Here is a 72,089-nt window from a genome sequence, read left to right as displayed (position 1 = left end):
AATAAACGATCTCAACCCCATAAATGGAGGAGGAAATGTGATACTGTCATGCTAAGTGTGAATCCAAAATCAATTTAAAACAATTATTTTCAATAATTTATGAGAGATCCCAAACAATTTTCAAAGTCATTTTTGTATTCACAAAGTGGCAACACAATTCATAAATAACACAGCGATTTCATAAAGTATAGCAACTCAAATTTTCAATTGGAAAACAATTACATAAATTTATTGTGCACAAACCTGACTAGAGTCGCCTCTAGGCCTTGACTCAGTCTCTCCGAGCTTCCAAGTCTTTTTCAGCTGAAACACACAATTTCATAGTGTTTCAGTACCATAACTTAACATAAGTCCAAAAATAAATTTAACTTCACTTTAACTAGCTCTATTGCGTTAAATTCGACGTTCTCAAAGTTTTTGTGTTTCGGGTTACTATTCACTACACTATTCAAGTCAAATTGTTGACTTTTTAAGGATTAATAGGTATGGGAACTCCAACTTCACCCACATACCACATTTTGGTCACCAAACTTGTTGGTTTTGGTCATTTTTTCAAAGCGTAGGTCATTTTGGCAAAATTGCCAATTTTCGGTTTTGGAGCTCCGAAGTTGCACTGTTCCATTGGTCGATCTACTGTTTGAATTTGACAAAACTTCCTTCATAGAAAATGTTCCTTATTGTCTTAAGTGTATTCTCATTTTTGGATCACCTCAATCGGAGTTTTGTAGCTCAAGTAATGGCCAAAATAAGTTTACTGTTCATGTGCACTGTTCATACTGGTATCTTGGGTTCTAACAGATTTTGATCCAACTTTGGTCAGTAATTTGATCAAGTTAAGTTCATAATTTGGTCTAACTTTCTTCATATGAAATGTTCTACTATGTCTTAGGTTTCCATCGGTTCAAGAATCGCCTAAATCCGAGTTTTCTAGAGAGAGTTATAGCCATTGGAACTTTACTGCTCAATGGCAATTCTGCAGAATTGTAGGTACAGTAACTCCACTTTGCTCAATAATTTGACTAGGTTAATGGCATAATTTGGGATGGTGTTCTTCATGAAAATTTTAGGTCTATATCTTATCTAATTTCTGGTAAAATTTCAGGTCAATTTGACCTTCCTAGCTCGAGTTATGACCAAATGAACAGTTACTGTTCATTTGGTCAGTTTGTGCAGTGGCAGCCTGCTCTCATTTCACTTTGGTCAATTGGTTCACTAAGTTTTGGTCAGTTTTTGGCCATGGTTCCTTAATGAAAATTGTGCTATTTTATGTCTATTTTCATTCCCAATTGGTGGCATATCAATTGGACTTGTAAAATTTGAGTTTTGGTCCTTCAAAGTAGGTTTGGTCATGCTGCCAGCAGCATGACCATTTACCTCCGAATTTAACTTAATTTCCTATCATTCCCACACAACTTATTTGGTCATAATTGACCATTATTTCACTTCACAATAGGTCAAACATGTCATTTATGCATTTCTCCAAATTTTGGTTCACAAACCCTAACCTTCAAACCCTAACTCACTTAATTGTTACAATTAATCACATTTATGCATTTCCATCTTACTACTACACTCATGTAAGTTTACTAACACCTTTAATTCACTCCTAACACATCAAATTCTCATACATCCATGGGTGGCTGAAATTCACTAAAAGTCCCCCAACAATTGTTTCCTTTGATTTTTTTGATTAAAATCTAAGTTAAATTAACTTAATACATGTGAATCAAAACCAAAATTTCAAAGTAAATTACTTACCTTCACTTGAATTCCAATTCTTCAATTTCACTCCCTTTTTCCTTTTCTTTTCTTCAAGTTTTTTCTTCTCCTTTTTACTCCCAAGTGATGTATCTAGGTCTAAGAGTGTGATTTTGTGTTGGAGTTTAAGAAATTTATGGGAAGAAACTAGAGAAAAGCAAGCTTTCTAAGTTCAAAAATGGTGGAAATGAAGAGAAAATGAGAGAGAGAAATGGGAGAGAGGGAGTGACGGGAATGGAGAAGTAAAAAAATTTTTTTTTTTCTTTTATTTATTTTGGTTTATGGAAGACTACAAAAACCTAATTAATTAATTAAATTAATTAATTTATTTATGGCATCATGCATGAGGTCATGCATGATGTCATCACCTTTTTACCTTTTTCATTTTTCTCTTTTTTTTTCTATTTTTCTATTAGTTCTTTAATTTAATTCTCGATTCCGAAATTTTCTTTTCTCCGATTTTATTTGACAGTTAGGTCAGGAGTCAGCTCTCGGGGTCAATTGACTAAATTGCCTCTCGCAAGTTCAACCCGGTTTGTAAATAATCCAATATTTCTTTCGGCTCCCTGACCTAATTATTTGACTGACTTAACAGTTCTTTTTCATGATTTTCTCTTTTCCACTGTGTTCATAAGGGTCCTAAGGACCTCAGCGTCACTTTTTACGGTTCGAAATTTGAGTTTAAAATGACTTCGCAGTTGTTCCCGAGGAGGTCACTCATCGCTGTGACTCTCGGCTCGTTTAACTTCTTATGTTCTATTTTTCTTATTTATACTTAACTAATTGGAAATCACTAATTATTGGTGTTTATGGTTTCTCTAGTTGTCTTAAGTATGGTTCTAATCCCCTTAATTGTCCGGACCGACACCAGTCACCGGAACAGTGAAATATACCAGGCTATACCAATAGGGGTGTTACAGCAGTAGTCTTATAATATTGTTAAGGACCGCGGGACAGGCTTATAGAATTTTTAAAGTTAGTTTGGATAGTTTTTGAAAAATATTAGTTTTGAAGTCTTATAATTGAGTTGTCTGATGTTGTGATTATTGCTTAGTTTGGAGGGCCCAAGAGGGGCCATATAATGATGATGAGATATGGGTTGAGTTTATAAGTGTTATTTGAACCATTTTGCAGGTTGGGTAGGTCATAGGTATAGGGGAGACTCTGCCAGATTTTCAGCACAACTTAGGGTGTTTTTGGTCTTTTCTAAACTTGTATTGAGTCAAATATATTAAATAATTGCAATGAAATTGTCAGGTGAGCCGGGATAGCCTTCCTCCTCTGCCCAACCGCCGCAGTGACCTCGGTTCAAGTTTGTGAGTAAAATATTAATTTTAATTGTAATTTCGATATTATTATATGTTCAAGCATGCCCATGCATCACTTATAAATATGTATCTATGTAGTTAAATACTAGGCACATTTTATATTGCATTCATAATTGTTGAAGTGCCATGGATGTTGTTTGTGATAATTTGGAGCAGTGTGTGTGTTTGCCGTGCGTGTAGTATGGTATTGGATATGGACAGGACGGGTAGACACGGCTTGAGAGACACTCACTGGGACTCGGTCCTTCGGCGTAGACACAGCTTCAGAGACACTCTTTGAGACCCCGCATTTGGTTTATTAAGCGAAAGTCTAGCTTGAGAGACACTCGCTGGCAAAGGTTGGATTAAGAGGGTTGTATGGGGGATCAGCTCCCATATATGTATTGCTTGACAATAGTGGGTGTGTGAGTGCTCTAAATTGCCTTTTTGCTGTTATGATGTAAAAATTATGACGATGTTGCATTTTACTCCACAGGGTGCATTAGCTTTAGATAGCTATAGAGATTATGATTAAAATTAATATTTTACTCTCTGAGTCGAACGCTCATTCCTGTTCATCTATTTTTCCAGGCTACGGGAGGATTATTTGTTGTGACTAACCTGCTCTTCTTCTTCACAGGTCCATTAATAGTATTTAATGTATTTTGTATAATTGAGTTAAATTTTACACTCCGCTTGTGTTAGAAGCACTTATTTTTATTTTGGGTCTGTATTATAAAAGTTATGTTGGACCTATAAAATTATTAACTATATGCATGATGAGATTGGATAAAGGAGCTGAGCTCCCATTTGAGTTATGACATTTTGATTATGTGGAGGTTGAGCTGAGCTGAGCTCCTCAATTTATTATATATTGTGTTTATAGGTCGGGCGAGTCAAAAACTCCCTGTTGAATGGTCCATTTTATGGCCAGACTCTGTCCGATTGAATTCTTTAAATTAGGCCCAAATGGGCCTTAGGATTGGGTTAAGGAATAGTTAGGCTTACTACGGGTCTCGGGGGTTTTAGGTTGGCCCAGGTCCTAGTGCCGGTCCGGCCCATAGGTTGAGTCGTGACAAGAGAGAGAGAGAGAGAGAGAGAGAGAGAGAGAGAGAAAGAGAGAGAGAGAGAGAAGGCTTTTGTGAGATTTAAACTATGAAATCAACTTTTAGATAATTTTAGTTTTACCAATTTATTGTGCTGAGAAATGAAAATGAAAAATTTGCATTAGTAAATACAAATAGGGAAAAATATTATATTTTTAAAATGCACAAACATATTTTATTTTTAAAAATATATAAATATAATATTGTAACAAATTTTAAGCTAATTATTTTGTTTGATTTTCGGATAATAAATTATCTTTTTTTAGGAATTAATGAATGCTTATAATATTTTGATTGGATTTTTTTATTTCTTTTTTTTTATAATAGAGGTAATATACGTATTTAAAAATGTTTAATGTATATCACCATTTATTAAATAAAGTCTAAATTCTAAATAAATTTCTCTTTATATATATATATATATATATATATATATATATATATATATATATATATATATATTATAATTAACTCTAATTAAAATTTAAATTCAAGACTTCACAATTTTAAAAATAATTCTATTAAATAAAAGCTAATTGATAAAATTTTCTTCATATATTAGCATACAAATTTACTTATTAACTTTTATGTGAAAACTTTTCTTTTCTAATTAAGAATGATGTTTTTATAATTTTTTTATTATTGTTACAAAATTTTTAAACTTTTATTTTATGAAATAAGCACTTATGCCTTCATAATCCAACCTTTCCTCTTAGGAATGCGAATCTCAATCCCATCAAGTCACATTCGAAATCACACTATACACAGTTTTTGGCATAGAGAGTATGAGCCACTTTGGGAGCCTCAAATTGGAGCTATTCTTCCAATTCTAAATTGTTTTTCTGATAATGAGTTCAACACTTTTATTTTAGAATGTATTTAATATAAATTTAATTTTATGTAAAAATAAATTTAATAATTATTAAAATAAATATTTTTATTAAAATTTTTATATAATTAATTAAAAATATATATATATAATAAATACACAAATTTAAATATAAATATTTAATTTAATAATTATTAAACTTGTTTTTATATAACACCCTTTATTTTATCACTCCATTATGGAAATTAGACATGCCATCATCCTTTTTTTGACTTCGAACAAATGGAATGTGATCCTTGGAAAAACAATTTTATTTAATTGTTTGATATAGGTTTTTTTTTTTTTTCATTTGAATTACTTTGATTTAATAAAAATAAAGTTAGTATCGGGTATAACCTTTAAAATTAATTTCAAAGAAAAATTAATAAAAAATTGTAGTGGTTAAAGTGTCATCAGTGCCATTCAAGCATTTTATTAATTTGATTGCATTTCATATAAGCTCGTGCTTATATGAAGACAAATTTAATAATTATTGTCACTCCTTACTCCTCTGTAAAACATAACATGATCCCATAGTATAGTTAACGAATCATCAAACTTCGTTTATCGATAATTCATTAAATACACTACAATGAATTTAAAACCATTTCAATTCATTTTAATTAGTAAAATAATATTAAATCATAATTTAAAAACCTTTAATTGGAGTTTAAATAATACGTGAGAAATTTAATAAATTTTATTTTCCGTAAATTTTATAAAAATTTCTGCAAAGTACCGTCTATAATTGGGAAAAACAGTTTTTTTAACACTTGTAAATACACTTCTAATAAATTTATTTCAACCCCAAACTCCAATATAATCTCATTTCAACATAATTCAACACAATCTCAAGACAGTTTAGTAAAACTCATCATCATTTCATTTAACTTAATTTACATAAATAAGTCTTCATTTAAAAATAGAAAATAAAAAATAATATTATTATAGACTTTAATGTACAACTGCTCAATTATAGATACATATGAACAAAACAATATTTACATTAACTAATTTACAAGGGTATAAAGCAATACCCGTACAAAAATCTTCAAAGTAGCTCCCTTAACAACTTAGCAGCTCACTCTACTGCCTTATCCTTTCCCTTATCTGCGACAGCAAATAAAAGCTATCGCTGAGTAATGATTACTCAGTGGTGCACAATAAAAATTTAAAAATATTGAATATCAAAACATACATCCATAAACACAAATTTAAACCATTGCACAATATAATTCATAAAGTTTAAGTCAACTTTTGTAATACCATTTTGTCAAAATAATTTATAAATCACAGTGTTGCCAATCCATACACATTTTAGGTCATGACACAAAATTTTCGATCAATGCTGTATTGTACACCACGACAAAGCAATCTCAACCCCACTAATCGAAATCAATGAGGGAGGTGGCTAGCTAGCTATATGAGTACTCATCCGATCTCAACCTCAATTGGCAAGCCAGAGATGGAGGAATATAGTCGATCTCAACCCCGTAAACGAAGGAGGAATACAGTGATACTATCATACTAAGTATGAATCCAAAACCAATTTAAAATTAAGTTATTCAAATATTTCCTTCAAACATTAAGTAAATTCCCATTTCAAATTTCACTTCACAAAGTGGGCAACACAGCATTTCTCAAGTCATTATTCAGTATAAATTATGTCAAAATATATTCAAATAAATTTTCTTATAGCAAATCAAAATTGAAAAGGTATTGTATACAAACCTTGTATGAGTAGCCTCTAGGTCTTAACTCACTTTTCCTTAACTTTCTTCCCAGCCTCTTTTTCAACTGAAATACACAATTTACAGTATTTCAGTATCATGTTTCATAATTAATCCAACAATTAATTTCATACATACTTGATTGTACCCCTAAATTTTCTTAAAATATAATTCTTTGTATTTGGCATTTTGGGATTATTATTCATTGCACTATTCAAATCAAAATATTGACTTTTTCAAGCTTAACAGGTATGTTAGTCCTAAATGTACTCGCATACTACATTTTAAGTGTCAAATTTGTGCCATTCTAATTTCAAAGCTTCCTAAAAAAATTGTAAATTTTTAGTTTTGGATCACTGTTTTCTACTGTTCCATTGGTCTTATTACAGTGGGAATTTAGCTAAATGTCCTTCATAAAAGTTGTTCCTTATTGTGTCTAGTTTACTTTCCTTTTTGAATTACTCTATTTGGATTTTTGTAGCTCAAGTTATATCTTTTTTTCCAGGGCTGGCCGGATTATTTACAACCCAGAAATTCTGGGCAATTATTGGTTCTGGTAGTTTTGAGCAACTAACTTTGGTTGACAAATTGACTTGATTATGGGCAGAATTTGAGTTTGTGCTCTTCATGAAAGTTGTAGTACTATGTCATATCTTTCCAATGGTATAAAAAATAGGTTATTTGGACTTTTCTACACCAAGTTATGACCATTTGAACAAGTACTATTTATATAGTTATTTCTATACAGTGGCAGTGTGCCTAATTCGGATTTAACCTAATTTTTCACTAACTTAAGGTCATTTTCAGGGAAGGGTTTCTGCATAAAACTTGTAGCTTTGGGTCTTAGTTTTCATCTCTAATAGGCCCCATACCAATTGGAGTAGCAGAATTTCAATTTTGATCCTTTAAGTGGACCATGGTCAGGCTATCCAGAATTGGACCCTTATCAATCAGCATTTTCTTTCAATTCTCACCATTCAAACACACTCTAATTCCCACCAGTTGACCAAATTGAGTCTCAATTAGGTCAACAAAAACCCTTAAATTTTTCTCCAAGGTCAAGAACTCTAATTCTTCAATTGGTTCAATTCATGCAATTAAGATGTATAATTCACTTCTACATACTTAATTGAACTTGCACACATAATTAATTGAAGGAAAACACATCAATTTCATAGACCTCCATGGCTGGCCGAATTTCCTTCTTGAAGGTTCACACATAATTTCTTTAATTTTTGACTCAATTCATACATCTCTCAACATAACTTCAAGGATTAATGAAGAAATAAAACTAAAATTGAACTAACCTTGGGTGAAGTTTTTCTATCTCTTTAATTCTTCAAATTTTTCTTCTACTTTCCCCTTCAATCTTCTTCTTGATGTTTAATTTGGGGTTTCTACTATTTTTCACAAAGGATTTATGGTATAATTTAGGGTTTTGAAAACTTAATAATAAGCTTTAATGGTGGAAAATATAAGAGAGGGAGAGGTGAGAGAAAGGTCACAGCAACAAGGAGGAAGAAGGGGTAATTTTTTTCTTTTAAATTCAATTTTTGGCTTTTATGCTTTAATTATCCACACTTTAATAATTATGAAATTATATTATTTTTTAAGGTCATGCTTACATCACTTAAGTGATGTAATAATGCATTTTCTTTATGAATTTGTTTTCTCTTTTTCATTTTCTTTCCATACCCTATTCAATTTAAATCTATATTTTAAAATTTTAATTTCTTACATTTTATTAGACATTTAGGCAAAGAGTCACCTTTAAGGGTGAATTGACCAATTTGCCCATCGTCGATCTTATCCGGTTTACCAATAATACTGTATTTCTTCCTGAACCCTGATTTAATTATTTGACCTGATTCTCAACTATTTTCTATGGTTTTCTCATTTCCACTAGCTTCGCAAAAATTTTTAGGACTGCGGTGTCACAATGTCCCATACGAAATTAGAGTTATAACTGACCTCGCAATCACTTCCTGGTACGGTCACCTATCGCTGTGACCCCCGACTCATTTAACCTTTTATGTTTTGTTTTCTAAATTTTCATTTCATCATCACATAATGGCTATTTATTTTCATTCATAACTTTTCTAGATGACTTAAACATGATCCCAATACTCTTAATAGTCCAGACCAACACCGGTCACCGGAACAGTGAAATGCACAAGATTATGAATGTTGAGGTGTTACAATTATTAAATTAAATATTTATATTAATATATGTACAAAATTAATTAAAGTGTATATAAAAAGTATACGAATTTAAATACAAATATGTAATCTAATGATTGTTAATCTCATTTTTATATAAACTCGAACATGCAGTAATTACATTTATTAATTTTAAGAAAAAATTGAAATGACCATATTGATGAATATATTCATCTAATTAAAAAAAAAAAAAAACTAAAAACAACAACTTTGTTATATGCTAACTAAGGCCTGCAGGCTATTATAAATTCAATCTCAACCTCAAATTATAAATTTTAACAAGTCTATGAGTAGGTTATATGAAATAAAAAAATATATATATTTTAGTTATTTATTTCCACATTATTGGTGTACAATAAATAATTCAAAGAAAATATACTATTAGCTCCTCTCCAAAAAAGGAATAAAAATTAAAAGGTTTAAACTATTAAAAAAAGGTCTCATTAATGAAAAAATATATAATATTATTAATGAAATAATATTTTTTTACATGAATAATTAATTTTATTTATCTAAAAATATAATATGCTTTTTACTCAATTTTTAATTAATGAAATATTTTTCTCATTTATATTAAAAAAATGACTTTTTCTATTTAATTCACACCAGATACCACACCAAAATTAAATTTAAAATCAGACAAAATTTCCAGGAGATTAGAATATTCCTTGTTATGTTTTGATTAATTAAAACCGTGACAAGACTTGAGTGGAGATTATGAAAGTAGTTTTTCTCCAATAACCTTGCATAATGTACACTACTTTCTTCATCCTTTACCTTTAATTAATTTGCATGTATCAGTACTTTAACTTAATTACAGTCAAATTAATGATGCACTCCACTATGGGGCAGCAGTTTATACCTAACTTAAAATGCTGTTGCGAATTACCCCTAAAAGAAGAAACCCTAATCAATATTTTAACAGCTAGTGGAAGGTTTCTCTCTCTGCTGGTCCACCATGATATTGCTGCAAACTTTTCCACAAGTTAAAATAAAATGAAACCCAGAAATTAATAATTAATAAACTCTATATTATTAGTCTGAGCCTTTTTAGCTAAAATCAGTTCACATATGGACATGTTAAAAAGATGAAAAGTAATTAAGCATTGGTTGCTGAGCCTGAGTGTAGCTACTTTCCAAGTTGGCTCTTCCATTACATTACCCCGTAGCCACAGCTGGGCATCGAATCCTTTGGTTTTTATAGGCCTTAATTAGCTGGACTGAGTTCGGTTCTCATGGCTCCATTTCTCTACTCATCACCAAAACTGGAAAAACAAAGAATATTTTCTTCTTTTTGTGATTTAAACATTATGGCTGCTGTGACATAAAATTGGTAGGTGGACGAGGAACGATTCTTTTTCAATTTCTTAATGCCTTTTTAGCCTTCTAATTAATTTTAATTAAGTTCCAATCATATGATTGGCACTTTTTGCATAAGTTTATTTTATTATCAAGATCACAAAAATATTAGTATTTTCTTGCTAATCACTTAGTCCTTTACACATAGGATTGTTTGCTTTGTCAGAGCATTAAGTGTTAATAGCAATTAAATTAGCAAAAAAATTGGTCCATATGATATGAGGGTCAAGTCCATGTTTTTCTTTTCTTAAAAGAAAAAGATTATAAGCAAATAATGGGCTTATGGAGACTAATATTATATATGTATATATAAAGGGTTGCCCCCCAAGTCTAAATTTTCTTTTCATTGGTGTAATCACTTCAATTTCATGAGTTTTGCAAAAAGCACGGTGATGAATAGTCATGCCTACGTCTCCTTTTCCCCAAACCAGCACCTCATTCTTAACTTCAATCAGGCACTTACTCTTCTCCACCTTAATGATTGCCTTATGTAAGACAATTTCCCTTCATTTGTTAACATCCCCCATGTAACTTATTATAGTAGCACCCAACTAACTGTTAATCGAATCAAATCAAACACCACAAACATATAACCTTCATTAACATCTTTCGTACGTGTTTCCATGCCATCCAGATATATAGATTGTCAAGTGTCAACAATTAACCTTGTTGTAGCCTGGATGTCCACAGAGATTGTCAAACAATTTGCATGCATATGTCGTCTATAGGAATTTTTATAATTAAGCAAATAATTGTCATTAAATCAGGGCATAGTACACAGGAACGCCGGATGAAATTTTAACCACTCGATTTGTGTAACACCCTTCCTATAGCAATTCCGTACATTCTACTGTTCCGATGACCAGTGTCAGTCCGGATAGATAGAACATCTAGAAAAATATTTAAACTAAAGTAAAGAACCATAATTAACTCAAATATTAATAAGAAAAATTTAGAAAAAAATTTTAGAAATAAAATACAACCAAGTTAAATGAGTAGTGCCTAGCGGGTAACTTGATGGGAAGTTGCGGTTCTCGCAACTAGGAGCCCTAGACTCGAGGAAAAATTCATAAAATAATTTTTGGGACTCCAGAGAAGGGTCATTGAGGTTCCTATGGCATTAGAATGCCAAGAAAATGCTTAGAAAAATTTTTCAATCGGTACAGACAATTTTGGTCTGTTAAGCCAAACGGAGGGCATTTTGGTCATTTCGCCCTCAGAGGTGATTTTTGGCCGACTTGTCCAGTTAAGTAAATAATTATTATGACATAAAATATGAATAAATATTGCTAAAAATTAAATTGAAAATGAGTAGCAAAGAAAAGAAAAGAAAATGAATTAAAATTGTAATTTTGACCTCATGCTTATGTCACTAAGTACTCTCACCCAATCACATTGTGACACATGTCCATAAGCCACTTAAAATGAGTTAAATGGGCAGAAAATTGAAATGAAAAAACTGCACTCTTCTTCTTTATTTCCCGTCCACCATAGCCAAGAAGCTCTCTCTCCATTTTCTCTTTTAAGGCTTAATTTTCCTAAGCTTCCTCTCCACAAAATCCTAAACTCACTTCACTAAAAATCATTCTCACATCTTGGAGAAGCTAGTTGTAGCAAAAAGAAGAGAAATGATTGAAGTTTTGTTACCTAAAAATTCTGCTCAAAGAGGTTAGTGTCCAATCTCCTATCTCTTTTACTTAATTCATGTTTATTGGCATGAGATAAGTGGAAAAGTGTAAGAAAAATAAAATAAGACTTATGTATATTCATGCCTACAGTTTGGGCAGCCTAGGGATGGTTAGGGTTTGATGAATTTACTTAAAGTAAAGTGTTTATAAGCTGCCCATAGCATGAGATGAGTGATTGAACATATAAGAGTAAGTGAAATGCAAGTGTGATGCATGAATGAACCTTGAAAATGTGGACACTTGAACAACATTAGGGTTTGCTCATGTGATAGTTTATTAACCTTGTAATGGTCAATTAGTGACCATTTGAATGTGTATGATGAGGATATGAAGTGAGTTGAGGCTTGGCATTTGAGTGTGGGTGAGCTGCCTTGGCTGACCTGCAGGACTGAGCATGAGTCCAGCAGGTTTGGGTAGTTATAAATGGAGTTGTAGAGGTTCAATTGGTACAAGGCCAATTGGACATGAAACTAGACACATAATGGCACAACTTTGGTATAGAAACCCTACCCAGAAAACCAAACCAAGTTGACCTAAAAATTACCCTAATCCGGGTGACTTGCATTCTGCCTGGGCAAAATGACCAAATGAACAGTGTCTATTCATTTGGTCATAACTCAGTGTAGCAAGGTCCAATTGACCTGAAATTTTACTAGCAGAAAGCTGAGATATAGACCTACAACTGTCATGAAGAAACCTAACCCAAATTTTGATCATAACATGTTCAAAAAGTGACTTGCAGTCACTGCATAAAACACTGTAGATTTGGTCAGTCCAAAAAATCTGGAAAGTTTGCAATCCTGCCAGTTATGGTGTTTAGGCCATAACTTGAGCTATAAAACTCCAAATGGAGTGATTCAAAAAAAAAATGTAACTAGACACAATAAAGAACAACTTTCATGTTGACAACTTTATCAAATTCCTACTGTAAAAATGACCAATGGAATAGTAAACACAAGGCTTAAAATCTAAAAATTTTGAACAACTAGCACTAAGCTTGGAAATGGTATTGGCAACCAATACCAACAACTTTAGAATGCAAAATGTGGTATGTTGGGAGTATTAGAACCAATGTACCTATTGCCTATGCAAAAGTCAATATTTTAGTTGACTAATGAAATGAATAGTAATACCTAAACTTAAATTTCAAGAATTATACAATTTAAAAGTGTAACATGCCCTAGTACACCTAGCAAGGTTGGTTTGGATAGGTTGGCATGCCAATAGGGTTCAGTTAGCAGTACTGCATATGACATTATGTCATTCTATGATTTTATGGCTTTTAGTCATTCTGACATTGTGATGATTCTTGGCCTTGTGCCTAATATTTATTACAGCTCATTAGCTGTTCTGTTGCACACCGGGAGATACATATATGACCGATGGTGTGATGGCCCGAGGTACTTGATACCCAGTGCCAGTTTACCCGTTTATCCAGTCCAATCATCCAGTATAGGTTACTTGGGCAACTAAAAATGGAAGTGGATAAATTTAATAAAATTATGAATATAACAAGTACAAAATAAATAAGATTACCAATAATGATAAAAAAATTGTCTGCATAAGACATCAAAATATGTACTGCATATTTATTTTCTGTTATTTCTTTTTATTTTATTATTGGCACCACTAAGCATTATTGCTTAGCGCGTTGCTTTTGCCACGCGTAGGTTCTGGAGAGACCGACCGAGAGCCCAATAGACCACAGACTGAGTGAGACCTTCTACAGCTCTGCAAGTCTCCGTGTCGCCTCACCGACATCAGTGCATTGGTAGGACACTAGGTTTCATTTTGGGTATTTTATAATTAACTTTTATTTTCTCATGTGAAATTAAGACTTATATAATGTATTTTGGTATTGATGTAAATAGTGGAAATTGTGCTTCTGAATGAAAAAGTGAATATTTATTTATGACTTTTACATAAATATCATATGAAATGAATGATTGAGAAATAGAAATATTGTTGAAAAATATTGAGATTTTGTTGATGGAATGAAGTTTGGGATTGATTGATTGAAAATTTTGAAAGTGTTTTCATAGGTTCCGAAGAACTGTTTTCTCCATTTTTAGCCGGTACTCTGTCGGATTTTCTATAAAATTTGCGGAACCTCAAATAAATTGATGTTTTCCATAAATAACTTAAATAAATTATACTTCACCAATTGTACTTCATAGCTATGATAAAAATAAATAAGGAAGGATAAAAAGGATTAAAATAAAATAGGGTGTTCCGGTACACTGTGTGACATATCTTACTTAGCTATACTGTAAACGGGTAAGGGGTGTGACATTTAGTGGTATCAGAGTATGGTTTAAGCGTTTCTAGGTCTTAATCGAGTCCATACCATGCATTGCATTTGTAAGAGTCAAGGTGACACTAATGCAGATCTGTTTGTCTTTGTTATTTTGAATAGGATATGGACCCTACATCATAGAGGGCAGTTGAGGAGGAAGTGGAGAGTCATGCTCCACCTGCAGCAGTTGAGACTGGGGGTAGGGGAGAACCTACTCCGCCAGCTCCAGCAGAGCCTGCTCAGCCTCCACAGGCCATGTTCCAGCAAATAGTCGAGTTTTTCAGACAAATGGCTGGGGTAATGCCACCACCTCCACAGCAAAAATCACATCTGGAAAGATTGAGAAAATTTGGAGCAGTGGTTTTCTTTGGCAAGAGAGAAGATGATTCTGTTGCAGCCGAAAACTAGTTAAACAAAACAGGCAGAGTTTTAAAACAACTCCACTGCACTCCAAAGCAAAACCTAGAAGCTATTGTATCTCTGTTGTAAGATGATGCCTACCAATGGTGGGATACAGTGTCTAGTAAAGTGCAGCCAGAACTAATAACCTGGGAATTCTTCCTCTCAGAATTCAAGAAGAAGTATATGGGTAGTGTATACCTGGAAAAGAGAAAAAGAGAGTTCATTAATCTGAGGCAGAGACAGCTGACAGTGGCAGAGTATGAAAAGGAATTTGTCAGACTGAGCCGCTACGGGAGGGAGATAGTCCCTAATGAGGCCGAAAGGTGTAAGAGATTTGAAGAGGGATTAAATGATAATATAAAGATCATGATCACTGCCTTGGGAATCACAGACTTCACCAAGTTAGTGGAAGCTACAATAAAAGTTGAAAAGGTTAGAATAAGTGAGCAGACCAGAAGGGAGAGACAGCAGAAGAGGAGCCTGGGTCAGTCTAGTTCATCTCCTGCACTTGGGAAGAAGTTCAAAGGTCCACCTGCACAGAGTTCAGGTCAACCACAAGGTCAGGGTCATTCTCAGGGGCCTAGGCCACAATTCACCCCTAGGAGAGGTCAGTCCATACCATTAGTGGGCAGCTCTCTAGGGACGGGATTTAGGGGACCAGCCCCAACATCTTCTGCATGTCTGCATTGCCTGAAGTGGCATAAGGGGGAGTGTTGGAGAGTAACGGGTGCCTGCTTAAGGTGTGGGTCAACAGAGCATCAGTTAAGGAACTATCCACGCAGAACTACTACAGTTGCTCCAACACAAACAGATAGACCTGCTCCTGCACCACAAAGGGGTAAGAAATCTGGTAAATCTGAGGCAGTGGGACCATCATAGAGACCTACATCTGAGCCAGCAGAGAGGCTAGAGGCCAGAGCACCTGCCAGAGCCTATGCCATAAGAGCTCAGGAGGAGCAAGATGCCCTGAACGTCATCAGGAGTACGTTCTCCCTCTACAATACATCTGTGCATGCATTGGTGGATCTAGAATCCACTCATTCATACATCTGCATCAACCTACCAGTAGAAAGGGGAATATTAGTTAGAGAGAGTGATCAAGACATTCTGGTCACTAATCCATTGAGCCACTGTGTAGTGGTGAACAAAGTATACAAGGGTTGCCCATTAAGGATTCAGGGGTATGAATTCTTGGCAGACCTAATTGAGTTGCCTTTCCATGAGTTTGACGTGATTTTGGGAATGGACTAGTTGTCACGTCATCAAGCAATGATTGATTGTAAACTGAAAAGGATTTCTTTAAAAACTCCTGAAGGTAATAAGATTACAGTTATGGGAGAAAGGACAGATTTCTTATCCAATGTCATCTCAGCTACAGTTGCAAGAAAACTGATAAAAAAAGCTATGGAGCCTACCTAGCACATGTGGTGGATGCTAGGCAGGCTAAGCCAAATTTGTGTGACATACCCACAGTAAGAGACTTCCCAGATGTGTTCCATGAAGAATTGCCTAGCTTGCCACCAGAAAGGGAAGTCGAGTTTGCTATTGAGATACTGCCGGATACAGCACCAATCTCTATTGCTCCTTATCGAATAGCACCCACAGAATTGAAGGAACTGAAAATCCAGTTACAGGAGTTGCTGGATAAGGGGTTCATACACCCTAGTGTGTCACCATGGAGAGCTCCAATGCTGTTTGTGAAGAAGAAGGATGGGACTTTAAGGTTATGCATTGATTATCGGCAGTTGAATAAAGTGACTGTGAAGAACAAATATTCATTGCCTAGAATTGACAATCTATTTGATCAGTTGAAGGAAGCAGGAGTATTTTCCAAAATTGATCTCAGATCAGGGTATCATCAGTTAAGGGTAAAGGATGCAGATGTGCCAAAGACTGCATTCAGGACCCGGTATGGGCATTATGAGTTCCTGGTGATGCCCTTTGGCCTAACAAATGCACCAACGACATTTATGGACCTTATGAACTGTATCTTCCATCCATACCTAGATCGGTTCGTAGTGGTCTTTATTGATGATATTTTGGTGTATTCCAAGACTAGGGAAGAACATGATGAGCATTTGAGGATTGTTCTGCAAACCCTAAGAGAAAAGAAGCTGTATGCTAAGTTGTCCAAGTGTGACTTCTGGTTGAATGAGATTGCATTCCTTGGACACATAGTGTCAGCTGATGGGATTAGGGTGGATCCCAAGAAAATAGAAGCAGTGATGGAATGAAAGCCTCCCAGAAATACAACTGAGATCAGAAGTTTCTTGGGGCTAGCTGGGTATTACAGAAGATTTATGAAGGGATTTTCTTTAATAGCTACTCCAATGACCAAGTTGTTACACAAGAATGTCAGATTTGACTGGAATGACAAATGTCATGCCAGTTTTGAGAAGTTGAAGGCTATATTGATAGAGGCACCAGTGTTAACACAGCCAGTGTCGGGAAAGGACTTTGTGGTCTACAGTGATGCCTCTCATAATGGGTTAGGGTGTGTATTAATGCAAGAGGGGAAGGTGGTCGCCTATGCTTCCAGGCAGCTAAGGCCATATGAACAGAATTACCCTACCCATGATCTAGAACTTGCAGCAATTATCTTCGCACTAAATATATGGAGGCACTACTTGTATGGTGAAAAGTGCTCCATTTACATGGACCACAAAAGTTTGAAATACTTGCCAACCCATAAGGAGCTCAACCTCAGACAGAGGTGATGGATTGAGTTCCTGAAGGACTATGATTGTATGATTGATTACCATCCTGGGAAGGCAAATGTAATTGTTAATGCTTTGAGCAGAAAATCCATCACAGCTTTGAGATCATTGAATGCCCGTCTATCCTTGGCTCGAGATGGATCTATTTTGGCTGAGTTGCAAGTGAGGCCAAACTTGCTATAGCAGATTTTAGATGGGTAAAAGTCAGATGAGAAGCTAAAGGCTATTTTGAGTAAAATTTCAGAAGGGAAGGCAATTGACTATGAGGTGAAAGCAGATGGGTGTCTGTACTACAAAGAAAGACTGTGTGTACCAGATGATGACGAATTGAAAGTCAGCATTCTGAAAGAGGCACATACCAGTGTTTATGCTATACACCCAGGAACCACAAAAATGTATCATGACTTGAAGCTTCAGTATTAGTAGCCTGGTATGAAGAAGGACATAGCTGACTATGTGACTAAATGCTTGACATGTCAGCAAGTCAAGGCAGAACATCAAGTTCCATCAGGTTTGCTACAGCTTATACGCATACCTGAATGGAAATGAGATCGGGTCACCATGGATTTTGTAAGTGGTCTACCTCTCACCCAGAAGAAGCATGATGCAGTATGGGTGATAGTAGATAAATTGACGAAGTCAGCACACTTTCTGTCAGTTAGGACTGACTACTCACTGGAGAAGTTAGCAGAATTGTATATCAGTGAGATAGTTAGACTGCATGGAATTCCACTTTCCATTATATCTGATAGAGACCCAAGGTTTACATCGAGATTTTGGAAGAAGTTGCATGAATCCTTAGATACACAACTCCACTTCAGCACAGCTTTCCATTCTCAGACGGATGGGCAATCAGAAAGAGTAATCCAGGTAAACAATTGAAACTAATTAAACTAATACAAATATTGAACTGAAATGATAATAATAACATGAAATATATGTTAGGTCCTTGAGGATATGCTGAGAAGCTATGTCATTGAGTTTGAGGGAAGTTGGGATAGATACCTCCCACTAGTAGAATTTGCATACAACAATAGCTACCAAGCTAACATCCAAATGGCCCCGTATGAAGCACTGTATGGGAGGAAATGTAGAACTCCAGTGTGTTGGAATGAATTGGGCGAAGATAAACTGGTAGGGCCAGACCTGGTGAAACAGACTGAGGAGAAGGTAAAGCTAATCAAAGCCAATCTGAAGGTTACCTCAGACAGACAAAAATCCTATGATGACCTGAAGAGAAAAGAAATAGAATATACGGTTGGCGACGAAGTATTTCTCAAGGTGTCACCATAGAAGAAGGTACTAAGGTTTGGAAGAAAAGATAAGTTAAGCCCTAGGTTCATTGGCCCATATGAAGTCATTGAATGTGTGGGTCCAGTGGCCTACAAGCTAGCTTTACTACCAGAGCCCTAGACTCGAGGAAAAATTCATAAAATAATTTTTAGGACTCCAGAGAAGGGTCATTGAGGTTCCTATAGCATTAGAATGCCAAGAAAATGCTTAGAAAAATTTTTCAATCGGTACAGACAATTTTGGTCTGTTAAGCCAAACGGAGGGCATTTTGGTCATTTCGCCCTCAGAGGTGATTTTTGGCCGACTTGTCCAGTTAAGTAAATAATTATTATGACATAAAATATGAATAAATATTGCTAAAAATTAAATTGAAAATGAATAGCAAAGAAAAGAAAATAAATTAAATTTGTAATTTTGACCTCATGCTTATGTCACTAAGCACTCTCACCCAATCACATTGTAACACATGTCCATAAGCCACTTAAAATGAGTTAAATGGGCAGAAAATTGAAATGAAAAAACTGCACTCTTCTTCCTCATTTCCCGTCCACCATAGCCAAGAAGCTCTCTCTCCATTTTCTCTTTTAAAGCTTGATTTTCCTAAGCTTCCTCTCCACAAAACCCTAAACTCACTTCACTAAAAATCATTCCCACATCTTGGAGAAGCTAGTTGTAGCAAAAAGAAGAGAAATGATTGAAGTTTTGTTACCTAGAAATTCTGCTCAAAGAGGTTAGTGTCCAATCTCCTATCTCTTTTACTTAATTCATGTTTATTGGCATGAGATAAATAGAAAAGTGTAAAAAAATAAAATAAGACTTATGTATATTCATGCCTACAGTTTGGGTAGCCTAGGGATGGTTAGGGTTTGATGAATTTACTTGAAGTAAAGTGTTTATGAGCTGCCCATAGCATGAGATGAGTGATTGAACATGTAAGAGTAAGTGAAATGCAAGTGTGATGCATGAATGAACCTTGAAAATGTGGACACTTGAACAACATTAGGGTTCGCTCATATGATAGTTCATTAACCTTGTAATGGTTAATTAGTGACCATTTGAATGTGTATGATGAGGAAATGGAGTTGAGGCTTGGCATTTGAGTGTGGGTGGGCTGCCTTGGCTAACCTGCAGGACTGAGCATGAGTCCAACAGGTTTGGGCAGTTATAAATGGAGTTGTAGAGGTTCAATTGGTGCAAGGCCAATTGGACATGAAACTAGACACATAATGGCACAACTTTGGTATAGAAACCCTGCCCAGAAAACTAAACTAAGTTGACCTAAAAATTGCCCTAATCCGGGTGACTTGCATTCTGCCTGGGCAAAATGACCAAATGAACAGTGTCTATTCATTTGGTCATAACTCAGTGTAGAAATGTCCAATTGACCTGAAATTTTACTAGTAGAAAGCTGAGATATAGACCTACAACTTTCATGAAGAAACCTAACCCAAATTTTGACCATAACATGTTCAAAAAGTGACCTGCAGTCACTGTACAAAACACTATAGATTTGGTCAGTCCAGAAAATCTGGAAAGTTTGCAATCCTGCTAGTTATGGTATTTAGGCCATAACTTGAGCTACAAAACTCGAAATGGAGTGATTCAAAAAAAGAAATGTAACTAGACACAATAAGGAACAACTTTCATGTTGACAACATTGTCAAATTCCTACTGTAAAAATGACTAATGGAATAGTAAACACAAGGCTTAAAATCTAAAAATTTTGAACAACTAGCACTAAGCTTAGAAATGGTATTGGCAACCAATACCAACAACTTTAGAATGCAAAATGTGGTATGTTGGGCGTATTAGAACCAATGTACCTATTGCCTATGCAAAAGTCAATATTTTAGTTGACTAATGAAATGAATAGTAACACCTAAACTTAAATTTCAAGAATTGTACAATTTAAAAGTGTAACATGCCCTAGTACACCTAGCAAGGTTGGTTTGGATAGGTTGGCATGTCAATAGGGTTCAGTTAGCAGTACTGCACATGGCATTATGCCATTTTGTGATTTTATGGCTTTTAGCCATTCTGACATTGTGATGATACTTGGCCTTGTGCTTAATATTTATTACAGCTCATTAGCTATTCTGTTGCACAACGAGAGATACATATGTGACCGATGGTATGATGGCCCGAGGTACTTGATACCCAGTGCCAATTTACCCGTTTATCTAGTATAGTCATCTAGTATAGGTTACTTGGCCAACTAAAAATGGAAGTGGATAAATTTAACGAAATTATGAATATAACAAGTACAAAATAAATAAGATTACCAATAATGATCGAAAAATTATCTACATAGGACATCAGAACATACACTGCATATTTATTTTCTGTTATTTCTTTTTATTTTATTATTGGCACCACTAAGCATTATTGCTTAGCGCGTTGCTTTTGCCACGCGTAGGTTCTAGAGAGACCAACCGAGAGCCCAGTAGACCACAGACTGGGTGAGACCTTCTGCAGCTTTGCATAGTATCCGTGTCACCTCACTAACATCAATGCATTGGTAGGACACTAGGTTTCATTTTGGGTATTTTGTAATTAACTTTTATTTTCTCATGTGAAATTAAGACTTATGTAATGTATTTTGGTATTGATGTAAATAGTGGAAATTATGCTTCTGAATGAAAAAGTGAATATTTATTTATGACTTTTACATAAATATCATATGAAATGAATGATTGAGAAATGAAAATGTTGTTGAAAAATATTGAGATTTTGTTGATGGAATGAAGTTTGGGATTGATTGATTGAAAATTTTGGAAGTGTTTTCACAGGTTCCGAAGAACTGTTCTCTCCATTTTTAGCCCAGTAGACCACAGACTGGGTGAGACCTTCTGCAGCTTTGCATAGTGTCCGTGTCACCTCACTGACATCAGTGCATTGGTACGACACTAGGTTTCATTTTGGGTATTTTGTAATTAACTTTTATTTTCTCATGTGAAATTAAGACTTATGTAATGTATTTTGGTATTTATGTAAATAGTGGAAATTATGCTTCTGAATGAAAAAGTGAATATTTATTTATGACTTTTACATAAATATCATATGAAATGAATGATTGAGAAATGGAAATGTTGTTGAAAAATATTGAGATTTTGTTGATGGAATGAAGTTTGGGATTGATTGATTGAAAATTTTGGAAGTGTTTTCACAGGTTCCGAAGAACTGTTTTCTCCATTTTTAGCCGGTACTCTGCCGGATTTTCTATAAAATTTACGAAACCTCAAATAAATTGATGTTTTCCATAAATGACTTAAATAAATTATACTTCAACAATTGTACTTCATAGCTATGATAAAAATAAATAAGGAAGGATAGAAAGGATTAAAATAAAATAGGGTGTTCCGGTACACTGTATGACATATCTTACTCGACTATACTGTAGACGGGTAAGGGGTGTCACAATTTGTTAATTGAATTGGATTAAATTTGCTTATCATGTATCTATATAGATTGCCAACAACTTGCATCTTGCTGTTTTTATATGCAAGTTGAAGCTTGAATCTGCAGTTTTTGACATGAGTCTCACTTTTGGTCTTAGCTATGAGGGACATGCAAACTAAAGGGAAATCTTGTCAGAGTCCACCAGTTTGTCCCGATGAGAACTCTCTAACACTCAAATTAGAGGTGTCTATTTTCTTGTGAGAATGTAAAGATAGAGAGAGGGTGTGTAAAGAGAATATTCTATAGTATATTCTACGAAATATAATATATTTGTAAACATATTTTTATAAATATGAGTATATTCTTTTATCTATTTATTTAATATTGTATTAGAGGGACAATTACCTTTTTCATTGTATCACAATTAGTCATTATCAATAAACAATGCCTCCTTTTATATACAATTACTTGCGTCTGTAATTTTTTTCTTCTTTTTATATATGTAAAAAAAAAAAAAAAAGTTTCTTTACTAGATAAGATAGTTTATTGTTCACAAAAATGGAGGGTGAGTTCACGGGTTAACATACGAGAGGTAATCATTATTAGTCAACTTTAAGTTTAGGCTGGTAGATCCACGTAAATCAAAGTTAAATATATAAGGGCATTTGAAATTTATCTTATTTTTTCAATTCAGTTTAACTCAGTTTGATTTGATTTATATTTTTTTATAATTTTTTAGTTCAGATTTCAAATTGAATCAACTAGTTGCCCACTCTTATTCATATGTATTCAATCTGGTCCAAAAAGAAAGGAAAGGGAAGCCTCCATAACTTTATGGAAGATACCAACTCCAGCCAACCAATGCTTCGGCATATGCACTTGGCAGTTGTGAAAGAAGTAGTTTCCTACTTGTTTAATCCTTTCTACCAATGTTTAAAAATTCATTTTTATCTTTTCATAAACTAAATTTCTTTCGCTTTGCTTCCATTCCTTAGCCTGAGAAAAGATGAGAAAATTTATTTATATTATCACATCGCATGTGAGATACATAAAAACTCAATGAGTAAGCTTATTGCTTCTGCCTTTAGGTTTGATGAATTTTCTGTTTGAATAATGCTTCTTTTCTTATTCTTTATAGTGATAATAAAACCCAATTGCAGCATTTACACATCACCCTTTTAACGCACTTAAATTAATGCCCATCATCCTACTCACAATAATAATAATAATGCCCATCACATGCATGGCTACTTTGCCCTAACCATCTTCTTCTCAATCTGTTTTATATGTATCTAATTTTCCTTTTTTTTTTTTTTTTATACTGGCAAACTACCGTGAATCCCACGTAGTGGGGACCAACCAATCCTCCAATGTGTTGCCATTTACATATAATTAGAGCAAATATAGGGTTAGGGTTATAATTCCTGTCCCCCATAACCCTGTGATTAGTGGGTTCTCACTTTTAGGTTCAAAACTCCCAAAAAGAAATGGTTTTTATATAGCAAATGTAGGTGCTGCTACCAACTTATGTTGCTTTTGTCAACCCAAAGCCAGGGGCTGCCTTCAACCATCACAGCAACACCTGTCCTTGTCAATATAATGGTAGCAAGAAACTGTTACTTATGTGGGCTCCTTCTCACAAGAAATTACAGAGTGCATCGCTTATTTTATATAGAACAGCCTATATAAAATGTCAAATTATATATATATATATATATATATATGTAAAATTATAAAATAACCCTGAACAATTAAACCCTATACTATTAAAGATTACACAATTATACTTTAATTATATCAACTATCAAAATCCATCACACAATCACAAAATAAAAACCATTATATTTACTTCTCAAGTTTTGCATACAAAAAATCTAAGTATTGGATTCCCGATTGTCCATGATATACATGAGGCAACTCTTGTCTTGTGTCTACAAAGAACGATCGCTTTAGATGTCACTTCCTGTCTTTGAATAAGAAAGACATCACTCACAGACATGAAAGACATTTTTTCTTGTAAGTTTTGAATCAAAGAAAGGTAAAAGTAAATTGGTTGGAGAAGCAGCTGATACGTAATGGTAGGAAAAAAAAAATCTCAATCTTTGGGACTGGGATTAAAAATCGAAAGCTGATTTTTAATAAATAGGCAATTTTGTTTTAATTTAAGGAGGAATTGGACAATCTCAATAGTTTAAGATTTAATTTATAATTTTTTAATTTACAATAAAATTATAAATTTTTTAAAAGTTTATTTTTTTTATTCATAATTACCCCTATGTATAAATGGGATTTAATTTTTTTTTTATAAGTAATAATTATATTTATAAATGTATTTATGTCATTCTATATAATACACTCTCCCTTCTGACACTTGCTCATCCTCCCAGTCGTTTATTGCACCGACCATAATTATTCTTTGCCATTCTAATTATAATAACCTATCTATTATTAGCTTCTTCTGTCTGGAGTGGTTAGTAGACCCATAAATATTTACTTATTCAATTTTTTTATTTGTAGTATTGTTTTTTTATGCACAGAATGACGTCTAGCTTCCTAATCAAATCCTAATCATGTATTAGGCAAGAAAAAGAGTTGAAATCCACAGACAAATTCATGGAACAGCATTTTAATCTTTCGCTCACTTGTCAACAATGACAAAATTTCACGGAGAAGAAAGATAGGCCACGAAATATATAATATATTATCATATTGTAAAAGGTTGATGTTTTCATATAATTTAGGGTAAATGAAAAAAACGACTTTAGTCATTTCTCTTAAAATTATCAATAAAAATTAAAATTGGCAGCAGTTAATGGGCGGGACTATCTGCCTTAATAAGCGTACATTGTATACTATAGACAAGAAATTTTTTGTTCATTTTTGCAAGAGCCTTGGGATTTTGGATGAAGAAGACACATTGATACAAGAGCAGAAAACAATTATCCATGTTTAACAACATGGAATTGGATAGGGTTGTTTACTAAGAGGATTAACCTGGAAATTCAGAATGCATGATCTTCATTACTGATACTTGCTGCACATCTCATCAGCTAAGAGGGAGAAATATATTATTGAAGCCTAAGATGCTTCAGCAAACTTTAAGCCAGCGAAAACTACAGCAAGTTTTTTGTGCATGAGAACACAATCATTCTATGAGAGTGCAAAACTTACTTGATACCAATCAAATTCCGGGTGCATTTAAACAATTTCATGGGCACAATATGCATTCACCTATTTAACATATACTATGATAACCAAGCTACCCCGCTAATAGCCTAATGTGTCAATTTCATCAACTTGTAAGTTTCCTTGAAGTCCAGAGGATTTAAAGCTCTCCGCATAAATATTCAGATTTCAGGAGGAACTGATTGAGTGAATAAATCCTTGCAAGTAAAAAACCTGTATTTGCACATGCAATGCATTGAAACTTTTGAAAATTCCTTATTCAACTTTAGCGACTCCTCCAGCAGGAATGTTGCTTTCTGCAACGGTCTCCCTTACAAACCTTTAAAAAATAATTTAAAAAATCACAAAACGCTAATCAGGAAAACACATGGAAGGTAAGAAAGAATAAAGTATCTGAACTAAGCGTAGTTGAGAAGCTCAGAATCTGAAGCCCTTCAGTTTTTACTTTTTAGTCTAAAAAAGGGTAGAGCTTCCCAATAGCATGGTTAAAAAAATACCTTGCTAATTTTTCTCTTGATGACTGCAAGATATAGATTGAGAGAATGAAGGACAGCATCAACCCTGTTTTCACACACATTTTAACTTCAGATTGCATAAAAAAAACTCTTGTTTTCACGAAGCATTTACTCATGCAAGCAGGGGAAAATGAAACTAGTCAGCATAATTACAACAAACCTACTGCTTTCAATTTTAGCAGATATAATTACCTGACCCAAATAACACATAGAATCCAGAAGTAACATCAATATCTGATTGTTCCTCCCTGTCAAATGTCAGAGCAAAGAATCAAAAAAAGTTGATTATAATTTTGAGCTGCTTATAGTTCTCACTTCCAAGGCAAATCACATCATAGAATAGAACACAAAAAAGGATGATGTACGCCCTTCACTTCATATAGGATAAAATAACTCAATTAGACCTTTAGGAAACAGGAAATAAAGCATACAACCACACATGACTCTTGAACCTTTGCGCAGGGAGTTTGGGAGATTTTTTAAGATAACATTTTAATGTGCAAACAGAAGTATTAGAAAGGCAAACACAAGTACACAACCAGGTCTAAATTCAATTTTCCATGCCACCCATCAGTGAGAAGACACAGCTAGGGAAGTGCTCAAACAGTAGACAGGTTGTCCAATGACTGGCAGGTTGATTATTATGTCCTATAAAGATTTCAATAAAGGTCCACTACACTTGAAACCTGACAGGTGAAAAGTTAACAGAAACCCTCAGCTTAAACCCAGGAAGGAAACCAACTAATCAATTCCAGTTTCCATATAGTCAAAATAATAGATCGTATATCTGTGGCAATATAATGGCCTCCACAAAGAAAAACTAATGCAACGGCTCAATAACCATGCTATTCATGGATATCCTGTTAACTGTTAATCTGTAAGCATAATCCTCTCATCAAACCTCAGATAGTACATGTAAAACTCCTACATGAAAGTTGAAGAGGGAGAATTGATAGAAACATAAATAGTTCTTTTGCTTCAGGGTATACATACTTGCAGAAGCATCACTATTCTTCATAACTAAGGATCAAACTAAAAGTATGCATGCCAAACGAATTAAACCAAAGAAGTTCATTTCTAACGTAATGATACATTACTTACCAGGTGTATCTTACAAGAACATGCTTAGGCCAATGTTGAGGGTCCCAGAATTGCTTGCGAATATTTGGATGGATTTCAATATCTGTTTAAGTCAAGCCCAATTAAATGCAATCAGACCCGTCATAATAGAACAAAATGTGCATTTACAACTTAATTAAAAACACATTATATGATATTATCTATTTAAGATTCAATCAGACCAGTCATAATAGAACAAAGTGTGCATTTCAAAATTCATTTTTGAGGCAGCAATTCCTCTCACATTTCAGAAGGTAACCCAAACCAACATCCAGCTTTGTTCAAATTTACATAAAGCACTATCAGATAGAGAGAATAATAATAATAACAATAATAATAATAATAATAATAATAATAATAATAGGACAGCAATCCATCCCAGCCATATGTATTTAGACCTTAGAAGACTTTAACTAGGGTTTAAAATAAGAACAACCAAGAAAGAGTAAAGAATTTGAAATAATTAAATTAATAATAGCAAACAATATGGGGAAAAAATTGAATGAGTAAAATTGTATTCACTATATAGAAAACTTTTTTTAAAAAAATGTAGAAATTAGAATGCCCTAGTGGGACTTATTTCAAACGTGGGCCAAGGTTCACGTTTTACTGCAAATTTACAAGACTAACTTCTGACAATAAAATTTCATCAGGCTATAACTTCTGATACAAAATCTCGGGATAGATACAATAACTGTTTTTTGGACCATAAATGACCATCAAGATACCTTACAAGAAAAAAAGGAAATAATGCAATGAAAAACTAGAACCAAACTAATTGGGGATTTAAAGAAGTTAGATCGTGTATTATGAGAATTCATGCCCATGCCGAGTATTTTATGGCTTAAGATGGGAGTCTACAGGGACACAGTTTACAACATGGGTCCTACTCCTAAGGGAGAAAGAAGATAAAAGGAATAATAACAACAAAGCACATGCTTTATATAGAGCTTGTAAAGATCAATAAACTTCATAGAGAACAAGAGGCAAGAAACGAATGAAGTTTTATTGTTTTACTGCCAGGATAATGATAATCTACGTGTTGCATTGCATATTTGCATGCCTAACAGACTCAAGCAGAAAACAACCATAAACAAAATAATATCACATACAGTGGTGAGGCATGTCTACAACTTTTGCAGTGACCCCGTGTAGATCGCTTCCTGAGTATCTCTATGCCACATAAAAGCCAACAACCATCATTAGTCAGATCACACAATATACAACAAAGAAAAAAATTACAAAAACTATTATCTCCAGATTGGTGAAAACTAAAAACAGTTGCAATCTGCAAAAATGACCCAAGAAGATACAAAAATATGATAAATTTGAAAAAAGAACAATGGCATCAAGAAAATGCAATCCTTACCAAATGCACATCAATCATCGGAACCTCAGAACTTTTGCGATTTATCACAAACAACCACGGAATTAGAAACTTTTCTCTTCCAACTTGAAATGATCTGCAAATAAAATCAATTTTGTGAAAATGGGTTGCTTTACAGCTTAACAAATAACAATGTTGAAAAAGTAGTTCAACATTTGAATCCCCAACTAACATCAAAATTGAAAGACAGCCTAATCCAAAAGCAAATATCAACTTTTAAATCATACAATTAACAGATGTGAATACGGATGCTTACATTCAGGTAATAATGCAAGTATTAGAAAAGTGAAAACATAGTTTGTTTAATTATGAAGATCAAAAACAAAATATAAAGCTACACCAACAAATAATTTTCTACTTTTTAATTGACCTAAGTTAGAATATAGATTTAAAACACAATGGAACTAATTTCAAAGACACCAATAGGATTCTTGCTTACCAAAAATATCAATAAAAGATATTTCAAAGTTAGAAATTCTATAAACAAAAAAAATTTTAAAAAAAAACATGTTTCTTACATTTTGTAGGGATCAGCGCCCGTGTAACCTGTTGGTTTTGGTATAGGAATCAACACCTACAAATCATACACCCAAAAAAATAACACAATTGAAAACACGCACCAACCCCTCCGCGGCCCAAAAGAAACATAAAGATGGAAGCATAATTGAAATTTTGACAAAAAGGTACCTCGCGATTAACAGCAAATATAGGGCAATGTTTACCGATCACGTCTTGCCACAGAGTTCTCGACTGAAATCACAAGTCAAATAGAACCTTAGCAACAAGAATTGAAAGAAATAACTGGAATTGAATTGTGCGAGCGTGGAAAAGCGATATTTAGTATATAGAAAGAGAGAATGGGAAGAGAAATTGAGTACGGACCGAGTGGTATTGACCCATCTTACTCATGGGAACGATGTCTCCAGGCCTGTAAGCAAGAGAAATCGATGGCAATGATAGTAACAAGTAGAATAACATTGAAGCAAATTTTCTACTTCCATTCGCAGCCATTCTGCAATCCCGATTTCGCCGATTCCAGATTCTCGTTTCCAAACTTAACAATGAGCTCCTCATTCCATCGTCGCTTTACTCGTCTTTCGCAGTAGAACGGCCCAGCAAGATTTGTCGATTCGAATCTTAGTTATGATTGATTATAGGCCCAAGTCAAGTGGGCTTATACGTTGAGTTACAAAGGAGGCCCATGCTCTATTTTCCTTTTTCCTTTTAAATGAAAATGCTAAATTTGTTAGGTTTTTTTTGTTAATTTATTTTTATCATATTATTTAAGATTTTAAATTAATTTTTATTTTATTACTTATTGAATATTTTTATAAATTTTATTTTTAATGTATATTTTATATTTTTTTTATTAAGTGTATTTAGGAAACACTTGAGCTTTTCATTAATTGAATTCCATTTTAGCAATATCAAATATAAAATCATGAATTAAATAATTATAATTTTTTAAAATAAATTATTTATTATAGTTTAATTTAAAATCAATTACTAAATCATGTAATTAAATGAAATAGGTCAAGAGCCTAGGCTTTGAGTATGTATCTTTTTTCCCTGGTAATAATCATAATTATATGATAAAAAAAAAAGAGAGAGAGAAAAGTACACACAAAAGAAAAAAAAAAAAAAAAAAAAAAAAAACAAGCCTTAATATTTGCATTATGGGTGGCACTCTAAAAAATGGTAATGATATTACTATTTCATATTAAGATGGAATAAGAAATTCCATAAAAAAAAAAATAATGAAATAGGAAATTATTGTTGGAGTACAGAGGAGATGTGTGCGTTTTGTGATTTGGTTGAATTAAAATAATAATAATAAGATGAATAAAAGGAAATTAAATTATTGTATATAGGAGCAATTAACAAGCAAAACCTCATGAAAATGGAGATTTTTTTTTTAAGTAGAAAATGGAGATGAAAATTTAATTTAAAAAGAAAATGAAATATTAAATAAACAATCATAAAGAAATTAAAATATCTTTAAGTAAATTTTTTTTACAAATAAAAAATATTTAAATTTAATTTAAAATAACTCTCCATATTAAGAGCATATATTATCTTTTATTTCTATTTTTAGATAAAAAATAAAAATTCCTTTATTTTCTTTTTTTTAAAAAGTTATGCACATTATAATTTTTTTAAAAATATTTTTTTAATAATATAAAGTCTATCTTTATTAATTTGTGACTTTTTTTTTGGACAAATAACTTGTGAGACATAAATTGACTTGGAGGAGAGTAGTATAACATGACTTAGAAGCATTACACATTTCTGAGGATTTAACCTAAAATCGTTCAGAGTGAAAAAAGCGAATCCATATAGCCGACCTCAAATTTTTGGGATAAAGGCTTAGTTGAGTTGAGTTGAGTTGACAAATAACTTGTGACTTATTAACGAAGTATATATATACATATTTTGAATGGACAGTTAATTAGTGTCTTAATTGCTCCATTTATATATGTTTATGAAAAGTCGTTAAGAATATGTTAATTTCTTGAACCAAAGTGTAATATATAATTATTTATTATTTATTTGAATATTTAAAAATTTCATCAATTTAATTTTTTTTAAAACATCATTTTTAATGTATTATTCTATAATTGTTTGCTTGTGAATAATTAGAAATTTATTATTATTAAAAAAATTATATATAAAATAATGAGTGAATAATGCATACCTCGGTAAGAGTGTATCGCTAACATTTTTTTAAAATAATCATATTATGTTTTAATAAGTTATTTAATGATAGTTAATAATGATAATTTAAATAAAAAGGTATAATTTATTTATAGAATTATTAATTTGTCAAGAATAAATGTGTAAAATATTTTCTTTTATAAGTTTCACGGTTTTTTAATTTAATTAATTATATAAAAATGGTAATAATTTTAAATAAAATTGCCATTTTTTTTACTTTATTATTAAACAACAAATATCAAAGGGTTTTTTAATTCATTTCTTATTTTAGTTATGATCCTATCATATAAAATTGTGAAAATATACACTCCCTTTATGAATTCAACAATGAATTTGTAATTTTTTTTTTCTCTGATATATAACTCTATACTGATTCTTGCCTACACTCAGATGTGGGTACTTATCTAATTAAAAATTAATATATTAATAAAATAGTAATGGGTCATATTATAAAATATAATATATCTCTTTATAAAATATAATTTTTTAATTTTTAATTATTAAATATATAAAATAATTTATGCACCTCAGTATATTTAAGAATTTTCCAAGCTCATAAATAAATTAAGATTAATTAATATTCCCATAACCACATTTGATTCCTAACATTCGCAACACGACTGTGTTCTTTTACAATTATAATCTTCTTTTGAATGAGTTGACATAAGGTGAATTGACCATTACAGAGTGAAATTTTCTTTTATATAGTGAAATTTTCTTTTATATCTTTTACATAAATAAATAAATTCAATCTAATTAGTGAGATAAGAGTTTTTTTTTCTAATATAGTAAAAATTTCATCACGTTAAAAATATAATTTAATATACTCCAAATGCATGAGATGACAGGGATTCATTTTCCCTTAACTAATTGTCTCGGATTCAAACTCTGAGTATGAAGCACTTTTAAAACTTGAGAGAAAGCTCTTGCTCCCATTTGTGAGCCTGCCATACATGAATCTGGATTAGCCAAGCTAGTAAATTTCAGATACAGGTGGCTTTTAAAAAACAAAAACCAATTCAAGATTATTTATTATGCATGAAGTCAATGAATAAAATTGAAAATAAAAAAAAATCTCAATGCATTAAAATTGATTTGAATATTTTTGATGGTAAATATAAAAATAATGTTTATTAGACAATAAATATAAAAAATACATGAGATATAAAGTCATGAAAAGCATTTATAAGCATCAATCTTAAAGAACATTTATGTTTGCATTATATTAGTATTTTTTTATATTATATTTTATTTTATTTTAATTAAAATTAAAATTTATAATATTAGTATAATTGAAATATATAATTTTAATATTATTAAAATAAAGAGTTATTAATATTGTTTTATCTTAAAATTTATATCCGATATCTTAAGGGCTTATGTGATAGTTTAATTATTAAATATAATTGCTAACTAATAACCGATTGTAACTTATATATTTTAAGAATTTGACAAAATTATATTTATAATTATTGTTATTGATATATAAAATAACTAATAATATTGTATATCATACTAGTTATTTTATTATTAAAGTCGACATTCCATAAAGAAATATATAATTATTAACATATCATACAACACATATAAAATAAAAAATATAATTTTAAAAATATAATTATTCTTAATGTGTGTGTGTATATATATATATATACATATTTTTTTATTATAGAAGAGTGAAGATTATAATTAGTTTAATTATTATTTATAATATTTTTATATTTATCTATTATTTTCATAATTATAAATATTTTATTGACACAATTTTTTTAATTAATAAATTTTAAAATGGTAATATAGTTTAAATAAAAAAAGAAAACCTCAAATGAACAATGAAAGGATGAGAAAAAAACACTACAAATGAAGTTGAGAATTGTTACAAACTGTAAATATCTATCAACTATCGACTATAGTTTTAATTAATAGAAGATTTATAAAATTCTTTTTATGAGATCAATATAAAAAAAATAAGTATATTAAAAATATAATTTTCATTTCAAAATCTATATAGGATAAAATTGAGTTGATATTAAAAGGGGTTTGAAATTTTCTTTTTTGCACATAAGGTTTGTGGTCCAATACCGTTAACACTTACAGAACAAAATGACTAATAATATTATATATTTATTAACATGATAGGCATGTAATGATATGACAATAACGTTGTATTACACAAACACCACATCAATGACAAGTTAGCGTCACATCGTCATTGTCGTCGTCATATTCATTATTATTATTAGGTGTAAAAGGATGAAAGCATATATACCTTAAATGCTAAAAAAATGAAAAATCGATTATTGAGTATTAAAAGTTTGATTGTACATGATATGTAAGTGTATTTTACTTTTAATTTACATTATTTTAACTCTCTTCTTATTTAAGTCTCTCTCCATTTCTATCTCTCTCTTTTTAAGAGAGAAAAATATGAGTAAAAAGATTATAAATAATTATAATATTTAAGAATTTATTTATTAAAATATAAAAACTTATTTACAAATTAGAGCATAAAATACATTTAAATATCATAAACTTTTAAACTTTTAACATTTAAATGATAAATATTTTTTTTAATATTTAAATGATAGATATTTTTAGCCTTCTATACTTAAATTTCAAAATAAATAATAATAAAATTACTGATGTGGCACTGAAATGGGGTTGATGTTATGCCACGTCAGCATTGCATTTGCATTGTCATCTTCATGTCAACGTATACTTAATATACCAACAAATATCTAATACGTTAATTACTTTGTTGCATAAGTGTTAACATTATTAGACCACATGCTCTTGCATGTAAAAAAAAAAAAATCTCAAACCCACTTTAATAAAATGTGTAAATCACATAGTATTTAATCGTATTTTTTTATGTTAAAAAAGATAATTAAATTTAAAAAAGTTATACAAATAAGTAATTTAATTTTTATTTTTATTAAAATAATGAAATAATTAAAATTGTGAGTATTAATTTAGGTGTGCATACACATATACATAAATAAAAAATAATCAATCTCTCATTTTTTATTTGATTTCGCCACTAATTTTAATAAACTTATTAAATAAATTAATTCAATTATTTAGATATCTATTAGCAGAATCAGACTACTAAAACAATTAACCTTAAATATCCTAAAATTTATTGTAATGATAATTTTGTTGCTTGATCTTCAACTAGCAAAGTTATATTCCATAATTTTTCCCTCTGTTAAAAAAAAAAAAAATTCCGAAGTTAGGGTAAGCTTCTGCTGGACTCCGTGGGAAAGGGGAACGCTTGTCTGAAGTGGTACGGTAAAAAAGGAAATTGAGAAACAAATAAATAAATACGGGCAGAGCAGGGGAAAAAAAAAACATAAAACAAAGAAAAGGAGAAGACAGATTAGCGTCTTTTTTGGCAAAAGTTTTTGCTATATCCATACCACTTCGGATCCTTCCTTCAAAGCCACCTGTTTTCTAAAATCTCCCCATATTTTCAAATTTCTTCTGGTTTTTAACTTGCCGTTTGCTTCCTTTCTACCTGTCGTTTTTCAAAATTTCCTCCGTTCACACTTACCAAAACCTGATCGATCGCATATCAATCTTCATTCACTTCTCGATTCCAATTCCGATTCTCAAGAACTCCGGCTAATAGAATCTGCGATGTTCATTTCGTCTAATTTCGTTTCGGCGGATGAGGAAACCGTCGTCTTCGTGGCTTTTACTTTGTGATAGATTCTGATTTTTATATTTTGGTGCTTGAATGGGCGACCTTCAAGCTTCGTCACCTGAGTTAAACGGCGCGGTCTTAGAGGAAAGGCCACCGCCGCTTTCTCTGTCAAACCAAGCAGGCATTAGTGCCGAGTCCTGGCAAAGAGCCGAAGCCGTGACGCAGGGGATAATAGCCCAGGTTCAGCCATCCTTTGTCTCCGAGGAGAGGAGGAAAGCGGTTATTGATTATGTGCAGAGGCTAATTAGGAATTCTGTTGGCTGTGAGGTGATATAAATATTTGCATTTACCCTTTTTTTTATATGCTTACATTATAAATGCATGGAATGATATAGAGCAAAGAAGATATGTATATATGTAATAGAACTCAGTAGATGTGGGAACTTATGCGTATTTTTGCTGAAAAGAGAGTGTTAGATGGTGTGAATTTGAATGGTACTACTCTTTTGGAGGGTATTATTTTGCTATTGGTTCAGGTTTGTCCATTTGCAAATGTATTAAAAGAATTGGCGTTATATTCTGCTAGAAATTGTTTTCAGCTTCATGCATTGTTTATGCTGAGGGAAAATCAACCGTAAATGCAGTCAAGCTTATGGCCACTGTTTTTTTAATGGCTGACCTATTGATCAGTTGAATCCAACAAAAACAAAGGAAAAGTTGGCGGTTGGATTTGAAATTCAATGCCCATAAGCGCAAGTGCCTAAATATGACATTTTCAAGGCCCATAGGCGCAAGTGAATTACTCAGAATCTTGCATTTGAGCTCATCAAAGACCAACCTTTGTACAGAGATCATGTCATAAAATATAATAAACAAGGAGTCAATTATTTTGATCGATCACTTTTCTTTTCTTTTCTGAGGTGCGTGTTTGAAGTAAAACCAAAATTTTAGCTTGGTTTTAGATTACATTCAAGACCCATTCAAGTACTCATTCTCAATTACCTATGTTTTAGATTACTCTAATTGCAAACTATCTCTATAGATTACTCATTCTTATACGCATGGTTTGCATAGAGATTGAACTATATAATCTATGATTTGAATCTTGATTTGAGTTAAAACTAGATTAGCTTCTAAGTCATGTTCCTCACAGGTATTTCCATTTGGATCGGTTCCACTGAAAACCTATCTTCCTGATGGAGATATTGATTTGACAGCATTTGGTGGTATGAATAGTGAGGAAACACTGGCCAATGATGTCTGCTCTGTCCTTGAAAGGGAAGATCAGAACAGGACTGCTGAGTTTGTCGTGAAGGATGTTCAGTTAATCAGAGCAGAGGTTTTTATATTGAACCATTTTTATTGATGATCCTTGCTTGTCTCAAATTAAGATCGTATTTGTATATGCACAAATAGTTGTATATGCTCACACATACTGACACAAACATGATGCACACATGAAGATATATTTCAATGTGAGATGAAAATGTAGCGACCATATGGACATCAGTACAACTTGCTTGCTTATTGTTTGATGATAGGCATAATGCAATATTAGTTTTAAGGGTGTGGATTGAATCAAATAAAAAAAGGATAAAATAGCATTTACTTTGAAGGGAGGACAACAGTATTTTGTTGTTGAGCAGCTGAAAAGACGGTTTGATTTGAAATTAGATTTGTATCTAGTAATCTTATGTCGCTGAAGTGCTTATCTGTTGAGCACCACAAAGGTTCACATATGTAGATTATCTCAAAGATAATCTTTATTGTTAGTCATTTCTTGAAGTTGATCATTTATTTTTTAATCCTCCAAGAACATACTACCTGCTTGTGACCTGGGCTTTTTTTTTCCCCACCTTTCTTTCTCATTTCACTAGGCCAGAAGTATTTATTTTAGGTATTTTAATTTTGGGCATTACTTTTAAACTTTTAACCAACCAACCATTACGAGGGACTTCAGTATGTTTTCCTCCCTTTTTCCTTCTTTTGGAATTCTTAAAGGTTGCTTTTCTTTTAAGCTCCAAACTTTTCTGTGGTATTCAGCAGTCCCTTAATTCCTTCTCAGAGGCTGTGGTGTGTTTTACAACTTCTTAGCATTGGGTACCATTTTTATCTAAGTATATTGTTGGATGAACATCTGTTTTCATAGCCTTCTGATCAGTTACATTAGATGCATGCACAATTGTTTAAGAATTCGTTTTTTTTTTTTTTTTTTTTTTTTTAATTTTCACTGGATTATTGTCTTTATAAGACAACTGCATCACATATTTTTATCGATGGCTTGTTAGATATCATTTAACTGATTTTATAGTTATCCTCTTTTTTAAATCTATTCAACCTACAGCTGGATCCAGTTTTGTCATCCAGGACCTTAATGGTTAACTTGTTTGAATAATAATTTTTATTGAAGAAAAGCATGTTATTTGCTACTCTTTTCAGAGTTGTAATTGCTTTCAATGTGGGATTTTCAACATAAACTTCAGCATTTTTTTTTCTCCAGTTAAAACTTTGTGCTAAAATGGTCTTCATTTGACTCCATGCTTTGGTATTCAAAAGATTTTTTCTTCTTGATGCAGGTTAAGCTTGTAAAGTGTCTGGTACAGAACATTGTAGTAGATATCTCCTTCAATCAGTTAGGAGGGCTTTGTACGTTATGCTTTCTTGAGCAGGTACCTTTCCTTGTCATAGTCCATATTTAATTGTGCCTCATGCTCCAAATGGAGGATACTTTCTTTTTGAATCTTTTATTTTTCTTTTGAATAAAAATAAATTATTATCTCTCATATTCTTTGATGCTGAGTTGTGAACTAGTGAGATTAATGTTAGCTATATAAATTTTGATTATTTCAACATCCAAGCAAGAAAGGTTGGATCACCAGTGATGTCCACAATTCTTAGCTCAATCTAGTTTAGACGCTCTTCCTTTCCAGAGGCACTACTGTTTATTTTGTTTTTCACCAGAAAGAGTTAAAATTCTTATTACATTTGCTGGTAGACGAAGTTTATATTTTTCATTTTTTATTCTAATTTTTTGGGGGCATATGTCATAGGAAGTTAATGTTGTAGAAATTCCTATCTTCTCTTTTATTTTTTTTTTTTTTTTTGAGGGTTGCAGAAATTCCTATCTTCTCTCCCTTATACATGTGTGCACACACCATGTGCACTCACATATCAATTAACCCTTTTGTTTTTTTTGGGTATGGCTGGGCAAGTTATGCAGATTCATCTTGTGTATGAATTGCAGTCAGAAGTCAAAATATCTGTGTAGAATGTACTAGATCTGCTATGCTATTGATCTGCTTAAGTTGATGTCCCTTGTGCTGTGATTATTTGCAGGTTGATCGCCTAATTGGCAAAAACCATCTTTTCAAATGCAGTATTATACTGATTAAGGCTTGGTGCTACTATGAGAGCCGTATTCTTGGTGCTCATCATGGCTTGATATCTACCTATGCTTTGGAGACTTTGGTTCTATATATATTCCATCTCTTCCATTCATCGTTAAATGGTCCTTTGGCTGTAAGTCCTGTAACGATTTGTCAGTTTGCTGCACTGTTTTGGAATGAATTTAACCCATTTGTCATGCTTACTTTATAGGTTCTCTATAAATTTTTAGACTACTTCAGTAAATTTGATTGGGACAACTACTGCATCAGTTTGAATGGTCCAATCCGAATATCTTCACTGCCAGAAGTTGTGGGTGAGCAAATGTCATTTCAATATATTTGTGTTCATCTTGCTTGACTGAGACTCTTTATATTCCTTGCCTCTTTTGCAGTTGAGGCACCTGAAAATGGAGGATTTGATCTATTGCTTAGTAATGATTTTCTCAAGGGATGTGTGGAAATGTTCTCAGTTCCTGCAAGAGCGTACGAGACAAACTCACGAACATTTCCCCCAAAGCATCTTAATATAGTTGATCCATTGAAAGAAAATAACAACCTTGGTCGGAGCGTAAGCAAAGGTATAACTGCTTCCTTCTACTCTGGTGGAGCACACCACCCCCCACCACCCACCCCTCCCCCTTTACCTTTTCCCACCTTTTCCTAAATTGAAAGCAATATTAAGCGATTTTTTAAGTATTGAGCTACTGATACAAAATTTGATAGTCTTCTTTAAAATCTTATCTTGTTGAAACATATAAGTTATCAAAATATTTCATACAATTGTGTTACATATTGATTCAAGTAGTTTATCATTTGAAAGTGATCAATGAATATACCTAGTAAAATTCAAAACCATGTTTAGTCTAGTACTTGGTAAGAGAATATAGCAGCAAAATGTTCATAGTAAATTTTCCGTATTTAAAATAAAAAAGAGGACCACTTCCTAGTAAACTTTACCAAATGTCAATGGTGTTTCTGCATTTCTAGAACCCTTTAGATTTTCTCTCTCCTACTTATACATGAAGTTGTTAATGTAAGACATCCTAACATCTCTTCATGTCTTAACAATGCAATAAGAATCCCTGCAAACTTTAAGGGCCAATTTACTTGTGGAAAATAGTGAAAAATTTTTCATTTTCTAAGGGAACTCCACTTCTCATTTTCCATGGAAAACAAGCGACAGCATGTTTACCTGTCAATAATATAAAACAATTTTCTAATTCACAAATAAAAAAAATCATATCTTTCATAGTTAAAAAATAAATCATTATAATATATATTTAAAAACTTATTTTATTTTAAAATTTTTTTAATATGTGCTATTTATTTTGTAATAATATGATTATTTTTTTATTATTATAAATGAGTATTTTTCTAAATAATTATTCAATTTTAGTAATGGAAAAGTTGTATAGTTTTGATTATAGAAAAGTCATTGTTTTCCATTTGGAAAACAAGACTTTTGTTATAAAGGGAAATAATGGAAAACATCTTAAAACTGTCTTTCAAATCTTAGTGATGCTGTTGTGAGCTTCTGAAGACCAGTCAACGTGCCAAATGAGCATGTAAAAGAAAGCAATAGTGAGGTCGGTAGCCTTTTGACTAACCACTTCGATGCTCAAGTTAGTGTTGTGTATTAAGAGTAGAAAATAGTGATAGTAAGAGTTCTGTAGAAATTTTAGCAGAGTAAGCGTACCTGATTAATTGTTGTTATCATATTTATACTTTTATAGACAAAAGGACAAATAACCGTTTGTAGCTATCTGCATGAATTATATGAGTCTCGGATATTAGGTTAATATCTTGAGATTCCCTCCTGAAAATCCAGCCTTATCATTAGCTGGTGCTACTATCACTTGGTAGAGTTGATGCTTGGCTTATCCGACGAGCGTTGTCATTGCTCTTCTTTCTTAGCGGACTCCTGTTCAGTCTAGGCTCTGCTTGGTCCAAGTTTCTTGAGCACTGTTCTGCTCAGTCTAGATTGTCCCAGCATTCTTCTGTCCGGTTTGACTATTTGACTGAGCATTGATACTTTGACTGTCACGTTGGATATTTTGTCTAAGCGCTGACTGTTTGACTTGGTTTTAGGCGGATAATATCACTTAGTTAAATTTTGAAAATTGAAAACTAGTTTTTGAGTTATTCATTTGGAAAATTGACACATTAAACACGAAACTCTGTTTTTCAGTTCTTTAAGAAAAGTTTTCTTGAAAACTACCTGAGTTTCCACAAGTGAATATGCCCGAAGCTTCTTTAAATTCTCTATATGCTCCTAATTAATTCTAAGAAGAAACATATACTAAACAATGGATAGTTCTTGGTACCTGCAGTATAGAAGCAAATGACTTTTTGATTCCTTATGCTTTGGAAAGCAAAATATCTATCAAGCCTTTTCTTTGTTAGCCCTCTTTCTCAACAAGCTACTCATGTTCCCGTGCAAAAGAAAAGGACATTTTTTTGATGCAATTTTGACCTCCAAATAGCTATCTATCTATGTGACACCTATCAAGTTTATTCGTAGCATGCCACATGTACAAGGAACTGATTTAATTCATAAGTGCCTCTATCTCTCAATCACTTGACCTCCAAGTGGTTGAAAATAATTGATAACCAAATCTATCTTACTTGAAATGATGGGGAAAAAATCTGGAATCAGTTGTTAGAGGAGATTTTTTTTTCCATCAATAATTTATTGCAAAAATAAATAGAAGACTCATCACCCACCTAAAGAAAAAAGACACCACTCTTATTTAGTTTTATATTTTGATCCCAAAGAAAGAAAAAAAATGGAAATGGGAAAAGAAAAGGAAATGGGAAGTATTCCACATGCCAGTTGCCACCTTATGCCCCAAAATCTAACAAGAAATTGAATATCCACCCTCGTCCCATGTGAACTTTTCTGTATCTTATTTTTAGCTCTGGTATTTCTTCAAAACCAAGAGAAATACATTAAGAATTTGGTTAGCATAAATGCTGTGAGAAATTAAGGAATTATCAGAAAAAAAAGGGTTGAGAAGCCTGAACAAACTCTCTATGCAACCTAGCAACCTGAAACCCCCTTTGCATATCTTGCCTGAGTGACATTTTCCAGCATCTTATTAGAAACTCCCTAATCAAGGTGAACAAAATGGGAGGATGTTGCCTTAGTCCTCTTCTGGTCAGAAAAAAGCCAGACAAATTGCTAGTACGGAAATCTAGGCAAGGAAATGTATTCTTTCATCCATGTTCTTCTCCACTTACCAAAGTCTCATAATCTCAAGAATATTAGTAAGAGACTTCAATCATAAGCTTTATCAATGTCCAATTTGCAAATCATTCTTCAAATTACCTCCTTGAGCATTTGAATCCACTAATTTGTTGGTGATAAAAGGAGCATATACCCTGCACAAAAAGAATGCTGATTTTTTCCTAACCCCCTAACTTTTCTAGGCTCTCCCATAAGCACCAACTAAGCAAACAAGCCATTGGGCAAGTAGTCTTATGGTCAAGTGCTTATCTCGTAGCACAAGGTTGGGAATTTCAAACCCTGCATCCTCCTCCCTCCTTACCTTGACTTAAGAAAAAAGAAAAACAAAGAAAGGAAAAAAATTTAATGTAGCCCACAACTCGTAAACATTGCTGATATTTCTATACGTCTAAATGTTTGGCATTAGTGTGTAGAGTTGCATTTAAATTGAAAACAAGCCATCCTTTTACAAGGAGTTCCTATAATAGAGACAAAATATCCTTTGTTGGAACATCGCAATTATTTTGGAAAGAGTCTATAGTCATGCATTATATGGCTAGCATTTTATCTTCATTTTTCTTAAGTTCTCATTATATATGTGATGCAGTATTGGAAGAAGAATCAACTTACGATACTTGGGAATTTTATTCATTGATAAGAATTCTATTATTAGGTTTATTATTATTTTTCTGGTTTATTTTATTTAGGATTTCTAATTAGAATTGAATTAGAAATTCTAAATCCTAATGTGATTGGGTTGCAAAAACTCTATAAATAGGTCCTAGAGTCACTACATATTTACAGATTTTATTATGATTATTGACTATTGATTTTGAGCAAATAAATGGAGAATTTGTTTCTCTCCTATTTGAGAATTTGTTCTCACTCCAAATCCCCTAATACCTATTGGTTATGCATCAATATGCTAGTCACCTTAAAAGTCTTAAACTTTGGGCTAACTTGCAATTATGGCCTGAACTACAAAAATAGGCATAGCCAGTGTAGGTTAATCTGTAAATATGAGTTACAATTATGGCCAATTGTGGCCACCACAGCTTAATGATCTGAAGATAAGCTCGCCTTGTATTCCACTCATAAGCCTTTTTTTCTTTTCCAGTAGAGACAATTGCATAAATGAAAAGCATTCTGATCTCTTAATGTTACTTGTATTCAAACCTATTTCATTTTCATGGGTGATAAGATGTATTTCTAGGCATTGATCCCTCTTCATGCTTGACTGACCTGTTGAACTAAAGCCCAATGACAAAATGAAAGGTCCCTGTTCCTGCAATGAATAATATCAGACATTGTTGTTCCATGTTTTCTAGAAACAGCTGGTATGTGGAAGACTATGAATGCTACATAAATGGCAAACATGTTTGCAATTTTTAAAATTCTTTTGACTTGGAATTATTGAAGAGGGAAGAAAAGAAAATTGTAGGGAATAATTAACAATCATCTACCTAATTTATGCAGGAAACTTTTACCGAATAAAGAGTGCTTTCACATATGGGGCTCGAAAGCTTGGTCGCATCCTTTCTCAGCCAGAAGAAAGCATAACCGAGGAACTTTCTAAATTTTTTTCGAACACTTTAGATAGACATGGAAGTGGACAGAGACCTGATGTTCAAGATCCTGCAACTTCAGATGGACAGCATGGGTTTACTGGCAGACCGACATTTCCAGGTGCAGAGTCATATGAAGACAATCATACAATTTGTGAATCAGAATCTTCTAATTCAAGTGGCATAACTGGAGAATGTAGATTGAATCATGAGCAACCTTTGCATCCGGGCAATGTTAAGGTATCAGGTAAGAAAACAAATTTTAGTGGAACAATTAATGAAGTGCAAAATTCTGCAAATGGGCCTGCTGTTTCAGAAAATCGTCTTTCTGGTGATGCAAAAGACCTTGCTACTTCCATACTGCAAAGTCTCTCAATTGCAAATGATGCTAGTAAATCTTCCGCTCCAAGTGCTGAAGAGAATGAATCTCCAATGGGCAAAGCGCATCATGCACCCCATCTCTATTTTTCTTCCTCAGTCATGGGAAATGGGGAAATGAGAAATGGGAATCCAGAATGGAAACATCAAGAAAGTTCTGGCTTTATGGTGAAGAGAGTGCCTTCTGGGATTATGCTAGCTCCCACTGAGGATATGATCCATTCTGTCTGTAATGACACAGATGACAAGCATTTGGTTACTAAACCTGAGGTTCTATCCCCAGCGGGTTCAACATATCATCCATTACTCTTCAGTTCAGTGGCTTGGTCCTCTGAAGATCTTTATCCTAGCCATTCCAACAATCGTGCCTCTGCTAGTACTGCTGGAAATCCTGAAGGCTTCAAGTCCTTGTCAGATCTTAGTGGGGATTATGAGAGTCACCTAAACAGTTTGCAACATGGTCGATTGTGGTATGAGTACGCATTTACTACATCCCTTCCTTCTGTGTCTCCACAGCTGCATACTCAGTTCCAGAGCAAGAATTCATGGGATGTAATAAGACGGTCGGTGCAGTTTAGGCAGGATGTGTTCTCCCAGATGAATGTCAATGGTGTTGTCCCAAGACCAGTTTTCTACCCCATTAACCCACCTATGCTGCCTGGTGGAGCCTTTGGTATGGAAGAAATGCCAAAGCCACGAGGAACAGGGACATATTTTCCCAACACGGTATACCCATCCTTAGCCTTAAGATATTTGGGCATTTGAAATTTATGTTGAAAATTTGATACTCAGTGGGGTGCCAGCTTGGTTGTTCTTGGTGTCATTTGGCAGCTTCTGTTGTTTTATTAATTTTTCAGGTGGTAGGCCTTGTCTTCTCAAAGTGGTTTTATGATTAAATTTTTGCAGAACCATTACAGGGATAGGACTTTGACAGCTAGGGGTAGGAGTCAAGCACCAGCAAGGTCTCCTCGATCCAATGGTCGCACTTCCCAGGAGAAAAATTTGCCAGAAAGAAACTGCCGAGACCGTGAGCTGTCACAAGCACAGTTTCACATCCACCTAAGTGGTGGAAAGTTCAGATCTTCAGATCTTTGCTACACTGGTTCTCCTGAAAACAAACATTGTTCCAGTGTAAATGGTTCAATGCATCTGTCAGAGAGCATGGTAGAATTTGGGTCATTTGGGCATCCACCACATGGTGTCTCCGCAACAGAAGGTGGTAGGCATCCAAACCCAGGTTCTGCACCAGCTCACAACTCTAGTGTGAGCCAAGCAATACCAGGGATGCAAGGGCCAAAACCTGTTTTGGCCATGGATCAAGATAGGTAAATATATCTCATAATAATTCTTTTCAGTGGGGATGGACTAATGCAGAACTCTAGCTAAACTTTTTTCTCTTTGTTTTGGACATGTAGGATTGGGATACAATCATACCAATTGAAAGATGAAGGTGATTTTCCCCCTTTATCTGACTCCAGCGGGAAGGGATTGTCTATCTGTATGGTTAAGAAGCTTGAAAGATCAGTGCAGTAAATTCTAACAAACCAGCCTGTGCCAGGTTTTTTCTGCCACTATGGCTCCTTGACAACCACCTTGATGATCTGTTCATGTAGTCCTTTGTTTTGCTTATGGTTTGAGTGCCTTTTGTACATTCTACTAATGATTACTTAGCTATCTTTGTTTCTGTATAGGATTTTTGAGTTATGATTTTGGCTCATGTTTTGTTGTCACTGTCATCCCTTGTAGGTATAAGGTATAGATACAAATATAGTTGTTGCTCATCTCTGATGTAACTTAAATTGGAAAATAATGTTATTTTGCCGCTGTAATGAGAGAACCATTGCCAAAGGATTTTTTTTTGGGGTGTTTATGTAATTTTAGGGGGGTTCAACTTCTTACATTGGTTTGGTGTATATCAAGAAATCTAATGTCCAAATACTTTGATACTCCTCCAAATGCAGTCTAGTGTTCCTCTGCAGTGCAGTGACGATGTTCGTGATGTCAGCTGTGGGTTACTTGATTCTGTGCTGCAGCTGCTAGATGACACTCAGCATTCAGCAGGATAATCATGATAGAATCTTGTGATAAAAATCTATCTTGACATTGAATAGAATTGCCACAGGATAAATTTTTGGTTGATCCTTGTATTGCTGTAGTGGAGGAAACTGTTTGGGGGACAGGAAGGACTCTGATTACATCCTGGAAATTGGTTTGTTGGACACTGACATTTTTTCTTAACCTTGTGTCTGTTTTATAGCAATTTGCCGCCATCCATCAGAGGTTAACCAATTGAAGTTGACCTAAAAATGAGACAAAAGATTAATATTACTATTCCTTTTAACAAAAAAAAAAGGGGCATAGTTCTAAAATTTCATCTTGGATTAAATTGGAAATTGATTTTTGATCATACATAGATACGCATGTTGTCCTCCTTATGTTTGGCTCAATTAACTTAGGATTTTTGAACATGCTACATTGAGAATTCTTTTATAAATCCAGACGTGTATAAAAATGTACTTTTAAGAATTCTTTATCTTTAATTTTTATGAAACTAATTAAATTTAGTCAATTTTTTTTATCAAATTTAATAGAATTTGCAACACAATATAATTGTTTAACTTATAATAAATTTTTGTCAAATTTAGTCAATATAATTGTCTAACTTATAAGTCAATTTAGAAATAAGTAGTTCAAATATTTAATTAAAAAGTAGTTAAAAGTAATTTAATTTATTAAAATGATAAAAAAAGTATACATAATTAAATATTGTGATTATTAAAATAAATATAGTGTTAATATTTTTAAAAAATTATTAGAATTTTGTAACTTTTACTTAATTAAATAATAAATTTAAAATAAATAAATAAGTTATAAATAAAATAATTTATAATTTATTTTAAGTCTTTTTTTTCTTTATAAGTGAAATCAAATATTAATTTATTTACTATTATAAGTTAAATTAAATAATTATTAAATATTAAATATATTTATAAATAATTTTTATTAATAAATCAAATGAATTAGGTATTTATACAAGCGATCCCCGTTTAGAAATCAAGAAAGAATCGATTTGTGCCTCATCAACTCTCAATTATTGCCAATGGGTCAACTAAATATAATCATAGTTAATTTGCAAGTCAGAGACACTGTGACTGCAGCAACAATTTTCTATAATCAATAAACCAAATAGTTGGAATCGTATTTAGTCGAAGTTCAATTTTTCTCCGAGTCCAATAAAAAATTTACTAATTGATTTATAATTTTCATCTAAATATTAATTATAGTCATCTTTACTTAATTAATTATATTCACTTATTTTAACATCTATTTATAACTATTTATATAATAAATCTAAAAATTAATAAAATACATTCAATTGAAAATTCTTTAAATATGCTTTATTTGTTAATGTGTATGTATATATATGTGTATATAGAGATGGCAACGAGTTAAATTTTTATGGGTATTCTGTAACACTTATAATTTTTAAATTTATTAATTTATGGGTAATTATTTATATTTTGTTTTATTTAAATTTTGAGAAATTATTTGAAATTTTTTGAATTTTAGAAATCGGGTTTGATTTTTCAAAAATATAAAACTTTGATGATTTTTAAAAATTAATTTAAAGACCACGTGGTAAAATTAAAAATATATTTAGACTCTACGAATTTTTTTGAGTTTTCTAAAATTTTTTCAAAATTTTTGGGCCTCGTTTTGGTCCTAAGGCAGAGTAAAAATTTAAATTTTTGTATCCTAAATCGGATTTGCCGAATCAAACCGAACCGGACCAGATCAGACCGGCCCTCTTCCTCTTTTTCTTTCCTCTTCGCGCGTCCCTGACGTCTTCTCTCTCTCTCTCTCTCTCTCTCTCTCTCTCTCTCTCTCTCTCTCTCTCTCCCATTTTCTCTCTCCTCCTTCCGCCTCTCGACGCCCCAACCTCCCTAGCTCGCTGGCGCACCACTTCAGTCCTTCCCCCTTGCCGACCGCCACCTGGAATGCCGGAAAAAAGCGCCTAGAGGCGCTTACACGTTAGCCACGCCGTTTCATTTTCCCGGGACAATTTCGGCTAATCCGGCCACCAACCGGACCGGGTTACTTCTACACCTCGAGAGCTTTCCATAGACACTAAGAATACCAAAATCCATTAAGTGGTTTGCCCAATTTTTGTCCGGGAAGTTTTAATCCATTTTGATTTTGGGTTAAATTTCTCGCAAACCGTGAACTCCACAAGAAAATCGAAAGTACCGGAGTGCTCTACTCGTCGAGAGCTTCACGGCAAGACAAATTTCATAATTTTTCGACACTGTTTTTTGGTGGATCCCGTGAAACTTCATAGTATTTTTTCAAGTACTAAATAAGTTTAAAAAATTCTGTAAAAATTATGTACTAACCCCCGTGTTGTGAGCTTTGTGTAGGTACCTTCAATTCTCGAAAATTCAATGGTTGCCCAGGTCCATAAATTTCGAGCAAGGAAGAAAGGCTAGAAAAAAAGCCTCGGAATTGGGTCGAAATTTTGGCAATCCCACCGTTGTCAGATGTCCCGAACGCGTTCCTAGGGTCGGAATCGGCATAGGTAAACCCGAACTTTACTTTTTCTTAATTATCTAGTGCTTGAATTTGATTAAAAATCTATAAAATATTCATGTAGCTTAGAAAATTATAATTCCTTTTGCATTAGCTTAGTAATATTGCTAAGGACCGCGGACCAAAGTTTTAGAATTTTTAGAGCTCATATGGGTAATTTTTGCAAAAGGGGTTAATTATAAGGACTAAACTGTAATTTTTTACATTGTGATTGTTGATTATTTGGATGGGCCCAGGAGGGGCCATGTGATGTGATTGAGTTGTTGATGTGTGATTTGTGGATATATAAGTGTATTTTGAACCATTTTGCAGGTTGGGTAGGTCTTAGGTATAGGGGAAACTCTGCCGGATTTTCGATACGACCTAGGGTGTCTTTGGTCTTTTCCAAACTTGTATCGAGTCAAATATATTAAATAATTGCTATGAAATTGTCAAGTGAGCCGAGACAGCTTTCCTCCTCTGCCCAGCCATCGCACTGACTTCGGTTAAGTCTGTAAGTAAAATATTAATTTTAATTGTAATTTCGATATTATTATATGTTTAAGCATGCCCATACATCACTTATAAGTATATATCTATGTAGTTAAATATTAGGCATGATTTATGTTACATTTTAAATTGATGAAATGTTATGGATGTTATTTGTGATAATTTGGAGCAGTGTGTGTGCGTTGGCGTGCATGTGGTATGGTATTGGGTATGGACAGGACGGGTAGACACGACATGAGAAACATTCACTGGGACTCGGTCATTTATGGATAAGTCGGGATAGACAGGACTTGAGAGACACTCGCTGGGACCTCGCACTTGGTTTATTAAGCGAAAGTCTGGCTTGATAAACACTCGCTGGCAGAGGTTGGATTAAGAGGGCTGTATAGGGGATCAGCTCCCATTTATGTATTGCTTGACAGTGTTGGGTGTGTGAGTGCTCTAAATTGCCTTTTTTCTGTTATGATATGAATTGTATGAAAATTATGAGGATGTTGCATATCACTCCACAGGGTGTATTAACTTTAGATAGCTATAGAGATTATGATTAAAATTGGTATTTTACTCTCTGAGTCGAACGCTCACTCCTATTCATCTATTTTTCAAGGCTACAGGAGGATTATTTGTTTTGGCTAACCTGCTCTTCTTCTTCGCAGGTCCATTAATAGTATTTAATAAATTTTGTACAATTGAGTTAAATTTTAGACTCCGCATGTGTTAGAAGCACTTATTTTTATTTTGGACCTGTATTATAAAAGTTATGTTGGACCTGTAAAATTATTAACTGTATGCATGATGTGTCACGACCCAACCTATGGGCCGGACCGGCACTAGGACCTGGGCCAGCCTAAAGCCCCCGAGGCCCGTAGTAAGCCTAACTGTTCATTAACCCAACTCTAAGGCCCATTGGGCCCAAATTCAAGAAAACAAACGGACAGAGTCCGGCCATAAAATGGACTTTCCAACGGGGAGTTTTCGACTCACCCGACCTGTAAACACAATATATAGTCAATTGGGGAGCTCAGCTCACCCTCCACATACTCATCAACATAATAATAAATGGGAGCTCAGCTCCCTCATCCAATCCATCAAACATGCTTAAAATATTAAGTTTACAGGTCCAACATGAATATAATATTACAGACCAATTTCAAATAATTACTGCTAACACATGCGGAAATTCTAGGAGTAATTAAAATTACACAATATTGATAAACAACCTGCGAGGTAAAAAGGCAGGTTAACCCAGAACAAAATATCCTCCTGTGGCCTGTAAAAATTTTTGAACAGGAGTGAGCGTTCGACTCAGAGAGTAAAATATCAATCTTAACTATAATCTCTATAACTATCTGAAACTAATGCAACCTGTAGAGTGAAATGCAACATACACAACATTTTCACATCATAACATCAAAAAGGTAATTTGGAGCACTCACACACCCTGTAGTATCAATCATAACATATGGGAGCTGATCCTATACGACTCTCTTAAATCCAACCCGGTGCCGGTAATTACTCAAGCTCGGACTTCCACTTAATAACCAAATCGAGGGTCCCAGCGAATTACTCAAGCCGTGACTACCCCTCGAAGGAACGGGTCCCAGCGAATTACTCAAGCCGTGACTACCCCGTCCTATCCATAGTCCACACCACATCACACGCACGCCAACGCACGCACACTGCTCCAAATTACCACAACAACATCCATGGTACATCAACAGTTATGAATGCAACATAAATCGTGCCTAGAGTTTAACTATATAAATATATGCATATAAGTGATGCATGGGCATCTTGAACATATAATAATATCGAAATTATAATTAAAATTAATATTTTACTCACGGACTTGACGACAAATTACTGTGGCGGTGGCGGAGGAAGAAGGCTCGGCTCACTGACAATCATATTACATTTATTTAATACAATCGACTCAATACAAATAAAGAAAAGACCAATTACGTCCTAAGTCGTGCGAAAATCGGCAGAGTCTCCCTATACCTAGGACCTACCCAACTGCAAAAGGGCTAAAAACGCACTTCTATACTCACAATCCATACATCAGTTCAATCATATCACACGCCCCTCTTGGGCCCATCAAATCAATCATCCATCACAATACGCAAAATTTCAATTTAGTCCTTATTATTGATCATTTTTGCAAAAGCGCCCAAACAAGCTCTAAAAATTATAAAACTTTGCCCATGTCCTTAGCAATATTACTAAGCTATTGCAAAAAGAATCGTAATTTTCTAAGCTACCACGAATATTTTATGAATTTTTAATCCTATTTAAGCACTAGAAAATTACGTAAAAACTAGGTTCGGGTTTACCTTTGCCGATTCCGACTTCGGGGACGACCTCGGGACGACTGACAATGTGGGGATAGCCAAAACCTCGGCCCAATTTGGAGACTTTTCAGATCACGGGTCTTTCTGTCCAGAAATTTTCAGACCCGGTCAACTGTCGAATTTCCGCGAATCGAGGATACCTACACGAAGCCCATAACACGGGGGTTAGCACATAAATTTTTCAGAATTTTCTAAGCTCATTTAATGCTCGAAATTACACTGCGAAGTTCCGTGGGACCCACTGAAAAACGATGTCGGAAAAATTCGAAATTTATGTCGTTGCGAAGCTCTCGACGAATGGAGCGTGCTGGTGGCCTCGGTTTCCTCGTGGGATTCACGGTTTTCGAGAAATCTAGCCCAAAAGTCGAAATGGGCTAAAATCTTCCCGAGCAAAAATCGGACAAACCGCTCGATGGATTTCGGCGTTCTTGGTGTCTATGGAAAGCTCTCGCCGAGTAGATGATTTTAGACACAAGACCCGGTCCAATTGGTGGCAGGATCGGCCAGATTTGGCCGGAGAAACTGGAGCGACGCGCGCAGGGGAGGGGAGGAGAGAGAAAAGAAAGAGAAAAGAGAGGGACGACGCGCGCGGGAGAAGAAAAAGGAAAGGGAGCCGGTTCGATTCGACCGGTCCGATCCGGTCCGATTCGATTCGGCCGGTTCGATTCGAAATACAAAATTTTGAATTTTTATCGCCTCGGACCAAAACGAGGTCCAAAATTTCGAAAAAATTCCGTAAAACTCAGAAAAATACGTAGACTCCAAATATATTTTTAGTTTTGCCACGTGGTCTTTAAATTAATTTTTAAAAATCATCAAAGTTTATATTTTCTGAAAATCGAACCCGATTTTTAAAATACGAAAAATCTCAAAAAAATTCATAAAATTTAAATAAAATTAAAATATCAAAAATACTCATAAATAATAAAATTTGGGGTGTTACATTCTTCCCCCCTTACAGAAAATTTGTCCTAGAATTTTTACACAAGGCAGAATAAAACACATGATTATGCATTGAACAAGTAATTGTACTTGCTAAGCATGTCCCGCTCTCGACTCCAGTGCACTCTTCCACCGATCGACTCCTCCACAAAACCTTAACCATAGGGATCTGCTTTGGATCTCACTGTCTCACTTGGTAGTCCACTATGGCTACAGTCGCTCCTCAAATGTCAAGTTCTCTTTAGCTCTATCACATCCTGCGAGTACATGAGAAGGATCAGAATGTATTTCTGAGCATGGAGATGTGAAACACGGATGAACGTGAGAAAGGTTGGGTGGTAGCTCCAACCGTAGAGGCAATCGCTCCACTCTATCAAGTAACCTCAAAAGGTCCGATATACCGAGGTGCCAACTTGCCCTTCTTTCCAAATCTCATGACTCCTTCATTGGAGAAACCTTCAGAATACATAGTCGCCATCGCAAACTCCACATCCTCCGTCTGGGTCCGTGCATAACTCTTACGCCATCGAAAGTTGCTGTCGTTCTCGATTAAGGGAACCATCTCTGAAGTGTACTGCACTAGGTCTACATCATGCACTTTCGCTTCCCCCATTTCTGTCCAACATAGAGGAGACCTACACTTTCTACCATATAATGCCTCATAGGGTGCCAACCCTATGCTGGAGTGATAATTGTTGTTGTAGGCAAACTCCACCAGAGCTAGCTGCTCATCCCACTGACCTCCAAAATCCAAGACACTCATGCGAAGCATGTCTTCCAGTGTTTGGATCGTCCTTTCAGACTGTCCGTCTGTCTGAGGGTGGAAGGCTGTACTGAAGTTCAACTGTGTGCCAAGTGCCTCCTGCAACTTTCTCCAAAACCGAGAAGTGAACTGGGGCCCTCTGTCAGATATTATGGAAGCCGGAACTCCATACAATCTGACTATTTCTCGAATGTAGAGCCGGGCATACTGTGCCACAGAGTATTTAGTCTTTACAGGTAAGAAGTGAGCTGATTTGGTCAAGCGGTCTACAATTACCCATATCGAGTCATATCCTCGCGTGGTACGAGGCAACCCAGTCACAAAATCCATAGTAATCATTTCCCACTTCCATTCTGGGATATCGAGCTCTTGCAGCTTCCCGACGGTCTCTCGGTGTTCAAACTTCACCTTCGACAAGTTAAGCACTTGGACACAAAGTCCGCTATGTCTCTCTTCATGCCATTCCACCGTAAGAGCTATCTTTCACATCATGGTACATCTTGGTGGAACTCGTGGATCTTGCATGATGTATAGTGTGCATCTTGCATGTTTTTATTGCTGAGGTTGTCTACCTCGGGCACACATATCCTAGAACCTTGCACTAGGGCGCCATCATTGGCAAATCCAAACTCACCACCTTCACCTTGTACTCTTTCTATGATCTTCATCAATTGTTGGTCTCGTGGCCGGGAAACTCTAACTCTGTCCCTCAAGTCCGGCCTCACCGAAAAGTGAGCCAACAATACCCCTCATCCGAAAGATCTAGGATTAGACCTTGATCCATCAACTCATGTACTTCGAATCAATGGTCTTTTCTCACTGAATGTGCGCCAAACTTCCGTAAGATTTTCTCGCTCAAGGCATCCGCCACAACATTGGCCTTCCTGTGGTGGTACTGGATGGTGCAATCATAGTCTTCGTAAGCTCCATCCATCTCCTCTGTCTCAAGTTTAAATCCTCTCGTTGGAAGATGTACTTTAAACTCTTGTGGTCGGTGTATATCTCGCACACTTCACCGCATGTAGTGCCTCCGATTTTAAGTGCAAAGACGACACCGCCATTTCCAAATCATGGGTGGGGTAGTTCGCTCATGCCTCTTCACCGCCTTGAAGCATAAGCCACTACCTTTCCATTCTGCATCAAAACACACCCTAGGCCAATTCTGGAGGCGTCACAGTACACGGCGTATCCTTCACCACTCACAGGTAGTGTCAACACAGGGGCAGTGGTTAGACACTCCTTGAGCTTCTGGAAACTCACCTCACAGTCATCTGTCCAAATGAATGGAACATTCTTCCTGGTCAACTTAGTTAGGGGAGCCGCTATCCTGGAGAAATCTTGCACAAAACGCTCAGAGTAGCTAAACCTAAAAACTTCGCACCTCGTGGATTGTAGGCCTAAGCCAATCGGGCCATACTTCAATTTTCTTGGGATCCACTTGAATACCGTCACTTGAAACCACGTGTCCCAAGAATGAGATGCTTTCTAGCCAAAATTCACATTTCGAAAATTTGGCGTATAGCTGGTGCTCCCTCAAAGTCTGCAACACCATCCTCAAGTGCCACACGTGTTCTTCCTCGGTCCGAGAGTATACCAGAATGTCATCTATGAATACGATGACAAAACGGTCCAAAAATGGCTTGAACACCCTGTTCATCAAGTCCATGAAGGCTGCTGGTGCATTAGTGAGTCCAAAAGACATCACCAAGAACTCATAATGACCATATCTTGTCACGAAGCCGCTTTTGGACACGTCCTCATTCCCGATTCTCAATTGATGGTAGCCCGACCGCAGTCTATCTTGAAAAGAATCTAGCTCCTTGGAGCTGATCAAACAAATCATCGATCAGAGGAAGTGGATACTTGTTCTTCACAGTCACCTTGTTCAGCTGTCTGTAGTCGATACACAACCTCAATGACCCATCCTTCTTTCTCACAAATAGAACAGGAGCACCCCAGGGTGAAGTGCTCGGACGTATGAAACCCTTGTCCAAGAGCTCCTGTAGTTGCTCCTTCAGCTCTTTCAATTCTGCTGGTGCCATCCTGTAAGGTGGCATCGATATGGGGTTTGTACCCGGAATAACATCAATGCAGAACTCTATTCCCCTTTCTGGTGGCAACCCTGGAAGCTCTTCAGGGAAGACATCCATGAATTCTCTGACAACAGGAACATTTTCCATGCTGACACCTTCTACAGATGTATCTCTCACCAATGCCAAATACCCTTGGCATCCACGCCTCAACATTTTTCTGGCACTAATTGCTGACACCAAATTATATGGAGCCACGCTCCTGTCACCATCAAAGCTAAACTCTTCCACACCAGGTATGTGGAAATACACCTTTTTGTTCCTGCAGTCTAAGGTGGCATAATGAGTTGCCAACCAATCCATCCCCAGGATTATATCAAAATCCATTACTGGTAGAGGAACCAAGTCTGCTGGGAGGATCTTTCCATCCACTACCACTGGGCTACCAGGAAAAATCATATCTACATCTATGTTGTCACTAAGCGGGGTAGCTACTGATAAAGGGCACTCTAAAGTTGTAGGGTTTCTACCCAACCTCATGGCAAACACAGGGGAGACAAATGAGTGCGTAGCACCCGGATCTATCAAAACACGAGCCTCATAAGAACAGACCAGAAGAATACCTGCCACAACTGCATTTGAAGCTTGAGCATCCTGGTGGGTCGGTGAAAACCCGAGCTTGACCCCTACCCTGAGTGGCGTAACTCGACATCGACTTCTACCTCGACCGCCTCCAAATCCACGCCCCCTTGTCCTCGTAGCCATCGAATCGATCACTGCCATGTTGGAAGCGCCCGGATACAACTGTCGAGGAACATTCGCAACAGAACCCTGTGAACCCATCTGTGGCTCGCTGAACATGGGGCATTCTCTAGCAAAGTGACCCGGTTGGCCACACACAAGCATACTCGATCCCATCAAACAAGGTCTGAATGTCCTCTTCCACACTGTGCACAAGGTGCCAAGGAGGATCTGAACCAAACCTAACTATCAGATTTCGAATCTGCTACCACCGCTGGATCCGCACTCGGTGCGAATCCTCGTGGTCGGTGTCTGAAACCACTTCTCTTGCTTCTACCCTTTCCTCTGTAATTACCCTGGCCACCACTGTCCGGAGTACCCATGGAAGGGACACCTGAGGAACCCTCTGCTCTGTTTTTCTTTGCTCTTCCGCTGTCATCCACAGCATAGCTAATCTCAATCTGTCTGGCTCGATCAACCACCACATCAAAAGATTGATCCGACATCATGGCCAGGTTCGCATACCTCCTGTCAAGCCCCTTTAGGAATCTTTTCACCTTCATAGTCTCTCAGAGATATCTTTGTAGGGGTATATCCGCTCAATTCCGAAATTGCAGAGCATATTCATCTACAGACCTGCCATTCTGTCTTAAGGCCTCAAAGGCCCACTGCTTCTGATCTCTGAAACTTTCTGGCACAAACCGGTTGATAAAAAGTTCCACAAACTGAGCCCATGTCAAACCCTCCATCCAGGATAACACGTAGTCATTCATCCATTGTCTAGGCATGGGCCCCATGAAGTGCTGCATACACTCTATCAATCTTCTATCAGTCAATCAGACTGCTTCTCGCCTGTCTGCAGGAATCCAAAAATCGATATGCATCGTCTGACACATCATAGGTACCAGGCACCAACTTCTTAAAATTTATGATCTGTTTGTAAGGTTCCCCTCTTGGTGCGGTGGATCAGCTGCTGTGGAGGGTGGACCATATCTCGCGCCATCATGTCGATGGTTCTCTGCATCAGCTAGAGTAGCCGCCATGGGGTCCATGGGACCTGTGCCATGAAAGACTGTTTGAGCTGTGGTAGCCGCTCTTCTACTTGAGCAGCTCTAGGCCTCCTACCCCGCCTCCTGGCGGCGCCTCATCTGTCCGACACCTCGTCAGCACATCCAGTTCAGTGCGTGCAGCTCTCCGCTTCTACGCATTTTCTGAAATTCAGCAAAGATTAGCCCACAAAATTCAAAATTGCACATTGCACAGCTCTATAGACTCATATTTACACACAATATATGAAGCAGAAACTAGAAGCAAAGACGACAATGCAAGACGAATATGGACCCTATTTTTCCGCATGTGACTCCTATTAGACTTTTCCCAACACTTTAGACAACTTTTCCCTAGGAATCTGGAGCCTAAGCTCTGATACCACATCTGTCACGACCCAACCTATGGGCCGGACTGGCACTAGGACCTGGGCCAGCCTAAAGCCCCCGAGGCCCGTAGTAAGCCTAACTGTTCATTAACCCAACTCTAAGGCCCATTGGGCCCAAATTCAAGAAAACAAACGGACAGAGTCCGGCCATAAAATGGACTTTCCAACGGGGAGTTTTCGACTCACCCGACCTGTAAACACAATATATAGTCAATTGGGGAGCTCAGCTCACCCTCCACATACTCATCAACATAATAATAAATGGGAGCTCAGCTCCCTCATCCAATCCATCAAACATGCTTAAAATATTAAGTTTACAGGTCCAACATGAATATAATATTACAGACCAATTTCAAATAATTACTGCTAACACATGCGAAAATTCTAGGAGTAATTAAAATTACACAATATTGATAAACAACCTGCGAGGTAAAAAGGCAGGTTAACCCAGAACAAAATATCCTCCTGTGGCCTGTAAAAATTTTTGAACAGGAGTGAGCGTTCGACTCAGAGAGTAAAATATCAATCTTAACTATAATCTCTATAACTATCTGAAACTAATGCAACCTGTAGAGTGAAATGCAACATACACAACATTTTCACATCATAACATCAAAAAGGTAATTTGGAGCACTCACACACCCTGTAGTATCAATCATAACATATGGGAGCTGATCCCCTATACAGCTCTCTTAAATCCAACCTGGTGCCAGCGAATTACTCAAGCTCGGACTTCCACTTAATAACCAAATCGAGGGTCCCAGCGAATTACTCAAGCCGTGACTACCCCTCGAAGGAACGGGTCCCAGCGAATTACTCAAGCCGTGACTACCCCGTCCTATCCATAGTCCACACCACATCACACGAACGCCAACGCACGACACCGCTCCAAATTACCAAAACAACCTCCTTGGTACATCAACGATTATGAATGCAACATAAATCGTGCCTAGAGTTTAACTACATAAATATATGCATATAAGTGATGCATGGGCATCTTGAACATATAATAATATCGAAATTATAATTAAAATTAATATTTTACTCACGACTTTGACGACAAATTATCGTGGCGCGGGCGGAGGAAGAAGGTCGTCCCGCTCACTGACAATCATATTACATTTATTTAATACAATCTGACTCAATACAAATAAAGAAAAAGACCAATTACGTCCTAAGTCGTGCCGAAAATCCGGCAGAGTCTCCCCTATACCTAGGACCTACCCAACCTGCAAAAGGGCTAAAACGCACTTCTATACTCACAATCCATACATCAACAGTTCAATCATATCACACAGCCCCTCCTGGGCCCATCAAATCAATCATCCATCACAATACGCAAAATTTCAATTTAGTCCTTATTATTGATCATTTTTGCAAAAACTGCCCAAACAAGCTCTAAAAATTATAAAACTTTGCCCCGCGGTCCTTAGCAATATTACTAAGCTATTGCAAAAAGAATCGTAATTTTCTAAGCTACCACGAATATTTTATGGATTTTTAATCCTATTTAAGCACTAGAAAATTACGTAAAAACTAGGTTCGGGTTTACCTTTGCCGATTCCGACTTCGGGGACGCGCTCGGGACGTCTGACAATGGGGGGCTAGCCAAAACCTCGGCCCAATTCGGAGACTTTTCCGGTCACGTCCGTTCGCCCGAAATTTGCGATCTTGGTCAATCGCCGAATTTCCGCGAATCGAGGATACCTACACGAAGCCCATAACACGGGGGTTAGCACATAAATTTTTCAGAATTTTCTAAGCTCATTTAATGCTCGAAATTACACTGCGAAGTTCCGTGGGACCCACCGAAAAACGGTGTCGAAAAAATTCGAAATTTATGTCGTTGCGAAGCTCTCGACGAATGGAGCGTGCTGGTGGCCTCGGTTTCCTCGTGGGATTCACGGTTTTCGAGAAATCTAGCCCAAAAGTCGAAATGGGCTAAAATCTTCCCGAGCAAAAATCGGACAAACCGCTCGATGGATTTCGGCGTTCTTGGTGTCTATGGAAAGCTCTCGCCGAGTAGATGATTTTAGACACAAGACCCGGTCCAATCGGTGGCCGGATCGGCCGGATTTGGCCGGAGAAACTGGAGCGACGCGCGCGCGCAGGGGAGGGGAGGAGAGAGAAAAGAAAGAGAAAAGAGAGGGACGACGCGCGCGGGAGAAGAAAAAGGAAAGGGAGCCGGTTCGATTCGACCGGTCCGATCCGGTCCGGTTCGATTCGGCCGGTTCGATTCGAAATACAAAATTTTGAATTTTTACTCGGACCAAAACGAGGTCCAAAATTCAAAAAATTCCGTAACACTCATAAAAATACGTAGACTCCAAATATATTTTTAGTTTTGCCACGTGGTCTTTAAATTAATTTTTAAAAATCATCAAAGTTTATATTTTCGGAAAATCGAACCCGATTTTTAAAATCCGAAAAATCTCAAAAAAATTCCTAAAATTTAAATAAAATTAAAATATCAAAAATACTCATAAATAATAAAATTTGGGGTGTTACATGATGGGATTGGATGAGGGAGTTGAGCTCCCATTTGAGTTATAATGTTTTGATTATATGGAGGGTGAGCTGAGCTCCTCAATTTATTATATATTGTGTTTACAGGTCAGACGAGTCAAAAACTCTCCATTGAATGGTCCATTTTATGGCTGGACTTTGTCCGGTTGAATTCTTGAAATTGGGCCCAAATGGGCCTTAGAGTTGGGTTGAGAAATAGTTAGACTTACTACGAGCCTCGGAGGCTTTTGCCCAGATCCTAGTGCCGATCCAGCCCATAGGTTGGGTCGTGACATATTCGATCCAATCGAATCTTAATAAGGGATTTGAATAATATATAATCGGATTTGTAATGTCTTTGGATTTGAATAATAATATCTATGATGAATTTAGGTTTTATTTATTGAGTATTTATTACCCTAATCTATTTATATAAATATTTAATTAAATATAGAATATATATTTTTATAATAATATCTATAAATTTTCATATATTTTATTTTATATAAAATAGAATTTAAATATTTTATGGTATAATTAAAATTTTAAAATATAAATTAATAATAATAATTTTTTTATGTAAATTATTAATTAAAAATATAAAATTAAATGGATTTGAGTATTTTCCATGTAATAATAATTGGATAGGAAATGAGTTTGGGTAATTGGGAAACAATTTTAATCAGTTTTAGATGGGTTCAAGTTTTGAAAATATTAATCAAATTTAAGTTCAAGTGGAGTAATTTTTGCGAATAACCTACTTATTGCATGTATATATATATATATATATATATATATATATATATATATATATATATATAATCTATTACGTTTTATAAAGGTAAAAAAATTATTTCTAAACAAAAAATTAAATTATTATTTTTTTTTTTTGAAAATACTATTACAAGCAAGTTAACTATTGTCACCCATCATTTTTTAATATAATAAAAATATCTTAAATTTTTTTAACATTTTATTTTAACCCTTATCATAAGCTATACACAAAAATTTAAATAAAAAAATATTATTCTCAATTAATTATTTTTTAATAATGTAAATTAATTTATAATATTACTATTTTAAATTACCTGCGTAGTTTTTCGTCAATTACGGAAACTATACATGATATGTGTGTGCATATGTGCATAAAATGGAAGAGAGTATGAAAAAAATTAATTTCTTTTTCAAATAATTATTTTTGAAAATAATAATTGGCATTTTAACATCAGTATATACTCTAAAAAGCATCAACAGAGAGAGATGTAAAATTGATGAATAATAATAATAATAATAATAATAATAATAATAATAATAATAATAATAATAATAATAATCACATAAAAGTTGATATATTTTAATTGTAACTTTTAATTTTTTTAATAATTTATTCTAAGAAAAACTTGAGAAAGAAATAATTATTGAAGAATGAAATAATAGAAGATTTCTTCCTTGACTTCGTGTGGTGTGACTAACTTCTCAAAGAGGTAAATTAATATATTTCTGCCAAAAAAAAAAGTATAATTATCCACATATCTTAAATCTTATTGATTATTTCAACATCAAAAGCCAAATTTCTCAATTTTTTTATAAAAAAAAATAAAAAAATTAAATGGGTATTATTCAAATTGAGTTGGAAAGTGAAGAAGCCATTGTTGCATACGTCATGGCAGCAGCTACCACAAGAAGACATTATCAGTCTGTGTGTGAAGCTGAACACAATATATAATATATAAACTTGTTACGGTAATGTGAAATTGACATCTGAATCAATCTATGAGTATAAAATTTTGAATTACGATCGATTGGCAGATAAAAATTTAATGTATATTATCATAAATAATTTAGTGCATTAACAAGTTGTACATAGTCAAGATTAACATATATAATTTTAAATTAAAGAGGTTTTATTTATTTATTTATTTTACTATGAGTGAAATTCGAATTTAAAATCTCATTTAAAATAAATAATTTTTATATAATATTATATATTTTTTGTGACTTATATTTTACAAACTAATCATTGAATTTTTTTATTCTAATATTCATGTAAGTTATTACGTATGTCAAATTTTAAGATAATTTTAAATTATATTTAATAAGTTTGAATTTCAAGAGGTATTTAGATAATAATATTTAATTATTTGATTTAAAGTTAATATAAATAATAAAAAAGACTGATTAACATAATAAATCTAATTTCATTTGTAAAAGAATAAATCGCATAAAATGATTAAAAAAATCTATAAAATCATATAAAAAGGTTTTTACACATATAAATTATTTTTTATTAAAGAAAAAAAATAAAAACTTTCATTTTAACGAAAAAATATTGTACAAATCATAGGTATAATATTTTATTTTAATTAGTATTTTGAGCACGTGTTACGTATTAAATAATTTATAATATATAATTATTTTTTTTATAAAAATAATAAAATATAATTTTACTAAAAATTCAAACTTATTATGCTGATTTACGTTTTAATTCAAATATTTCAATTTTGATAATTTAGGTGAAATTGAGTGTAATATTATCAAGCTAATCAAATTGATTTAAAAAATAATAGTTTATTCATTAATATTGTATTTTTCTATCTCCTATGTATTATTTTCTTCTCCTTATTTATCATTTATCGTATGAAAAGTCTCTACTCAGGAAACTTTGAAGTAAGATTTTTCACCCATTATTACAAATTAACATGGATTGACAAATACTAAATCAAAATATTATAGTCACCCATCATGAATCTATCGAGAACTTTAATGAATTTGTCTATAAAGATGAAGAGTTAAACACATATCAATTGAATATTTAGATGTTTGGAACCTCCAAACTTGTGGTTCTCCTCTTTTACCACAAGATATAGAGAATGGATAGTGTGATTTACTGGCAGTTATTGTATAACTTATTTCAACTTAGTTTGTTACTGTTTGTTAGGTAGCTCAGCTGTAGTTCAGTTAGCTTAATTGAGAAGTTGTTATTTCCCGCTACTCTAGTTGGTTAACTTAACTTCTTGTATATAAGACTTTGAGCTCAGCTCCTTGATTCGATTGATTCAATTTTCTCTTTCATACAAATCTAATATGGTATCAGAGCTTTCTTTTCTTTAATCTTCTTTCTCAATTTTCTCTGCATTTTTTTTTCCTTCAAAATGACAAATATAGCAAATGATTACCTCCAAAATCCATCGAATCCTTTTTTTCTTCATCCAAATGAAAATCCAGTATTATTTCTAGTTTCTCCAGTTCTCACAGGAAAGAATTATCATTCTTAGGCTAGGGCAATGAGAATGTCACTACTCTCGAAGAACAAAATCAAGTTCATTGATGGCACAATGATTGTTCCTCCTGTTACAGATCTGATGTATCCAGCCTGGGAAAGGTGTAATATGATGGTTTTATCTTGGATTACAAGATCATTGTCACCAGCTATTGCATAAAGCATTTATGGATCGATAAAGCTTCTGATGTTTGGAAAGATCTGAAGGAAAGGTTTTCACAGGGAGATATCTTCCGAATTTCAGATCTGCAAGAGGAGATCTATGGATTCAAGAAAGGTGATTTGTCTGTCACTAAATATTTCACAGAACTCAAGATTCTTTGGGAGGAATTGTTGAATTTTCAACCTATTCCTGTCTGTTCATGCCCTAATCCATGTTCTTGTGGTGCAATTGGTATTTTTGAGACTTATCAAAGAAATGATTATGTGATTCATTTTCTTAAGGGATTAAATGACAGATTTGCTAATGTAGGATCTCAGATCATGCTTCTGGATTCTCTACCTTCTATTAATAAGGTTTTCTCATTGATTGTTCAACAAGAGAGACAAATGGATCTTGGGGAGGATTTTAGTTCTAAAGCATTGGTTAATACTAAAGTAATGAGTAATGATTTCGCTGATAATGGATTTCAGAATGGAAGTGGTTATAGCTATGGCAAGGGTCAAAATATTACAAATTAGTATCAGTTTAATAAGAATTTTTCTGGCAATTCTAGTAATGTGAAGGTGTGTACCTATTGTGGAAAACAAAGGCATACAGTAGATACATGCTATAAGAAGCATGGATTTCCTCCTGGATACAAATTTAAGAATTCTGGCTCCTCTACTAATCAAGTTACTGTTGAAGATCAGCCTCTGGAAATACAGATAATACACCAATCCAAGTTAATTCACCAAGTATTCAAAGTGTGCCTTTTACTCAAGAGCAGATTCAGCAGTTATTGGCTTTAATCCAACGTCCAAATTTAACAACTATTCATGCCTCTAACCAAGGTACAACTGGTAATACTTTAGCTTCTTCATCTCCAGGTAATTCTCTTGTCCTTGGTTGCATATCTAGGTCTGATATGTGGATCCTTGACACAGGAGCCACAGATCACATATGTTTTTCATTGTCCTCCTTTACTTTGTATAAGAAAATTAACCCAATTTTTATGAAACTTCTAAATGGAACCCAACTTGTTGCTAATTACTCAGGAACTATACATTTTACCAAAGATTTTCTTTTGCATGATGTTCTCTATATTCCTCAGTTCACTTTCAATTTAATTTCTGTCACAAAACTCACTTCTTCCCTTGCTTGTTAATTTGTCAAAATACTCATTGTTTTATCCAAGAAATGAATACTTGGAGGACGATTGGTATAGCTGAGGCAAAGGAAGGCTTGTATATCCTAGTCAATCCTGACATCACATCTACTTTTTCTACTACAATTGCTGTCAACACTACAAATACCAACTTTAACATCTGGTACTATAGACTTGGGCATCCATTTGGCTCAAGGCTATCTGTTCTTCATTCTTCTTGTCCTTTTATTAGTGTTTCTAATAATAATTGTCATGCCTGTGATATTTTTCATTTGGCAAAGCAAAGGAAATTATCATTTCCAGTTAGTGACTCTAAGTCTCTTAAGCCTTTTGAGCTTGTTCATGTAGAAATCTGGGGACCTTTCGCTATTGTTTCAATAAATGGATTTAAATACTTTCTCACTTTAGTTGATGATTATAGTAGATACACATGGGTTTTTTTTATGAAATCCAAATCTGAAACCAGACATCATTTACAGTCTTTCATTCAAATGGAAAAAAACTCAATTTGATGCCAAAGTTAAAGCCATTAGGAGTGACAATGGTTCTGAATTCTTAATGTCTGATTTTTATGCTAAAAAAGGAATTTTGCATCAAACTACATGTGTTGAAACACCTCAACAGAATGCTATTGTTGAAAGAAAACATCAACATATTTTGAATGTTGCTAGGGCTTTGCTGTTTCAATCTAAACTGCCCAAACTTTTTTTGTCCTATTCCATTCTTCATGCAGTGTTTCCTATCAATAGGTTACCTAAACCTCTCCTACAAAATAAAACACCTTTTCATCTTTTATATCTTGTTTCACCTGATTATCTTTAGCTTAGAGTCTTTGGTTCATTATGTTATGCATCTACTCTTCTTGCAAGCAGAACTAAGTTTGATCCTAGAGCTAGAAAATGTATATTTCTTGGCTACAAATAAGGCACTAAGGGTTTTCTTCTTATGGATCTCAAAAATAAAGAAATTTTCTTATCTAGGAATGTTATTTTTAAAGAAAATGTTTTTCCTTATGATTCTCATATTACAAATCTGTCTACTATTCCTCATATGAATTCTCTTGCTGATATGGACTATTCATCACCATATACTCTAATTCAATTTTCTCAATCCTCTCCACCTATAATAGAACCTTCTGATCCTCAACCTCTTTCTTCTTCTCAACCTACTAGACATTCTACAAGATCAAAAAGACCACCTACATATTTACAGGATTATCACTGTAGCCTTGCTTCCTCAACAACTACCAATGCTCATGATTCCACAGGTATTCTTTATCCTTTGTCCTCTGTTTTGTCTTATTATTCTTTGTCTTCTGCTCATTTTCACTTTACTTTATCCATTTCCACCAATTTTGAGCCTAAAACATATACACAAGCTGTTAAATTAGATGTTTGGAAAGAGGCTATGGCTAATGAAATCTCAGCTTTAGAGCAAAATCATACTTGGAAGCTTGTTGATTTGCCTCCTGGAAAGGTACCTATTGGCTGTAAATGGGTTTACAGGATTAAATATAAAGCAGATGGTACTATAGAGAGATACAAGGCTAGGCTTATAGCAAAGGGATATACTCAGATTGAAGGAATTGATTTCTTTGATACCTTTAGTACTGTTGCGAAAATGACTACAATCAGAATTCTTCTAGCTCTTGTTGCAATTAATGGTTGCCACTTGCAACGACTTGATGTTAATAATGCTTTTCTTCATGGAGATTTGCATGAGGAGGTGTATATGGTGTTGCCACCTAGTTTCCAATCTCCTAAACCTAATCAAGTTTGCCAATTACAAAAATCTCTATATGGTTTAAAACAAGCTAGCCGTCAGTGGTTTTCCAAACTTTCACATGCTCTCCTTTCTTGTGGTTACTTGCAATCCAAATCTGATCACTCTCTCTTTGTAAAGGCAATTGGTGACTCTTTTACTGCTATTTTGGTCTATGTTGATGATCTTATTCTTGCAGGGAACAACATGGCATAAATCAATTCCCTAAAAAGCTTTCTAGTTAAAGATCATGGAAATCTTAAATATTTTTTAGGGTTAGAAATACCAAGGACAACAGAAGGCATCTCTCTTTGTCAACGAAAGTATGCTCTAGAATTGCTTTCTGATACTGGATATTTGGCTGCTAAGCCAGCTAAAACCCCAATAGATTCTGCCACTAAGCTATCAAAAGATAAAGGGACTCCATTGTTTGATATTGCTTCTGATAGATGCTCAGTTGGAAAGCTATTATACCTAACCACTATAAGACCTAACTTGTCTTTTGCTACACATCAAATTAGTCAGTTCTTGTCTGCTCCTATAGATTTACATGAGAAGGCTTTGCACAAAGTTCTTAGATACATTAAAGCCTCTCCTGGTCAAGGTCTTTTCTTTCCTTCTAAATCTAAAATTAAACTCAAAGCTTTTAGTGACCCAGATTGGGGTAGTTGTGAGGATACTAGGCGCTCAATTACTGGCTATAATGTGTATCTTGGTGATTCTTTAGTAAGTTGCAAATCCAAGAAACAGAATACTGTTTCAAGGTCATCTTTTGAGGCAGAATACAGGGCACTTGCTTCTACAACTTGTGAGCAACAATTGATACTTTACATTCTGAATGATTTTTGTGTTTCTCATCTTCAGCCAGCTATCATTTACTGTGATAATCAATCTGCCCGTCACATAACTACTAATCCAACATTTCATGAAATGACAAAACATATTGAGCTAAATTGTCATTTGGTTCGAGAGAAGGTTCAGCAGGGTCTCATCAAACTTCTGCCTATTTCATCTACTGCTCAATTAGCTAACATTCACACCAAACCTTTAGGTGTTGCTCCTTTTCATGCTATCATGCTCAAGCTCAGAATGCTCAATATACATTCTCTAGCTTGCGGGGGGGTTTTACCACAAGATATAAAGAATGGATAGTGTGATTTATTGGCAGTTATTGTATAACTTATTTCAGCTTTGTTTGTTACGGTTTGTTAGGTAGCTCAGTTATAGTTCAGTTAGTTTAGTTGAGAAGTTGTTATTTCCCGCTACTCTAGTTGGTTAGCTTAACTTCTTGTATATAAAACTTTGAGCTCAGCTCCTTAATTCGATTGATTCAGTTTTCTCTTCCATACAAATCTAATATCTTCCTTCATGTACATCATTATTACTTCAAAAAATCCCCTGTAAAGAGGGAGTAGCTGTGGCCATATTAAGAGACAACTAGTTATGACTATAACGAAAGGGGAGTGATTATGACAATAGCATTGAGAAAAAACAAGACTTGTAGGGTTTGTAAGCTTGGGACAGAGGGTGACTCGTGAAAAGACTAATTAAGAAGAAAGCAGGATAGCGTCGCAAGAATAAAATATTTTATTTTATTTTTTAACTAATAATAATATCCATGATATGCATAATAATATTTATATTTTAAATATTTATTATAATATTAATATTTTCTCATGAGTGATAAAAATTATTTATAATCATATGTAGATTAAAATTTACGAAATGTTGTCTTTCTTATTATTCTCAAAATATTTTTCTATATTAATAAATAAATGTTTTTCTATTTAAATTAAAAATTAAAATTAAATTTTAAATTCATATAATAAAAAATTTATATGAATAAAGAAAAAGGTTTCAATTTGAATAGATTTAAAATTTAATATATAAAAAATATAATTTCACAATTATAAGTATTTTATAAACATATAAATTTAATTACATATTTTTTTAATCAATTCATAAGTTTTTGCACTATCCATATTTTTATTTTATTTTTTAAATAATAAAATAAAAATATGGATAGTGCAAAAACTAATATTTATATTTTAAATATTACTTGCAATATTAATATTTTCTTATAATTTTTTAAAAATTATTTATAATTTTGTGTAGATTAAATTTGACGAAATGTGGTATTCATTTCTTATTATTCTCAAAATAATTTTTATTAATAATTAACTATTTTCCTATTTGTATTACAAACTACTACTAATATACTTATTAGATAAATTTTCAAAACTTATGAAAGTATTTCTCTTGGTTCGAGTATTTTATAATAGCGAATTTTTCAATTTATAATTTTAAATATCATATCATATTTTATAACTATGATTTTTTATTGAATGAATTTTCATTTTCTTTATAGACTATTTTTTTTAATTAATATAGTCATGTGGCATAGGTTTAGAGTGAGAATTTTATTAGAATTAGAATTATATAATTTTAATTACTTCTGGTTATGTGTTCCTCAATTAATATGGATTAAAATCTATATATGATATATGATTTACTTTTTTTAATATGTAATACAAATTTAAATTTTTTAAAAACTTATATAATTTATTTTGAAAAATAATTATTTTTATCATATTGATATGATAAAATTTTTTAAAAAATTAATCACAACTAAATGATGATTAGTCATTAATTACGTAACTAATTAATTAGTTAATAATATCGGCATAGAAACAAGCAAAATAACAAAGAAAATTTTAATTTACAGAAAAAAATTATATATTTTGATGTATTGCAATCTTAACTTTATAAATACAGCATTAATTTCTAATAATATAAAAGTGAATTAAACTTAAATAATTTTAATAAGATTTAAATTCAATGATAATTTTAATTAATTAGTCTAACTGATTTTACTTGCTAAATTCAATGATAATAATATATAAATTTTTGGCAATCAATTATATTTTAGTTATTTAATAAGTTGCTAGTAGTAATAATATTTTTTTATTAAAAATTTTAAAATTTAATTAATTTATCAATGAATTCGATTATATGTTACTATTTACAATAAATCTATTTACAATAAATCATATTGTAATCGATTAAATAAATTACAAAATCGATTATTAATAATATAACACACATAAAATAAAATTAGTATCATAGGAATATTTTTTTTTCTACAATTTGTATATTCCGATATATAACACACATGTGATTTAACAATTATAATTTTATAAATACATAATAATAATAATAATTATTATTATTAGAAAATAAATTATATATGATTAATGAACAATTAATAATATAATCTGATATCATTTCTGATGCGAAAGAGAAACACCTACAGTAGATGGGAAGCATTTCTCATACGAATAAAGCTTATCCAAATGTGTTGACAATTGACATCTGCATCAAATTTTATTTAATAGAAAATATTATAATTAATCATAATAAATGAATTAATTACAGACCAAAACAAAAATTAATAAATAACAAAGTAAATTTGATCTTAAATAAAAAATATTTTATCAATTTCAAATTTATTTAATTTAATTTAATATATTTAATTAAAAAATAAATATGTAAATTTTAATATGACTATTTGTATATTAAACTTTATAACCGTTGAAGAGCTCGAATTAAACCTCTGCATCTGAGCACCTCATCAGACTCCTCTCTCATTCCAATGTATACACAGTTAAATTTGTAATAAATTTCTCATTAATTGGACACTTGCGTCACCTTTTTTCTATTTTATAATCTACCGGAGGACTTGCAAGCAGAGGAACATTTCTCTTCTGTGACCTTGCACCCACTACCACCACCACCTTCTATATTCACCACCACCACCACCAGCATCATCACCACCACCTTCTGTATTATTCTCCTCTAGCTTTTGTTGTTTTGCTTTTCCAATTTCTCCAAGACTAATTTCATAGCCTTTTCTCTCCTACCCTTTTCAGATTTTCCTTTTCTTGAGCTATCACATCCACAAATGGTGCTATCAAAATTTCGTGGCCATAGGTTTTTCAAGTTCAGAAGCAGTCCAGTTCATAATTCTTCTTCTTTTGGATTATTACTTGATGTATAATCTCAAAAAATCCTCTCCACAACCATATTCCAGCAATTAGCCTTTTATTAATCTATACATCTATCTCTCTATTGGTTCACAAAAAGCTAACTCTTCTCTTCTCTAGTCTCTTCCACCTATCAAATACTGTTCTTGCATAGGTCTCTCAGATTCTTATCTCTTAAAATATCTGCACAGCTTTTTTTAAATATTGATCTTTTCTGGGTTTAATTCAGAGACTGATGTTTGCCAAGGACTACGAGTTTGCACGTGGAGTTCTTGTTGAAATGACTTGGATTATGCTATGTGTGGATTACTCGAGGCTTTTTTGGTTATTGTTTGGTGTTTTTTCCTACGAAAATCATGAGGGAAAGCCTCGGATAATCTAGCACAAGCTCTACATCCATATCCACTCTCCATCTTCAATAATTTCTATAGATTGTAGTGTTTGACAACAAATATCATATATAAAGTATATTTTTAGCTGATACAAACACGTATTTAAGAGGGCTGCAACTAAAAAATTCTCTGCTGGTGTGGGTTTCTCATCATCCATGTACAGGACGCGATTAGGAGGTTGCGTTGACGGAGCCAAGGCACATCTTGGATATGTTGAAACCGATCCTTCTGGTCGATATGGGCGTGTAAGTTCCATGATCTTTTCTGATCATTCTCTGCTGTTAATTATCATTTGCCTTGTCTAACATGCAATTATAGTTAAATTCATCTCTATGAAAGAATCGCACAGTTGAATGATCAATCCATCAACCATCGAATGTAAAATCTTTCGCATAGTTTTGATGCATGGATTGGGAACCAATGCAAAGCCCAGTGACCTAATTTCATCTAACCCATTTTGATTTTCTTGAATTAGCAAAATTTAACCATATTCATCTTCAAAGGAAAATTTATTTATTACTTTATTTTTTTTAAATTGCCATGCCATTCTTTGTTTACATGTTGGGTAATTAAAAAAATGTCAAGTTGAAGACATGAAATGACCTGGGAAAGTCTGAACATTGAACATGTGTACTATATCAAATCATATTGCAAACCTTAAATAAGATTAAACTTGTGATTAGTTATAAATGAATTACACATTTTAAGTTGGATGATCATGTTTCTTTCTCTTAATTTCTTTATTTTCATTTTAATTTTTTAAATCCCACAACCAACATAAATTAATGTAATTACAGAACTTCCATCTACTCTATTGAGGTATAGTATCAACCTTCGTGGGATTTTTGGCCTTTGCCTTCTGAAGGATGAGACGCCCAACACTAAAATTCTAAGCCAAAACTCAAAAGCCTGTCTCTCCAGTGTGCTGATGAGACGCTTTTAATTTGCATCCTTAGCACTGGAAAAAAGTTCAATCCTTGGCTTTCTGGATTCATTAATTATTGATGCTACAGAATGCTGACGGTCTTTATCCATATTTTGTGTGCAGCTCAGAGAAGTTCTAGGCAAAGGAGCCATGAAGACTGTGTATAAGGCTTTTGATGAGGTTCTTGGAATGGAGGTTGCCTGGAATCAAGTGAAACTTAATGATGTTTTACGTTCACCAGAGGAGTTGCAGCGGCTATACTTAGAGGTTCATCTCCTTAAGAACCTCAATCATGACTTCATCATAAAATTCTACGCATCTTGGATTGATATTCATCGAAGAACCTTCAACTTCATCACCGAAATGTTAACCTCAGGAACCCTAAGAGAGTAATGAAAACCACAAAACACCTAATATATTATTCCACAACCCTTAATCCTAAAATTAGTTATTAAAGTGAAAGATTTGGAATTTAATGTGCCTTGCAGGTACAGAAAGAAGTACCAGCGAGTGGATATTCGAGCAATCAAGAACTGGGCACGCCAAATCCTCCATGGACTTGCTTATCTTCATGGCCATGATCCTCCTGTGATTCATAGAGATCTCAAGTGCGATAATATTTTTGTCAATGGCCATCTTGGGCAAGTCAAGATTGGTGATCTAGGCCTAGCAGCTATTCTTCGTGAGTCACAACATGCTCGCAGTGTCATAGGCAATTTCTCTTCCCCTCTTTTCTTTATTACATATATAACACGTAATTTTGATCCCTCGATGTGTTTCCTTTGCGCTTCTGATTGGAATTCATCAGGAACCCCTGAATTTATGGCGCCAGAATTATATGAAGAGGAATATAATGAACTGGTGGATATTTATTCCTTTGGGATGTGTGTGTTAGAAATGCTCACTTCTGATTACCCATACAGTGAGTGCTCGAATCCTGCCCAAATATACAAGAAAGTGACTTCGGTTAGTTGTTCATTCATCAATGCTATGTAATATTTTCACCGATAAAAGAGCGTGAGAGGTAAGTATTTGATGTGCTGCTTTCTCGCTTGCCAGGGAAAGTTGCCAGAGGCTTTCCACAGGATTAAAGATGTTGAAGCCCAGAAATTTGTGGGGAAATGTTTGGAGACTGCTTCAAAGAGATTGCCTGCGCGGGAGCTCTTGTTGGACCCTTTTCTTGCATCTGATGAACCCAAATTGCTGCCCGTCCCAAAAATCCCATTTCAAATGTCTTCTCCTAATGGAACAGAGGAGATCAATCCATCTTTG

General features: G+C 34.0%; 3 protein-coding genes across 5 annotated transcripts in view; 2 read left to right on the top strand and 1 right to left on the bottom strand.

The window, feature by feature from the left end:
* Nucleotides 1-25,189: 25,189 nt before the first annotated feature.
* On the bottom strand, nt 25,190-29,459 carry LOC110639489 (uncharacterized). The gene is made up of 9 exons (XM_021790472.2): nt 29,233-29,459; nt 29,038-29,100; nt 28,869-28,924; nt 28,333-28,426; nt 28,076-28,136; nt 26,946-27,027; nt 26,037-26,092; nt 25,827-25,890; nt 25,190-25,648 (listed from the first exon to the last, which is right to left on the bottom strand). Exons 1-9 carry the CDS (start codon nt 29,422-29,424, stop codon nt 25,585-25,587), a joined length of 732 nt encoding a protein of 243 aa, XP_021646164.1. The 5' UTR covers nt 29,425-29,459; the 3' UTR covers nt 25,190-25,584.
* Nucleotides 29,460-34,407: 4,948 nt separating this feature from the next.
* On the top strand, nt 34,408-45,504 carry LOC110639476 (uncharacterized). 2 transcript variants are annotated; one of them, XM_021790458.2, is made up of 10 exons: nt 34,408-35,038; nt 35,865-36,050; nt 37,288-37,380; nt 38,048-38,230; nt 38,309-38,411; nt 38,490-38,675; nt 42,800-43,992; nt 44,173-44,591; nt 44,682-44,824; nt 45,228-45,504. In XM_021790458.2, exons 1-9 carry the CDS (start codon nt 34,805-34,807, stop codon nt 44,797-44,799), a joined length of 2,715 nt encoding a protein of 904 aa, XP_021646150.2. In that variant the 5' UTR covers nt 34,408-34,804; the 3' UTR covers nt 44,800-44,824; nt 45,228-45,504. The 2 variants fall into 2 exon arrangements, with proteins under 2 accessions (XP_021646150.2, XP_021646149.2); XM_021790457.2 differs by lacking the exon at nt 45,228-45,504 and having other exon boundaries at nt 44,682-45,114.
* A 23,678-nt stretch (nt 45,505-69,182) lies between these two features.
* The window catches only part of LOC110639475 (probable serine/threonine-protein kinase WNK5), a 4,263-nt gene continuing 1,356 nt past the window's right edge, over nt 69,183-72,089 (top strand). Inside the window, exons 1-5 of one of the 2 annotated variants that reach the window (XM_021790456.2) lie at nt 69,188-70,137; nt 70,941-71,206; nt 71,306-71,529; nt 71,626-71,783; nt 71,877-72,089. The exon at nt 71,877-72,089 is cut by the window's right edge and continues 100 nt beyond it. In XM_021790456.2, the coding sequence (XP_021646148.2) occupies nt 70,048-70,137; nt 70,941-71,206; nt 71,306-71,529; nt 71,626-71,783; nt 71,877-72,089 (951 nt within the window). In that variant the 5' untranslated portion in view covers nt 69,188-70,047. Of the gene's footprint in view, nt 70,138-70,940; nt 71,207-71,305; nt 71,784-71,876 lie in introns of both variants that reach the window. The other variant, XM_021790455.2, reaches the window with a different exon arrangement.

Source organism: Hevea brasiliensis, chromosome 3 (genome assembly GCF_030052815.1).
Source record: "Hevea brasiliensis isolate MT/VB/25A 57/8 chromosome 3, ASM3005281v1, whole genome shotgun sequence".
Classification (NCBI taxonomy): domain Eukaryota; kingdom Viridiplantae; phylum Streptophyta; class Magnoliopsida; order Malpighiales; family Euphorbiaceae; genus Hevea; species Hevea brasiliensis.
Note: the sequence above shows the minus strand (reverse complement) of the source record. Positions and strands in the feature narration are given on the sequence as shown.

Coding starts and splice junctions, on each gene's coding strand:
- LOC110639489 (XM_021790472.2), bottom strand. CDS start 29,424: ATGAGGAGCTCATTGTTAAGTTTGGAAACGAGAATCTGGAATCGGCGA. Junction 29,101..29,232: donor AGATGGGTCAATACCACTCG/GTCCGTACTCAA, acceptor TTGTGATTTCAG/TCGAGAACTCTGTGGCAAGA. Junction 28,137..28,332: donor CGATGATTGATGTGCATTTG/GTAAGGATTGCA, acceptor TATGTGGCATAG/AGATACTCAGGAAGCGATCT.
- LOC110639476 (XM_021790458.2), top strand. CDS start 34,805: ATGGGCGACCTTCAAGCTTCGTCACCTGAGTTAAACGGCGCGGTCTTA. Junction 38,412..38,489: donor TTCACTGCCAGAAGTTGTGG/GTGAGCAAATGT, acceptor CCTCTTTTGCAG/TTGAGGCACCTGAAAATGGA. Junction 38,676..42,799: donor TGGTCGGAGCGTAAGCAAAG/GTATAACTGCTT, acceptor TAATTTATGCAG/GAAACTTTTACCGAATAAAG.